The following is a 64,858-nucleotide window of genomic DNA, read 5'->3' on the forward strand; positions in this document are numbered from 1 at the left end:
GGATAATGGGTTCCTGGTAGCTTCACGTTTAATTCTTCTCAAGTCTTTTGCAGTTAATTTGCGCCTTTTCTTCTCCGTGCGTTTTTTGCACCCCAGTTGACTATTCGCAACAAAACATTTGATTGTCCGGTGGTCACGCCTCAATAGTTTAGCTATTTCAAGAGTGTTGCATCTGTCTGAAAGGCATTTTACAATATTTGACTTTTCAGTGTCAGTTAAATCTCTTTTTTGGCCCATTTTACCTGAGGTAATGAAGCTACCTAATAATTATGCACACCTTGATATAAGGTGTTATTCACTTTCACCACACCCTCCCTCATTACACAAATACATACCACCTGAAAATGATTGAATCCGATAAGCATTCAAGTTTATATGGTTTGGAGATGGAAAATGTGCATGGAAATAATGATAAGATCAGAATACTCACTTGCCTAATAATTGGGCATGCAGTGTAGATTTACATGCATGATGTGGTAAATAACCTGGAATATTCCTTTAAAAAAAACAAACTGCATATTAACGTGTTTGTAATTCAGTGTCTTTATTTGATCTGGTGTGAGTTTGAATCCGACTGTGACATTATTTTCTGTGGTCTGCAGTCTCCAACACTGCGTTGGCATTCTCTGTGGCCTCCTTCAACAGCGCAGACACTCGCGCTTCAGTCTATGAACCAACAAACCACAAAAATCACACAAAAACAAAATTATCACCAGGAACAATTCAGAGGGGCTATTATTTGACATTTGTGAGTTCCTTAAAACAAGTTTCATATCACTTAATGTGTGCTTTCTTAAATTTGGGGCAGAAAAGCAATCATGGGAACCCTGATCTTAAAACAATGCTCTTTGAATATTTTTACTCACAGCAGCCCTAAATGAAGTGTCTGTGATGTCCTTCAGGTTAATAATGACGTTGTAGTAAGCTCCATATACTGCTGTTTCCAATGATTTTGCTGCTACCTGTGTAGAAGAAAAATCTAAATGCAGGTTTCCATTTTTGTCTAATTTTTAATGTGAAAGTCAGGCATATTTGGTCGTATCAGGGCTTCTAATTGTCAAAAAGTGGTATGTTTGGAAGGATAGCTGTTTTATATCTTGTGTGTATAGAACAGAAAAGAATAGAATAAAATTTTACATACATGTATATTTGTTACCTTAAATGTTACTACAGTCATATCTGTATAACAGAAGATAAATATTATAACTATATTTTTAAAAAGAATATATTATACAGTGTTATATAAATTATAATTACTTTACTGTTTTATTTTGTATTACTGTTTAATACCATTTTAATATAATATTAACATTTAAATTTATTTTACATTTTAGTATTGTATTTTAAAATATTACATTTTTATTTCAATATTTTTAAATAAGATGATAATTATTACTTTTATATAAGAATTTTAATATTTATCATATTTAATTAGTGATATATATATAATATACTAAAATTGAATTCTATTTTTTAAATATATATATATATACTGTATATATAAATTTAAATATAATATCATTTTAGTATTTAAATGTTATATAAAAATAATATATATATATGTACCGTACCGTACCATGCCGTACCCTGAAGAAGGCATTTTTGCCAATACGCGTAGGTTTGCAGCTCTCTTTTTTTTTCATTGTTTTTAACTATTGTTATAGCCATTGACAATAAAGGCTTTTACTATATTTTTGATCTGGAAGTGTGCCTTGATTTTCCTTTTTCTTTTTGGAATATGAAAGAAATATTTCAATATTTTTAAATAAGATAATTACATTATTTAGAAATATAATATCATTTTAATATTTAATTAATAAAGTGCTTTACAAAAAAGTTCTACTGAATTTATATATCTTGTAAAAAAAAATAAAAAAATAAAAAAAGGCAGAAAATGTCAGAACAAATAAAGAAAAAATCTGCACCTTTTTTACGATTCAAGAATTCTCACTCTCACCAATATGTCTGATTTGCAGACCACATTTCCGTACTGTGCCATCTTTTTGAGTGAGGGCCACAGCATGTTTATTCTCTCTGCCAGGGACAGAGGAACGCCCACTGCCTTCTTCAAACCCTTCTGCATGGCTTCCTCCCTCCTGCTCATTGACAAAACAGAAACAGAGTTTATTTAGTCCAGAAAACTCTCTTCCTCTGTGATTGATTTGGGGTTTTTGGCATCAGCTGCTGTGCAAAGATGTGTGTTATTTTGTGTGTATGTAAATGTCTGTTTTTGCCAATACTGTTATGAATTGATCCATTCTGTAATAGGGATATGCAAAACTACATACTTTAAAAATCAGTGGCGGTGCCTTAAAAAGGATAATTTTTGTTTTTAATTTACTAGTCAGGTAATGGACAAGGACTAGTAGACCATCATGACCCGTTCCTATTCTTTAACTGCCTTCCACAAAGGAGGATGTTTGCCTTAAGGCAGGTTGAATGATTGTGCATGTGTATGTGTGTGTCAGGTCCATCTCTGCAAATACGCCAAGTCTTCGTTCTTTCCTGTTTCTCTTTGTGTTCCATGGCTTGTTTTCACATTAATCAAGATCTTAAACTGGTTTAACACGATACAAAATGTTCCTTAATGCCCCGGTGACATTTATTGTCTCCAGATTGATGGTTGGAAAACAGCATGATAACACACACATGGGTCCATTCTGTTTAAGCATTACAGAACCGAGGAACAGTACCTTTTAATTTCATCTAGCGTGCCTCTGGGCAGTTTCAGTGCTGCTTGAAACAAAAGAAACAGCTGCTATTAACAAACCTTTCTAAATGACAGCTATCAAATTATTAATTCAAGACTGTAGTGTATAGCAGTGTTGGGGAAGCAACTTTGAAACTAGCTTGGCAAGCTGAAAGCTACTCATAATTTACAGTAGTTGCACTATGTTAAGCTAGTTTGCCACAAAGCTCATTTGCATGTGAAAATTATCTGTGGCAAACTACTGGCAAGTTTGCTGCAAATTTGCAGTGAACTGTCAATTTTTGTAAGGGTACTTATTTGAAAAATAGTTAGCTACACTTCAAGGTACATAGTTAACTAAAAGAAGCTGGAGTGGTGGTGGTGTAGTGGACTAAAGCACTGAACTTGTAAGCAAAAGTTTGTTGGTTTAATCCCCACAGCCACCACCATTGTGTCCTTGAGCAAGGCACTTAACTCCAGGTTGCTCCAGGGGGACTGTCCCTGTAATAAGGGCACTGTAAGTCACTTTGGATAAAAGCATCTGCCAAATGCATAAATGTACTTACAAGGACAATTTTTTTAAATACATAATAATCAAATGACATATTTTATAATTTAATCAGAACTACCCTTACAAAAATGGAGAGTTCTGGCTAACTTGCAAATGAACTTTGCCGCAAATTCAACGTCCATGACACCCTCTTCATTGTTGCCACAGGTTTGCCACAAAAGTGTTTGTCAGTAGAGGAAAATTGAGCTGCAAATGTCTGGCAAACATTTGCAATGAATAGCAAGCTCATTTATGTGTGAAAATAATGAGTGGCAAATTTGCGGCAAGTTTGCCAGATTTTTTGTAAGGGCATGTTTTCTGACACAAAAATAATGTTTTTGAATGAACAAACAATGTAAATTAGGGTGACAGCATACTTGTTCACAAATGTTCTTATGTGTGCAGTACAATATGACATTTAAAATAGTTCTCATTGGAAAAGTAGCTTGTTGCTGGAAAGACTAAACTCTTTTTAAAACCGCTGAACTAATTCACACTACAGCGTCACTACTTCAGTTAGTTCCTCCACAACACTGTATAGTCATTTTTGGTAAACTTGTTTTATTACTATTTGAAACTGTTTTGGTGGTTGCCCTTACAAAAATCTACAGTTGCCAAAAACTTCAATATTTATACCATGACTAATGGAAACAAGTAAATGCTTCACGCTGCAACCCCACAATGATCAAGCCAAATCTACGCCCTTGCTAGCATGTGTGGTTATGTACCATGTAACTGTTAAAGGAAAGAAGTCATTCATGGCTTCATGAAATGGAGGAATGTGTCTTCACATCTCCGCATCTAGATTGTCAAACTGTCACTTCCCGTGTGTCATTTGAACGACCATACAGGTATTATGTCTATTGGTGCAAAAAGTTAATTTTTACAAAAGTAATTGACGATACTAGACATGTTAGAGGCCATTCAGACCGAACGCTTTCTTGCGCAAAAACATTGGATGCAGGGGTGATGGCGGGAGGTGTGGCGCATAAGCTTTTGCTTTACACTGATGATATTTTATTATTTGTCTCCAACCCTGTTAGATCTATGCCTTGCCTCCACAGAATTATTCATTCCTTTTCTAAGGATACAGAGTTAATTGGTCTAAATCCCAAGATTTGGCTCTGACAGCGTACTGCCCAGTAACAGTTTTCAGCTGGGTGCCTTCCAGTGACCCAAACAGGGCATTAAATATTTGGGCATTTTATTCTAAGCAAATTTGTCTGATTTATTTAGAGTTAATTTTGACCCCTTAATAAAAAGATTTTCGAGCGATGTGGGCAGATGGGCTTCATTACATTTATCTATGATTGGGAAGGTTAATATTACTAAACTGAATTGTATTCCAAAATTTAACTACCTGCTAAAATCTCTCCCTGTAGATGTCCCCCTCTCTTACTTGAAGCAATTTGATAGTATAGCGAAGTCCTTCATTTGGAATGGTAAGCGTCTCAGATTACATTTCAATAATTTACATAGGCCGATTGACAAATGTGGGCTAGGCCTACCCAAGATTTTGTTTTATTATTATGCATTCAGTCTCAGACATTTGGCTCATTGGTCACTTCCACCTGGGAGAGCCCCTCCCTGGTTTTGTATTGAACAGGAAGTTCTTTTTTTCTCCCCAATTTGGAATGCCCAATTCCCAATGCACTCTAAGTCCTCGTGGTGGCGTAGTGATTCGCCTCAATCCGGGTGGTGGAGGACGAATCTCAGTCGCCTCCACATCTGAGACTGTCAATCCGTGCATCTTATCACGTGGCTTGTTGAGCGCGTTACCGTGGAGACATAGCGCGTGTGGAGGCCCACGCTGTTCTCCGTGGCATCCACGCACAACTCACCATGCGCCCCACCGAGAGCGAGAACCACATTATAGTGACCATGAGGAGGTTACCTCATGTGCCAATTTGGTTGCTTAGGAGACCTGGCTGGAGTCACTCAGCACGCCCTGGATTCGAACTTGCGACTCCAGTGGTGGTAGTCAGCATCTTTACTCGCTGAGCTACCCATGTCCCTTGAACAGGAAACCCTATTTCACCATTGCAAAGCCTTTCTATCAACCTAATCAGAGAAGTTAAGTTACACCCCATTATCTCGCATTTGCACGCGGTATGAACAAAAGTGTCCAGAGTGTTGAATTCGGACATTTATTTAAATGTTGCCTCAAGCATATGGCTGAACCCAAAATTATATATTAATAAGTCCCCTTTCTGCTGGTTAGAGTGGATTGTGAGGGAGGTTACTACACTCGGTGACCTATATGAGAGTGGAGTGTTGAGATCCTTTGAAAATTTGGTTCAACATTTTGGGATTCTCAGATCTCAGTTTTATAATCGATAATTCAAAATCGATTCAAGAATTTGGGTGAACTTCACAAGGAATGGACTGAGGCTGGGGTCAAGGCATCAAGAGCCACCACACACAGACATGTCAAGGAATTTGGCTACAGTTGTCGTATTCCTCTTGTTAAGCCACTCCTGAACCACAGACAACGTCAAAGGCGTCTTACCTGGGCTAAGGAGAAGAAGAACTGGACTGTTGCCCAGTGGTCCAAAGTCCTCTTTTCAGATGAGAGCAAGTTTTGTATTTCATTTGGAAACCAAGGTCCTAGAGTCTGGAGGAAGGGTGGAGAAGCTCATAGCCCAAGTTGCTTGAAGTCCAGTGTTAAGTTTCCACAGTCTGGGATGATTTGGGGTGCAATGTCATCTGCTGGTGTTGGTCCATTGTGTTTTTTGAAAACCAAAGTCACTGCACCCGTTTACCAAGAAATTTTGGAGCACTTCATGCTTCCTTCTGCTGACCAGCTTTTTAAAGATGCTGATTTCATTTTCCAGCAGGATTTGGCACCTGCCCACACTGCCAAAAGCACCAAAAGTTGGTTAAATGACCATGGTGTTGGTGTGCTTTACTGGCCAGCAAACTCACCAGACCTGAACCCCATAGAGAATCTATGGGGTATTGTCAAGAGGAAAATGAGAAACAAGAGACCAAAAAATGCAGATGAGCTGAAGGCCACTGTCAAAGAAACCTGGGCTTCCATACCACCTCAGCAGTGCGACAAACTGATCACCTCCACGCCACGCCGAATTGAGGCAGTAATTAAAGCAAAAGGAGCCCCTACCAAGTATTGAGTACATATACAGTAAATGAACATACTTTCCAGAAGGCCAACAATTCACTAAAAATGTTTTTTTTATTGGTCTTATGATGTATTCTAATTTTTTGAGATAGTGAATTGGTGGGTTTTTGTTAAATGTGAGCCAAAATCATCACAATTAAAAGAACCAAAGACTTAAACTACTTCAGTCTGTGTGCACTGAATTTATTTAATACACGAGTTTCACAATTTGAGTTGAATTGCTGAAATAAATGAACTTTTCCACGACATTCTAATTTATTGAGATGCACCTGTATATATATATATAATTTTTTTGTGTGTGTGTGTGTGTGTGTGTGTGTGTGTGTATGTGTGTGTATATATACTCATGTGTAACCACAGGAACGTCTGTCGAAGGTCAGGGTGGGGTTGGGGATTGGGAGAGGTAATTATGGGGTTTAAATGTTGATTCTATGTATATATGTTTTGCTTTTCTTTATTTACTGTAGGAATCAATAAAAAAATTTTATTTACAAAAAAAATTGGATGCAGTGCAACGAACAGAACGCAGGTGTCTCGAGATGCATTTAAAAAAAATAGCATTACTTGACAGCATATAAAAAATGCGATGCACCTATGCGAGAAGCTGTAAAAAGCGAGATGCAGCCAACGGCCCTCCAGCGCATGTTTACATAAAAAAGTGGAAAAACAGCGCAGATGGTTGCAAAAACGTGTTCGGTGTGAACGGCCATTTAAATGTTCGACTTCATCACCATGGCAGCAATTGCTGCCGAAATGGAGCCACCACCAGGTGCCGCTCTTCTGGCCCCCACACTGTGTACAAACTTCTGCAGAGGCAGAGAAACAAGCTGCAGATCATCCTGATTGGCTTGCACCATATACCTAAACGCAGTATCAACCAATCAGATAACAGTGTTTCTGTGAGATATCACTGATTAGCCAATATTTTCAACATAAATGGATAGAAAATCAGCATTCTGCATCAGCATTTCTGCTCCATTTGCTCACTTTGGAGCATATGTGGTATTAGTACTTACTCTATAATTCTCTCCTATGGTACAAATGGGCCCAAGGACTCGAGCCCCAGTTTGCTGATAACCTGGTGGAAAAACATAGGAATGACATGGGAGAAGTGCCTTTGATTTGCTACAGCATTGATCGTTTGACCTATTGATTTTAACCCACCAGTCTGATTTTATGCTCCTCTTCCACAACAAAAAGCTTCTCTCTCTTAATGTAGAAATCAGCACAATCTAGCATTGCCTTCAGGGGAATCAGACCCACGATCTGAGACCCAACCACTGGAAGGCTCAATTCCTGGATGGGGAAAAAGCTAGGATAAGTATGAAGCAGATTCAAATCTGATTCATGCAAAAAGATTCAGATTCGTATTAGAAAAAGAGTAACAGATTTATCCACTGATTCGGAAAAGAGCAAGAAATTGGTTCCAACGTAGACCTACGTAATTTTGTTCACGCATTTGTTCCCATAAAAATTCACACAACTTTGATGTTCCTTAAACAACTTTGATATTTCTTAAACAACCTTAATGCTGCCTCTTAAAGAATCTATTTTAATTCTTCTTCTAAACAAACAATTCTGATGCTGCCTCTAATGTGAACAATTTCAATGCTGCCTCTAAAATAAACAACTTTGATTTTGCCTCTAAGCAAACAAATTATGCCTCTAATACAGTTTGATGCTGCCTCTAAAATGAACAGTTTTGATGCTACCTCTAAACAAACAATTCTGATCCAGCCTGTAATATTAACCCTTAAATGCATGGGAAATTCACCAAATACTCTTACATATTCGGGTTTTTAGAGACCTGGCACGTACAGTATTATCTATCACAAATGGATCTACAAAATGCCCAGATAGTGTACAATTTTCAAAATATTTAGAAAATAATAGAATAAAATATATTATGATATATTCTGAGGTTTTATTTTTCATATATTAAAGAGATGATGCAACAAATCTAGAACAGGATTCATTACTTTCACACTGAAATTTCATGAGACGCAACTGGCAGTCAAACACATATTGAGCAGCACATAAGCTACACATAAGTATTTTCTCAGGCACTTATTGAGTCTAAATAGATGCACAACTTTCATAATTTCATTAGGACACCCAAATGACTATAGTCATATCATACTGTTCATGTGTTGTACTTGCTGTAGTTTACTTCCATGTTGTTTCTTCATCAAATATCAATATCAAATGTTAAAGGGATAGTTCACCCAAAAATGAAAACTCTCTCATCATTTACTCACCCTTATGCCATCCAAGATGTGTGTGACTTACTTTCCTCACAAGAAAATAAAGATTTTTAGAATACTTTCTCAGCTCTTTTAGTCCATACAATGCAAGTAAATGGGTGCCAAAATTTAAAAGCTCCTAAAATCACACAAGTCAGCATGAAAATGAAATCTAGTGGTTAAATCAAGGTCTCCAGAAGTGATTTGATAGGTGTGGGTGAGAAACAGATCAATTTTAAGTCTATTTATACTATAAATTCTCCTCCCTGCTCAGTCAGTCTCCACTTTAACTTTCTCATTCTTCTTCTTGTGTTTTTGGTGATACACATTCTTCATGCATATCGCCCCTACTGGGCAGGGTGAATAATTTCTAGCTAAATAAAAGGATTTAATGTTGATCTGTTTCTCACCCACACCTATCATATCACTTCTTAAGACATGAATTTAACCACTAGAGTCATATGGATTACTTTTGTGCTGCCTTTATGTGATTTCTGGAGCGTCAACATTTTGGCACCCATTCACTTGTATTGTATGGACCAACAGAGCTGAAATATTCTTCTAAAAATCTTAATTTTTTGTGTTCCGCTGAAGAAAGAAATTCTTTCTTCTCCCCACAATACATACTTAGGGTCTCTAATAACCCTATGCAATTTTGGCATTTTTCATTTATTTATTTATTTTGTATGTGTGTGTGTGTGTGTGTGTGTATGTTAAACTATTTATAAGAGAAAGAATGCGGAATACTAAAGAGGTGTGGGCACAACTCAAAAAAATGGATGAGGTACAGGAGGTGGAATGAGGTCCTGGCTCATTCTCTCTAAACATACAATTTTGATGCTGCCTATAATATCAAAAACTTCAAAGCAGCCTCTTTTTTTTTTTTTTTTTTTTCTCCCATTATTTTCTCCCCAATTTGGAATGCCCAATTCCCAATGCTCTCTAAGTCCTCGTGGTGATGTAGTGACTCACCTCAATCCAGGTGGCGGAGGACCAATCTCAGTTGCCTCCGCATCTGAGATCATCAACCCGTGCATCTTATCACGTGGCTTGTTGAGCGCCCTACTGCGGAGACATAGCGCATGTGGAGGCTTCACGCCACTCTCTGTGGCATCCATGCACAACTCACCACGCGCCCCACCGAGAACGAACCACATTATAGCAACCACAAGGAGGTTGCCCCATGTGACTCTACCCCCCCAGCAACTGGGCCAATTTGGTTGCTTAGGAGACCTGGCTGGAGTCACTCAGCACACCTTGGATTCGAACTCCCGACTCCAGGTGTGGTAGTCAGCGTCTTTACTCGCTGAGCTATCTAGGCCCCCTCAATGCTGCCTCTAAAACAAACAACTTTGATGCTGCCTCTAAAAAACTATTATGCTGCTACCTCTAACATAAACAACTCTGAATCTGCAGCTAATACAATTTCAAGCTGCTTCTTTGTGAAAAACTTTGATGCTGCTAGTTTAAGAATCAAAGTGGAGCAACTAAACTGAAATAAAATATATTCAATGCATGCATGATTAATTCAGTTATTCATCTGTTTCAGATTAGAACTGCTTCTACTCTGCAGTGTAAATGACAGAGAGTAAGGTGAGCTCACCTTGGCATCCCTACAGATCTCCTCATACACAGTGTGAAGGGATGTCAGCTCAAAGTCCAAGATGTTGGTCGACACCTGAGCCAGGTTGGCTTCTTCAAGGTACCATCCCATTCCCTGAACTTTTTCAGAAGCCCAGGCTGGAGAACAAACATTCACACCAGCATCAAGAAGAACTTGGAACTTCTAGAGAAGAAAAATCTCTAGGCTGCACAAGGAAAGTCTTTATCAGATTGCCTGTGCATTTCAGAGCATTGAGAGTAAGATTCTCAGGTTATCTAAATATTGATGTAGATCTAAATTATACTGAAAACCTACATTAGACCAAACAAAACCCTTTGATATTGATAGTGGTGCAACAACAGACATCAAAGGCTATTATCAAAACAAAGATTTTCACGTCATTGCACGTCATACCTGATCTTTGCCACGGCCCTGTTCTCTTATATTCAGTGCGATTCTGTGAGCTTGTTCCTTTGTACTCAACAGGTTCACGTTATAGATGATGAGAAATTTTCGGGCGCTGGTAACCGTGGCACCCCAAGAGGGGACGAAGGTGGCGGGGGCCATAGTCAGGGGCCCATTCGCTATTTTTCAACTGAAAGACAAAAACAAAAAGCAAGAAAAGGTTGTTAATTTTCTTAAATACAAAAATGTAAGATACTTTTCCATTTTCATGTAAATCTGGCATGCAAATTGGAATATCTGCATTTATCGCACTCAACAGTTCTATTCCACCGAAGTGAGGTTGTAAAAATGAGGTCATTGATATGATGTCAAAGATATGAATTCATCAATGTGAAGACACAAAATGAAGTCTCACAGGTGACGTTTCAGAAGTGAGATCTTACCTTCTCCGATAACACCTCATACTTAAGTGACCTTCTGCTCTCTTTTCTAGCTGTGTCTCCATAGAGATAGACTACAAGACCAAGAAATAAGGATGGAATCAAATCCAGACTACAGCAAAGCTTGGAATCAACTCTCGGAAAGCATGACATTTGCCTGTACTTACCTGGCACATGCAGAATTTCGGACAGTCTCTGGCCAAATTCATTGGCACATTGCACACACTCCTCCATGGTGACATTCTGCACTGGTATGAAGGGACACACGTCCATAGCACCTGTCCGAGGGTGCTCACCTGTTCAGGAAATATTCAGTACACTATCTTTGTCTAATGGTAACTTTAATTCCATAACCGTGTTCAGTGGTGTTTCCAATGCTGAAACACTGACAGTTGTACCTGAGTGTTTGGTTATGTCTATGAGTTTAAACGCAACCCGAGCGGCGTTCAGCGCCCCCTCGATGATTGTCTCAGGTGGGCCGACAAATGTGTAGACCGTCATGTTTGTCGAGGAGCCTGGATCGACATCCAGCAAGCTGCAACCTTCTGTGGCAGAGATGGCATTGGCAATGGGATCAATTACCTGAAAATGAGACACTGGTCAAAATATCCTTGTGTATCATTACAAAACTTATATAAATACTGATAAATCGTTTAGTTCAATACTGGTGTTTTATTTCCTTTTTCAATTTTTTGCACAAGTTTTTTTGTATTAAATTTTTTATTCCCTTTTCTCCCCAATTTGGAATGCCCAATTCCCACTACTTAGTAGGTCCTCGTGGTGGCATGGTTACTCGCCACCAATTCGGGTGGCAGAGGACAAGTCTCAGTTGCCTCCGCTTCTGAGACAGTTAATCCGCGCATCTTATCACGTGGCTTGTTGTGCACGACACCGTGGAGACTCACAGTATGTGGAGGCTCATGCTACTCTCCGCGATCCACGCACAACTTACCATGCGCCCCATTGAGAGCGAGAACCACTAATCGCGACCACAGGGAGGTTACCCCATGTGACTCTTCCCTCCCTAGATACCGGGCCAATTTGGTTGCTTTGGAGACCTGGCTGGAGTCACTCAGCACGCCCTGGATTCAAACTCGTGACTCCAGGGGTGGTAGTCTCAGAAGAGGAGGCAACTGAGACTTGTCCTCTGCCACCCAGACTGAGGTGAGTAACCGTGCCACAATGAAGACTACTAAGTAGTGGAAATTAGGCATTTCAAATTGGGAGAGAAGGGGGATAAAAAAAGCAAAAAAACAACAACTTCAAATTGTCAAAAACGCATGTTGAGACACCTGCGCTCTGTGGGTTGGGCTTAAAATCTGACGGGGTTCGGGCTGGGTAGGGTCTCGGGTATGGGTCAGGTTTCATTTAAGGCCTGTGAGACCTCTATTGTAGACTACTAGGTTCACATGACGAAACATTGAAAAAACAACTTTCCAAAAGATTCCAGCAGACAACACCAGTTCATCATATGTGACCTAGGACTTTTATACGCGTGGTATAGACCGTAAGTTTGATCTTTTCCAGCCTCATTTTCATTCCCGCCAAATATTCCACATGGTGCTATTCTGAATAAAGTCTATAGAGGGCAGTAATGAGCGCTTGATCCGTCATTACCCGCTTTCAACTCAAACAGAAGAAGAAGGAGCAGAAGCGGAAGGCGGTCTGTTGACTGTTAGCATCTCTGCTCATGTAAACCCTATTTATTTCTCGATATTTTTAAAACTGCAGCTCATATTTACTCTGGAGATCACAATCAAGTAATAGGGAGGATGTTGGCTACAGGAGCGGTGAGTTTGGGAAGGTCTTTGTGTGTTTACGCATGCTGGAGCTGAGGACTGTAAGAGCTAACGGCTAAAGCTAATGCAGTCAGTTACTATGGTGATTTACTAAAACATATTTACTGCTTTGTTTTTGCCATTATATGCATATAATAGTCTTAATTTGTTAAAGTGTGCTTAACTGTGCAGTAATGCCATCATATTGAGTCTTTAATATGTATGAGTTTAAGATTGTAAACGTGGTTGTTTTAGTTTCAATAGTTATAAATGTGATAATAATACAAATTTTCAGCATATATTATGTTTGGAAAGATGCAGTACATTGGGATAGTGATTTATACATATATTCCCACTTTTCAGGCATTTGTAAGAAGTTAAGTTTGAATCAAAATAACAGATGTGACAGAATATCAGTAGTTTCTCTGTTTTTGTTGAGGACCTCTATATATATGTACATAGCATTATTATTCAAATCATCATCATCATAGTAATAGGTAGCGTAACACTTTAAAATAAGATTGTATTTAACATTAGTTAACTACGTTAACACGAACGAACAATAAACAATAGTTTCTCAGCACATACAGTATAATAACATTTAATGCATTTTTGTTAATACAATATGAACTAAAATGAACTTCCAATAAACAATTATAAAGTTTATAAATTAACTGTAACCATTAATAAATACTGTAAAATATATTATTCATTGGGTGGTTCGATACCGAATGCATTTACTGATGTTACCAAATACATCCTTATTATAAAGTGTTTCTCTATAATAGTAGTAATGTGCTTTTATCAGAACACCAATCATACAAAACTGTAAAAGTAGGAACAAATAGGTGGAAAGTTAAATAATAAATATTAAAATGAAATGATAAAAATGTACAATTTATATTTATTTATATTTATAATGTTATAAATGTAATATATTTAATGTGAAATATATACAAAATTTGTATGTACTAATTTTATGAAAATTAGTAGGTACAACAATAAAGGATATTTAAATGAAAAAATACATGTAAAAATGTATATTAATAGACACTGATTTATTATTTTAGTAAAATATTTATTCATAATTTTATTTATTAATGTAATTACATGTATTTATTGTAAATTATATTAAAGTTAATATGTAAAAATGTAATCTGTTTAATTAAAATGAGTACGTACAAATAGTTGGAAAGTTAATAAATAAAAATAATAAAACAAAAAATTATTGGAAATATGAATATTGATATAAAAACATTGATGTTATTTTAATAAACGATTGAATATATTTTAAATGTAATGTATTTATTGTAAATAAAATTAATAGGTAAAAATGTAATGTTTAATTAAAATTAGTTATAAGATTTATCTTATTATAAATTTAATGTATTTAATGTAAATGAGTAGGTACAAATGTAATAAAAAAATTGATTAAAAATTAGTCGGTACAAATGGGTAGAAAGTTAATAAATAAAAAAAAATATTAAAATGAAAAACATTTAGAAAAATTAATTTTATTTTTTATTTTAATTAATAGTATTTATTTATTGTAAATAATAAGTAGGTACAAATTTAATGTTTTTAAAATTAGGTGCAAATAAGTGGAAAGTTACAAAATAAATATTAAAATGAAAAATACATGAAATATGAATAGTTATATTGTATTTTATTCAAATTTGTAGGTAGGTACAAATAGGAGGAAAGTTAAATAAAAATATTAGAATGAAAAACACATGGAAAATTAATATTTAAAAATATGCTTCTATCAGATTATTATTTATATATACTGTATAAATTTATTTATGTTTATACATCTAATATAATATATATTTTTATAAATTAATTTAATAAATAAATTCTTGTTATTATTATCAAAATAAACATTGTAGGAAAAAATATTTCCTTAAAAGAAAAAAAAAAAAGAAAACATTTAAAATTTGAACTGAGCTAATAAAGCATGGTAGACTCATAAGTTTTGTAAAATAACAGAAAGGTGCCTTTTCAGTAGCCCTGTATATCATACTTTCACCTTCTGTATACTGTACAGGTGTGTAATCGAACATCCGATTTTCATCTGTACATCTCTCTCTCTCCTCATAGACTGTAACTACGGCGGGACTTGCACAGGTGGACCGTGAAAAGATCTATCAGTGGATCAATGAGCTCTCCAGCCCTGAAACACGAGAGAATGCCCTGCTGGAGCTCAGCAAGAAGAGGGAGTCTGTGACGGATCTGGCCCCGATGCTGTGGCACTCATGTGGTACCATTGCGGCTCTACTTCAGGTGCATCTCTGCTTGTCAATGATTTTCAGCTCACAGAAATTTCTGACATAAAACAATGATTTTTTTTAGTTGCAGAGTAATGAATAAATAGATCAGATTATGATTTCATAGTGTTTGCATTGTATATATTTTCTTCTTTTATTTTATAGGAGATTGTGAATATCTACCCATCCATAAATCCTCCGACACTGACAGCACATCAGTCTAATCGAGTATGTAATGCTTTAGCACTGCTGCAGTGTGTGGCGTCCCACGTGGAGACTCGGTAACTCTCTTTCTGTACTCACAAGAATAATACTTAAGAAGACACAGCACCTGTTAAAATTGGAGGCCGTATGTATTGCTTTTCCTCTTAATTATTCTTTGTCCTTTTCCTTCTCAGCTCTGCTTTCCTGGCAGCTCACATCCCTCTGTTTCTGTATCCCTTCCTGCACACGGTCAGTAAAACTCGACCCTTTGAATACCTGCGGCTCACAAGTCTCGGCGTCATCGGTAAGTAAACTGATTAATACAGAAAATATAACACACATCAGAAAACACTGACCTACAGATACGTTCAAGAATACGGGAATTAGAGAGAATAACATCTAGTTTTTTGTAAGTAAAAGTGAACTGAAATGTGTGTGGTTTTGTAGGTGCGCTGGTGAAAACAGACGAACAGGAGGTGATCAACTTCCTGTTGACCACAGAAATCATACCTCTCTGTCTCCGCATCATGGAGTCTGGCAGCGAACTTTCCAAGACGGTATGACAATAATATGCTTTTTGCTTTTCACCACAAATCCTGGTACATTCAAACATTGTTTTCAAGCTACAAAATTGTAACCAAGTTCCATCTTGCATCTTTTTTGCTGTGTTGCAACATGAATCCGAGATTCTGCAGGATAGACAGTTTTTCCACTCTTTTCTGGCATGATCTTAATCAGGTGTTCTTTTCAGGTGGCAACGTTTATACTTCAGAAGATCCTTCTGGACGACACGGGCCTTGCATATATCTGCCAGACTTACGAACGCTTTTCACACGTCGCCATGATACTGGTGCTTTCAATATTATTCATGCAATATTTCTAACTGATAAACTGAGTTAAAAATGTTGGACATTTCTTATTGCCTGTGTTTATTCAGAGCTTTTTGATTGATTTGCATTTCTAGAAATGTGAATTGTCTCATGGTTTTCATGCTCTTGATTGGTGGTTTTTCTGATATGTTTTTTGCTTGTGTCTTGCAGGGGAAGATGGTTCTTCAGTTGTCTAAGGAGCCTTCTGCTCGCCTGCTGAAACACGTTGTGCGCTGTTATTTACGCCTTTCTGACAACTCCAGGTATTTATTTACCAAAAAACTTCTGGCAGAGTGCCCACCTGCAACAGTTCTCCTATTTTCTAGTTCTTTAGTTTCTCTGACTCCTTTCTAACCTGTAGAAGGTGCACAAACCTTATAATTCAGAAAGGTTGAGTGACTCTAGTCGGGCTTCCTAAGCAACTAATTGGCCTGGTTGCTAGGGTGGGTAGAGTCACATGGGGTAACCTCCTTGTGGTCGCAATAATGTGGTTCTCGCTCTCGGTGGGGCGTGTGGTGAGTTGTGCGTGGATGCCGCGGAGAATAGCGTGAGCTCCACACACGCTATGCCTCCGTCATAATGCACTCAACAAGCCACGTGATAAGATGCGTGGATTGACTGTTCCAGACGCGGAGGCAACTGAGATTCGTCCTCCGCCACCCGGATTGAGGCGAGTCACTACGCCACCCCAAGGACCTAGAGCGCATTGGGAATTGGGCAATCTAAATTGGGGAGAAAAATGGAATAAATCTCCCCCCCCCCCAAAAAAGAATTCAGAAAGGTTGAAGATATAGGAGCCCATTTGTGCCACTCTGAAATCATTTGAGAAATTAATATTTAATTTTAAAATGTCTAAACATGGATAAAAGGATAGTAATCCATTGGAACAAAAACGAATTGGCAACGCTTTACAATAAGGTTTTATTTGAGAATATTAGTAAATGCATTAGGTATCATGATCTAACAATAAACAATAATTATTTACTGCATTTACTCATTTCCATTGTTAATTTATGTTAATTTATAAAAATGTTCATTGTTAATTCATAGTACATTAACTGATGTTTACAAAAACAAAATTTAAATTAAAAAAAATGATTGAAATTGTTGAAATTAACATTAATCAAAATGTAAAAGTGTTGATCATTGGTAGATTATGTTAACTAATGTTAATGAATACAACCTTGTTAAAGGGTTACCAACAATTAAAACCATTAATTGCAACATAAAGACATTGAAAATTAGTTATGCTTAATATGAAGTTTCAAGATTTTTACACTTGCTGTTTTTTATATCTCAAATTATTATTTTGTATTAATTTTGTTTGTTTTTCCAGTCATAACACCAGGGTTCGTATAGTCCTGGAAATATAAAGAAATTATAAAATCGTGAATTTCAGTTGGAAAAGTCATGGGAATTTCTGTAGTGAATATAAATGGTTCTAGTTCTGCTCAGCTCTAAAATATTTCATTGTTACTCTTGGAGTATAATCTCAATAAATATATTTTTAGAAATACTTATTCAGTAATTATGAGAGACTGGTAAAGGCTTGTAAATTTATTGGTAAAAGGTGAGAGACTTATACATTTTACAGTAAAATAATTACAAAATTAAATAAAAATGTATAATATATTACAAAGTTATATTTTTATATTTCTTTAATTAAAATATTAGAATTTTTATTGATTTATTAGTGTGTGTGTGTTTTTTTTAGTTTTTTATTATTATTATTATTTCGCAATTAATGTTATTTAATATTAACTTTGTGTTCCACACTTCACACCAGGGTTCGCATTGTCCTGGAAATATCAAGAAATTTTAAAATTGTGATTTCCAATTGGAAAAGTCATGGAAATTTCTAAAGTGATCATACATTTTTCAAGTTATGCTTAGCTCTGAAACATTTCTTTGAGTGTAATCTCAACAAAAAGTCCCTGTGATCCAGTAAGTAAGTCAATTACTAGAAAGTAACTGAAATTCATTAGTCAAAAAGTGTTAGACTTGTACACTGTACAGTGGTGTATAATTCTCACTCTTTCTCTCTCAGAGCGAGAGAAGCTCTGCGTCAGTGCCTGCCTGATCAGCTAAAGGACACCACATTCGCTCAAGTGCTAAAGGATGACTCCACCACCAAACGCTGGCTCGCCCAGCTCGTCAAAAACCTACAGGAAGGGCAGGTCACAGACCCCCGTGGAATCCCCTTACCCCCTCAGTAACACACACATTCCAGTCATCTCGTAACCTCCAAGACGACCAGGACAAACACCTACACACCATCCTCCACCTGTAAAACACACAGCAGACTGTTTTTACATACAAGGGCACTTAATATTTTTTTGCCAAGAAGTTCAGAAACGGTGCTCAGCATTCACGGTTTGTATTTTAAGTTGCGAAAGAAATGACTTGGGTCTCTGCGGGACTGAGAAAGAGTCAGTCATACCCATCATCAGTTTGTTTGTTTGTTTGTTTGTTTTTCTTTTTCCTCTACGCCTTTTTGTCGAAATCAAGAGGAATTTAAAGATTGTTTTTTTGTATGTAATTTTGAATGATGTAAAATAAACTGTGTCATCTTTAATTTTTGGATGATGTAAAAATAAATTTTTGTCATGACATCAATTTAGCTGATTTCTGTGCTGGCTAACCATAATTTTATCATTATAGATCATAGTCAGAGTTGACGCAATTTAATATATTTAATAGTTTTTATTTATTTGATATTAATATATTTAATGTGACTCAAAAATGAAACTGAGTAGCAAGACTTGGATTGCATTCAAAACATCGTACTGTTGTGTACATGGGTGCCATTCGTTCAGTCAACGAATCTAAACAAAAAACTTCGTAAAATGTAGATTGCGAAAATTAGACGTGACCATTGAAGTCGTGGCGGATGGTAAGCACATGTGCTTTGACACATTGAGCTATAATGGATTTAATTTTTGCCACTTTTATTAGCCAGTGGCTGGATACACAAAACGTAATAAGATTCTTATTAAATACTATTTTCATATTTTTTAACTAGGCTGTCAGTGTTAATTTAATGCCATTTATAAAATAACACAATTCATCATGCCCTCTGTACTGCTTTGTTTTTTTTAAATTTGACTCAAAGTCTGTGAATATGTTTGGTATAGCGTACTACCATAGGACTCGTAGTATTTCTGCAGTATATGGCATGTTTACTGTGAATAGTACGCACATTTTCAGGATGCATGGACTACCCGAATGACCTACTACATTTGCTAAAATGTGCAGTATATAACAGGGCACACTGCATGGAATATTCCATAATGCTCTTGACATGATTTTCCATTTCTAGAATGAACTGGAAGTAATATCAACTGCGATATTTTGCATATCTTTCTTGACTCATTTGATCGCATTGCCTTTTGTTTTTGTTTTTTTACACAAAATTGTATTTAAATGAAAAGTTCCACTGTCTGAATTAAACATGCACCCTAATAAGGTCATGTGACAACAATGTAGTCACATACTATAAAATAAAATAAAAAGTAGTAGGTAGCATACAGTGAGCTGTACACACTTTTCCGAGCTTAGCCAGTGTATATTTTTGTATTCATGCCTGAAATCCGCCACCAGCAGGCTGTCAGTGGTACTGCAAAAACAAACTCTGGTGCTTTAATAATAAAACGGCCATACATATTCACATATTCACATATGAATATTTCCTTTTAGCCTCAGAGATGCTGAGAAATCAGTTATGTACAATTTGTTACAGCACAAACTGTTTCGTTTTATACGTGTCTGTATGGCTAAAAAGTGTCTTATTTTTCTTAAACCCAGACTAGATTTTTACACTGTATATTAACAATATTGCTATTGTAGTCCCAATTATAGGCTTTGTATTAATCAATCATCCACATTACTTTAGTTAATCACTATTGTGTATTGAATTATCTGATACGTCGTTAAACACACGGTGAGAGTTTCATCAAGATACAGCCTCTAATGGAAAGTGTGTGTGTGTGTGTGTGTGTGTGTGTGTAAGCCGAGATTGGAAACCAAGCTCATCTGTGTTTTATTCATGAAGAGAAACACGAGGAAGGGACAAAGGGGAAGAATTCATAATGGGAGATAGAGCCAAATAGTGAGTGGTGCTGGTGTAGTGGGCTAAAGCACATAACTGGTAATTAGAAGGTTGCTGGTTCAATCCCCACAGCCATCACCACTGTGTCCTTGAGCAAGGCACTTAACTCCAGGTTGCTCCGGGGGGAATGTCCCTGTAATAAGTGCACTGCAAGTTGCTTTGGATGAAAGCATCTGCCAAATGTGTAAATGTAAATACAACAGAAATCAACCAGTGACCCTCCATCACACAAACACAAGTGCTCACATTTAAAGGGATCGTTCATCCAAAACAGAAAATTCTGTAATTTCCTCACTGAGGTGATCGAAATCACTCCAATGAGTTTTATTTCCCCTACAAATTTAATAACTTCTTATATTTCACTTTTTCTAAGCCCCCAGTTTTCACTTCCGTGCAGTTTAACAGGGTTGCTAGATGTTGAATGCCTACTTTAGTAACCTGATCTGAGCATCTGGGGTCTCCACTAAAGGGCCCAATGATAGAGGCCAAACGCAATAATAGTCTTTTGAGTTGAGCTCCACAAGCACACATTAAACCCCCTGACATGGGTTTTTCAAAGCCGTACTCGAAGTGGCTGGCACTGACAGATAAATGGCTTTCAACATGATAAGAAGGCTTTTTCATATTTTATGAACCTGTAGTCAATTGTTTTGATAATATGGCCAGTGGATAATTTGGGTTCGTTAAATAATTATCACTCATACTTAAGTGTTATGGATTTAAACAAACTACTTACCATAAATGCCAAAGTAAACTTTGGTTTTCTGCATTACAGTACACTTGACGTAAATTTCCTCATCAGCACAGTACACGTGGACTGTCTGCATACAGCCTAGTTTTTCTAGATGCACGGACTTCGTTTTTCCGTGTGCTGTTTTTCATGCACACTACGACTGCTTTATGAAACTCTTTAGTAAAGTCAATGGCAGGCGCATGTGCAGATGACGCAAACTATCCGCGTGTTTAGAAAACTGGGCTGCAGGGGCCTGGGTAGCTCAGCTAGTATTAACGCTACCACCCCTGGAGTTGCGAGTTCGAATCCAGGGTGTGCCGAGTGACTCCAGTCAGGTCTCCTAAGCAACCAAATTGGCCCGGTTGCTAGGGAGGGTAGAGTCACATGAGATAACCTCCTTGTGGTTGCTATAATGTGTGGTTCTCACTCTCAATGGGGCATGTGGTGAGTAGTGCGTGGATGCTGCGGAGAATAGCGTGAAGCCTCCACACGCGCTAGGTCTCCACGGTAACACGCTCAACAAGCCACGTAATAATATGCGCGGGTTGACGGTCTCAGACGTGGAGGCAACTGAGATTTGTCCTCCACCACCCAGATTGAGGCGAGTTACTACGCCACTACGAGGACTTGGATTTGGGCATTCCAAATAAAAAAAAAAAAAAAAAAAGAGAAAACTGGGCTGCACGTAGACAGCTTGCGTGAACTGTGTTGATGACGAAATTTGTATGGCATGCACTATGCGTGAAACGTAACGGCATGCAGAAAACTGAAGTTTACTTTGGCGCTAAGTATTAAACTTTATGCGTAACTCATCGCAAACTGTGAGTGATAATTCAAATCATGCGGTATGTTGAGCAGAGGTGCACTATTATGTTTTTGCCCTTGCACAGTTTTTGCCCGTCGCAAAAATTACTTAAATTCATGTTGCAGGAGTGACCCGAGACATATGTAGGTATCAGAACATCATAGTGACATGGGGGTGGGCTCTCTTAACATGGGCCTTTGAGAAACACCCTAGTAACCTCCCAGAACACCTTAGCAATATCCTGGCAACCATGCTAGCACAGTAGTGTAGTCTAGGGCAGTGGTTCTCAACCTTTTTGACTCCAAGGCCCCCACTGTCCAAGACAATATTTGAAGGCCCCCTCGCCCAAAACTAGACATGTCTGATTAAAATAATAAATCATGGATCATTTTTTATTGTAGAAGTTTCAGAAAGAGTCTGTTTATAATTCATGGGCATACATCTTAAAGTATTTTTAGCATTTTAATTAAATTGGATTATTTTAATATTTCTTATTTTAAATTAATATTAAGTCATATTGGGGCCCCCTTGGAAGTGTGCTGAAGCCCCCTAGTGGGTCCCGTCCCCCTGGTTGAGAACCAGGCATATGCCATATGCCCATCTATCTTTCTTAGGATTTTGCGTATGCCCACCTAAAATAAGTGATGATATGTATGGCCGCCAGAACAACGAGTAGGCTTTTGACCCAGAACTTTGTCAGTCTACTAACGTGATGCCACGGCACCGTTGAGTGAATGTTTTTTTTTAGCATACAGAGATTCACTCTAAATGCGCACAGAGGTGTGGGAGGTGGGAGCGATGGCCCTGGCAAGACAGACAGTCTGACTAAACTGATCCACCAATCAGAACGTACATTTCAGGCATGATTGTATATTTGCTAACCAATCATATTCTCAGTTTCAGAAAGTGTTGGGACATTTCCAGCGTCTAATGCTGATGCACAAACATCCCTGGAGTAACCATAATTTGTGCTGTAAATGTATTTCCCTGCTAAACGTAAATAAATGTATATATACATTTACATTTAACTTATGCAATTAAACTTTGTGAAAATACTGCATGTTATTGCACCCGTGCTAAATTCACAGTATACCCACCTCTTCAGACACTATTACACCACTGCGCTAGCATTGTGTCAGTGACTTTTGGACTTGCGAGATCCACTTGCATTTACAAAAAAAAAAAGTACAAATCTAGTTGTAACCGTTCTGTGCAATATAAAATGCAAATATTTTGATAACATCAGCCAATCAGTCATTCAGGTTTGTTAGAAAACAGTTCCTTTGTAATCATTTTGAGTGGTTGAAGTGCTAAATTTCAAAGCTTAATACAATTATTCAGTGTCTATAAAACCTTTAGTTCTCACTCTGTAGAAATGTAACACTCAAGGTTCAAATTGTTACATAATTTACAGGATTGTGTTTCCTTCTTGAAACTGACATACCCTTGTTTATCTGTAAAGAGGGATAGAGAGATGCAAGACAAAAGCAGCGAAGGAGGAGAGAGGGCAAAAGATGTTCTAACTCGAAGAGATAGAGCACAGATAGAAAGTGTATTCGCTGCAGGACAAGTCCTTTATGTGAACATAGACTAGTGTGTGTGGATCTGTGGGTGTGTTTTTGTTGTGCGTCAGAGGGAAGTGTATTGTGGAATGATCAGCTGTGGTAAGATGTGGACAGTAGCACCAGTTCTGGTGCAGAGGGGGCCACATTACACTGGCTTCTCCTGAATTCTGCTGCTCATCAAAGCTCAAACACAGATTCGACTATGAGCCCAAATATGGTAAGTATAACTTCCAGCATGTGCTATTAACAGTCATAATGCATAGACACTTTGTTATTAAACTTTATGGACAGAAATTGGACTTGTTAACTGCTTTGTTTGTGGCTTGCTTTTATTACATTATTATTATTATTATTATTAATACTATTAATAAATTTCATTATTAAATGATGATTATTATTTATTTAAATGTAAGTAATAATATTCATAATTATGAAGTAATTGTATTTTTTATAATAGTTAAAAAACTTATGTTTTTAAATAAAGAATTGGAATTTTAAATATAAAAAAATTAGGTATGCAAAGATGTACTGTATTTAAATGTGAAAAATACAAGAAATGGGTAACACTTTAAAAAAAAGGTTCTATTCTAATGTTAATGAAAACAAACGTATTGTAAAGTGTTGTGAAGATTTATATATATATATATATATATATATATATATATATATATATATATATATATATATATATATATATATATATATATTTACATTTCCAGTATATTACTCCTTTATTTTGTATATGGTTATTTGTAATGTTAAGATTACATTGTCTTTTAGCCCTGAATGATCAAAAGTACAGTATGTTTTCACTTATTTCTTAATAATCTACCAAAACATTCTGCTGCCATTGTCATTATTACTTTATATATTACCAAAAATATACTAATATACTAAAACAACACTTTTTTTGGAAAATTATTATTATCAAAAATTATTTGAAAGCTACATACATGTATATTGAGGACTAAATGTGTATTCAACAGTGTATTTTGTTAGTAACACATTTTGTGATGTTGGTCATTTTGTCCGTCATGTTTGAGATGACTGGCTGTTGCTTCATGTGAAACCTGTATATCCATGGCAACCTCAAGCCAGGTGTTACAACACATCTTTAAGCACTCACGTGGAGAGCATACACTGTAGGCAACTGTCTGTGTTTTTGTTTATATTTTGAAGTCTTCAAAACGTAAAAAAAAAAAAAAAAAAACTCTGAGGCTAAACTCAGATACATTTAATTACTAGTGAAAGCAGTTTCCTTATGAATAATTTTCTCTTGCATGTATGTGTTTTTTTTTTTTTTTTTTTCAAGTTTACATGATTATGCAGTTTTTGATGGGAAGTACGAGTGGCTTTCACAAAGAGGAGATCTATATAAACAGTGAAGAGCTTGCGGGAACATCAGTAGTGCTGATCCCTAAAGCCAGACGTTCAGGGGTTTGCAGTAACAACAGCCATTTATGTCCTCTGAAAAGACTGGTATGAGGGTGTGTACATGTGTTTGTATGAAAGCAGAGGAAGGGTTGTGAATTGCATGAATCAGCCAAACTCACACCTTAAAATTGGGTAAAAGTTAAGAGTTTATTTTAGAGACTGGAATTAATTTACAGTATTAGTACTGCACATTACTGACATTTAATCAGGTTAAACTGTGATATAGTATCATCAGAGGAGATGTTTCAGCAATACTTTCTGTGAAGTCTGTATAATGCATTCTAAAATATTTCTAATGCATTTTAAAGGTTTTCAAAATGCTTCATAACACACAATCTGTTATCATAAATACTTGTAACCTCAGTGTAACCACATGTAACCATAGGTGCTATACAATGTATATCTCGCACAAGGAAAAAGCAGCGTTATTTCCGGCTACAAGAGGACAGCATGACTATCTGGTACAAAAGCAAGAAAGCAGGAAATGCCCATTCCACCTGTAAGTAGAGCTAACAAGGCTGAGATTCACAAATAATGCTAATTAGTCATATAGCAAACCCTTTTATCCAAAGCGACAGCACACTTATTGTGGGTGCAATTTCCCTGGAGAAACCTGACGTCAAGTGTCCTTCTCAGGAGCATGATGGTGACAGTTCATGGATCAACCTTTGCCAGGTTTGAACCATAACCTGTAGGTTACCAGACCAGATATTTAATGACTTCACCACCACCTCAAGCAGATATATAGTCCAGTTACAAATGTCTTTACAGTATAGGGTTTGTATTAATCTCCCCCTTAGATCGGGACATTCGTGCAACTCATAGAAGAGGCGCTGACTGCACAGAAAAATGGCAGTTTCGGAGTTTGTAGTTATTAACATGATCTGCTTCCGTATTATTTGAACTTAAAGAAAGCTATAATGCATTAAATATAACTGCATTAAAGATGTAATGCTGGGGTGTTTCCTTTAAAGAGCTCCGGCTCTGATTATTTCACAACGAGAGTGCTTTTGTATTTACTTATTTTGTATTTTTGCATTATAATTCCCTCATACTTTGTGATCTACATCACCTGAAGCTGTTTGGAAAGTTTGGAGTGCGTCTGGACTGTGAGATGTGTAATTCTTCCTCTCCTCAGTCAGGCGCAAGCTGCAGTGCTGCTCTCACAGGTCATTATTACAGTTTAATGTGATCTCATGCTACGTTAAATGAGATCAAACGACTATTCGACAACGAAAATTATTGTTGACAATTTTTTATTGTCGACGTTGTCGATAACGCAGACTAATCGTTTCAGCCCTACAACAGATTGTTCAATACTGAACGATTGTCTTGTCTCACTGGGAGTCTTTAGAGCTCATTAGGGTTCTCAAGCAACAGTTTCACCCTATCTGCCAAAACTTTAAGTACAAGATTTAAATCTACTTGGAAATCTTGGAACGGAAAGTTCCAAGTGGACAAGAAATACTTTGTGCCAACTTAGTTCTCTGCTCTGGTTTGTAAACGGTTCATTTGAACCAGACCAGCTTTTCTCACGTTCAAGGTTGAAAAATATTCTGGCAGGCGAGAGTTGCTCGGCAGCCACTCGAAATGGGTGCTAATGAAAGATGGATGGGGTGAGACTGAATGAGTGTGAGAGAAGGAAATGAGAGTCAGAGATATATGAAAATTTGCGGAAGGTAAAAGCGCCTAATTGGGGAAAATGAAAAAAAAAAAAATAGAGAATAATCAATTGAGAGAGCAAGAATGCAAGAAAGAGAGAGACAAAGATAGATACGTTAGAAACAGCATATCTTCTGTTGTTTTTTGCCATGTGAAAGGCAGCTGTGTGCACTAGCTGGCACTGCCGTTACCATGCGATACTTGATTCTTTGAGCTCTGGTCAGCTGCAGTCAGGGATCGCCCCTTTTGGCTTCTCCTCTCTGAGACAGTCATCTCATTTACTTGTTAGCTGGGAGTTTATCCCTCGCGCGGCCCATCAGGCTTATTGGGGACCGGGTGTGTCTCATTCCAGCCCGGCCCCACCCTCCTCGGCTCTACAATATATTTTTTAATTTAATTTGAATTTGGTTTGGAATTTTATTTGTTCTTGTCAGATTTCGTGAGATTCAACCGGATCCATGAATAAAATGGTGTAACAGTTAAAGGACGGGCAAGGAGGAGGTGGGAACCAGCTGAACAGTCAACGTAAAGTTTAATGATATAAATGAACTTAAAACAACATAAAACATAAGGACACACAGACACGCATGCAACGTGTGTCTCTATCTCTCTCTCTCTCGAACTGGCGTCTCCGGCTCCCCTTTATCTCGCTCTCCCGCTGATCATGTGATTCAGCGATGGCCATGCAACCTCACGGCCCTCCTCCTCATCACACTCCTCCCCTGCCTGATTCAGGTCAGGGTGCCACCGCACTGACTTACCATCTCTGGAGGGGAGACGCTGCCCTTCCGGCCGTTCTGTCAGCCGGTGGTCCACCCCGCCTCCTGGGAACCTGGGGGAGAGACGAGGGGAGGCGTAGGGAGAGGGAAAGGGTGAGTGGGAGACACACAGGGAGAGAGGAGAGAGAGAGAAAAATTTGCTCGCCGGTTTCCAGACACGCTGTCGCCCGGTCCTCAACCGCTCCTCCGCCCTCTGGCAAATGACAGCTCGCTCCTCCCCCGGTGGATGAAACCGCTCATCCCCTTCTCGGTGGATGGCAGTGGTTCCTCCGGCTCTTGGCGGCCGGCAGCGACTGGCAGCAACTCCTCCGTCCCCAGGCAGATGGCTGCGGCTGCACCCCTGGAGGAGGGCAGCGGCGAGGACTCTGCGACAACGCACCCCTCCTCCCTCCCAGGTTTCAGCACCAATGTAACAGTTAAAGGACGGGCAAGGAGGAGGCGAAAACTGGCTGAACAGTCAATGTTAAGTTTAATGATATAAATGAACTTAACATAAAACATAAGGACACACAGACACGCATGCAACGTGGCCGCGTGCATCTCTCTCTCTAACTGGCATCTCCGGCTCCCCTTTATCTCGCTCTCCCGCTGATCATCTGATTCAGCGCCAGCCGTGCACCCTCACGGCCTGGCCACGCCCTCCTCCTCGTCACAAATGGGTCTTTTTCTTGTTGCACTGTTTGATAATGTTGATATAGGACTAAACCCTCTCTTTTGGTTTTGGTTTATTAGTCATAGAAATGATTTCAGATTGGTTCTACAATAACTTCTCAGTTATTTGGCTTATACTGTAGGTTTTCTGGTGAAAGGCCATCTGCCAAACTCCAATAATTTGGGAAAGGTGTAAAATGCAACAAGAGTTCCATTTCAGCAGTTGTTAAAATGGTTTGTGTGTTAACTGGTTCTTCTTTGGAATGAAGTAAAGAGTTAACGGGGACATCAGCACACAGGCTCAATTACATTGTTGCTTTGACCCTGAAGTACCTCAGGGGGCTGACTCTGTTACACTGAGATATAGAAGGAGGGCAGTGAAAATTGACCCCGTCTGTTCCCACCCCCAACTACCTTGATACAGTACACCACCATATATGTTTCAAAATACATATCATCTTGAATCCATCAAAAGCACTACAGTATGTACAAAGTGTAGGTCGAAATAGATTCATTTGAATCCTTGCCTAATCTGAGCAATTTTCTCAGTCTGATCCAATGTATGCTGCTGATTTAATAGTGTTATATATTTTTTCTATATTTCTATGTTCCTATTGTTTGAGCCAACTCTATACACTGTTTTTGTAACATTTCTTGATGAACTGTCTGCTTTGCTTGTATATAGTGTATGTATGTATTTATGCTTGTATGTATTTATTTGCCATATTCATCAAACAATAAAGATGATTTTGAAAAGATTTCCCAACATTGTACCAATCTACTCTGAATTATTTTTTTTATTTTTTTGTGGTGAAGTAAATATAGCAGAAAAATTAAGTACTTTCTACATTGAATAAGTTAAAGCGTGAACTTGAAAATATGAAGTAAATTTTACGTTTGTACTCAAAATCAATGCTCTAGCTTATAAGTAAATATAATTTATGATTGTTTGTTATCTTTACAATCTGTCATGACGTATCAGTCCTAACGTAGAAATTCTTGTCATAGTTATTTGCTAATTTAAGTATATTTCACAGGTAAATAACAGTAAATTTTACTTAACTTTTCGAAGCTGGTGTTACCAGCATGCACCAGGCTTGAATACTTAATGATCTTGCATTGTTTCACAGTTTGCAAGTTGATTTCCACAGTTTTTATTGTTGATTTTGACTCTTTCTTGTTTTGTGAAGTCTGAAGTTTATTTTCTATTCAAAATTACCCATTCATGAACAGAAACATTCTGTTGATTGTTTCCATCCTCATGTTTTGTGCACCAAGTGTTCAGGTCAGTGTACGCAGCTCTGAATCTTGTTTTTATTGCCATTTAAGCAAGGTGATGTTGTCTAATAGACTACATAGCATGCATTAAACATCCATGTGGAAGGCCTCCATGTGTCTTGTGGTACATGACTAAGTATGTTAAGATTGCATTGAAATGCTTGTACACTTTTAAAAGCAAGGCTTAAATTAGTGCTTGAGTAAAATATACAAACAAAAAGTGAGTAAAATATACTTGAAACTGAGTAAGGCAAAGTAAATTTTACTTGAGAATTTTAAATTTAAGCCACCAAGAGTTGTGGATAACCTTTACTTGAAAATATGGTCTGTTAAATTTACTAGCAGTTTCTGCATGGAATTTTTTTTTTTTATTATTATTTTTATGTAAACCCCACTCCAATTTTTTAAATATATATTTCATTTTTTTTTAAATAATAAAAAAAGGTTATACAGAAGAACGAGGTGCTTGCAAGTTAGGACCATTCTTAAGTCGTGTGGTGTTTTTATATACAAGTATATATACAGTTGAAGCCAGCAGTTTACATACACTTAGGCTGAAGTCATTAAAACTCATCTTTTAACCACACCACAGATTTAATATTAGCAAACTATAGTTTTGGCAAGTCGTTTAGGACATCTACTTTGTGAATGACACAAGTAATTTTTTCCAACAATTGTTTACAGACAGATTGTTTCACTTTTAATTGACTATATCACAATTCCAGTGGGTCAGAAGTTTACATACGCTAAGTTAACTGTGCCTTTAAGCAGCTTGGAAAATTCCAGAAAATGATGTCAAGTCTTTAGACAATTAGCTTCTGATAGGAGGTGTACTGAATTGGAGGTGTACCTGTGGATGTATTTTAAGGCCTACCTTCAAACTCAGTGCCTCTTTGCTTGACATCATGGGAAAATCAAAAGAAATCAACCTCAGAATAAAAATTGTGGACCTCCACAAGTCTGGTTCATCCTTGGGAGCAATTTCAAAATGCCTGAAGGTACCACGTTCATCTGTACCAACAATAGTATGCAAGTATAAACACCATGGGACCATGCAGCCATCATACCGCTCAGGAAGGAGATGCATTTTGTCTCCTAGAGATGAACGTAGTTTGGTGCGAAAAGTGCAAATCAATCCCAGAACAACAGCAAAGGACCTTGTGGAGATGCTGGAGGAAACAGGTAGACAAGTATCTATATCCACAGTAAAACGAGTCCCATATCAACATAACCTGAAAGGCTGCTCAGCAAGGAAGAAGCCACTGCTCCAAAACCACCATAAAAAATCCAGACTACAGTTTGCAAGTGCACATGGGGTCAAAGATCTTACTTTTTGGAGAAATGTCCTCTGGTCTGATGAAACAAAATTGAACTTTTTGGCCATAATGACCATTGTTATGTTTGGAGGAAAAAGGGTGACGCCTACAAGCCGAAGAACACCATCCCAACAGTGAAGCATGGGGGTGGCAACATCATGTTGTGGGGGTGCTTTGCTGCAGGAGGGACTAGTGCACTTCACAAAATAAATGGCATCATGTGGAAGGAATTTTGTGGATATATTGATGCGACATCTCAAGACATCAGCCATGAAGTTAAAGCTCGGTCGCAAATGGGTCTTACAAATGGACAATGACCCCAAGCATACCTCCAAAGTTGTGGCAAAATGGCTTAAGGACAACAAAGTCAAGGTATTGGAGTGGCCATCACAAAGCCCTGACCTCAATCTGATAGAATTTGTGGGCAGAACTGAAAAAGCGTGTGCGAGCAAGGAGGCCTACAAACCTGACTCAGTTACACCAGTTCTGTCCGGAGGAATGGGCCAAAATTACAGCAACTTATTGTGAGAAGGCTACCTAAAAAGTCTGACCCAAGGTAAACAATTTAAAGGCAATGTTACCAAATACTAACAAAGTGTATGTAAACATTTGACCCACTGGGAATGTGATGAAAGAAATAAAAGCTGAAATAAACCATTCGCTCTACTATTATTCTGACATTTCACATTCATACAATAAAGTAGTGATCCTAACTGAACAAAGACAGGGAATGTTTTCCATGATTAAATGTCAGGAATTGTGAAAAACTGAGTTTAAATGTATTTGGCTAAGGTGTATGTAAACTTCTGACTTCAACTGTATATATTATACAGTAGGGTGAATAATAGTTATCTAGGACATTGTTTTATTTATTTATTTGCATTTATATATTTTGAATTGTAATTTAGTGTAGTTTTTTTATTTACTTCTAAATTGTACTTTTCTAAACTCCATTATACTGATTACTTATTTTATTTTTATAAACGGAATTCTGTTATTTTCTAAATTCTGCATTCCTTTCTCATTTATATTATATTCTTAATTTCTTTCGAAAGTATATTCTATTCTAAATTCTAACCTATTCTATACTCTATTGAGTTGCATTCTGAATTCTATTTTTTTCCTCTAAATTTTGTTATATTCTACACTCGATTCTGCTGATTACTTACATTCTATTAATATATTCAACATTCTGTCCTTTTCTAAATTCGGATATATTCAGTTCTGCATTCCTATCCATTTTAAAGGAATATTCTGGGTTCAATTAAGCTCAATCGACAACATTTATAGTTTAACTTGTATTGAACCCGGAATATTCCTTTAAAATATTCACAATTTCTTTCAAACGTATTCCATTCTAAATTATATTGTATTCTAAATTCTGCTATACTCCATTCAGTTCTATTCTAAGTTGTATTCTAAGGAGTTCAATTCTACTCTTCTTGTAGACTAGCGGAACTCAACTCACTGTTCAGCTTCATTTTTAGACGGGCTGTTTTAGATGTAGCACCAAATAAATTGTCAAATTAAACACGTGTGTGATCGTCGCCAAATACTGTATATGAGCTGTGTAAAATCGGAGGATCATACCGTTATAAATCCAAAACACACAAAGTGAGACAGAATGGCGGGGAAAATTAAACGGATCCGACAGAAGCTTCATCATGGCGCCGTGAAGCTGCAAAATTACAGTGAAAGCAAATCCACGCCGGGAAATCTGGAAAAAGCACCGATTCCATCAGCACATGTGCAAAGTGCAGCAAAAACACTCTCAACACAGCCCAAAATAAACACAACCGACAGCAGTGTGAACAGCAATGCAAAGGTAAGACTGATCCTCTTATTTTCCACATTGTCATTTGCTTTAGGGTTGTTACACTCGTCAACTAGAACTATGGAAATACCATGTTTTCTTTTGGACATCTACCATGGTATTACCATGTTTTTGGACATGTACCATGGTAATACCATGTTTTTTTGGACATGTACCATGTTAATACCATGTTTTTGGACATTTAACATGACATATGCCATGGTAATATCATGTTTTTTGGACATGTAACATGCAGGTAATACCATGTTTTTTGGACATGTAACATAGTAATACCCATGTTTTTGGACATGTGCCATGGTAATACCATGTTTAATTTGGACATGTACCATGGTAATACCATGTTTACTTTGGACATGTACCATGGTAAAACCATGTGTTTGGACAAGTACCATGGTAATACCATGTTTCTTTGGACATGTAACATAGTAATACCATGTTTTTGGACATTTAACATGGTAATACCATGTTTTTGGACATGTGCCATGGTAATACCATTTTTTTTTGGACATGTAACATGCAGGTAATACCATGTTTTTGGACATGTAACATGGTAATACCATGTTTTTTGGACATGTAACATGGTAATACCATGTTTTTTGGACATGTAACATAGTAATACCCATGTTTTTTGGACATGTAACATAGTAATACCCATGTTTTTGGACATGTACCATGGTAATACCATTTTTAATTTGGACATGTACCATGGTAATACCATGTTTACTTTGGACATGTACCATGGTAAAACCATGTGTTTGGACAAGTACCATGGTAATACCATTTTGTTTGGACATGTAACATAGTAATACCATGTTTTTGGACATTTAACATGGTAATACCATGTTTTTGGACATGTGCCATGGTAATACCTTTTTTTTTGGACATGTAACATGCAGGTAATACCATGTTTTTTTGGACATGTACCATGGTAATACCATGTTTCTTTGGACATGTACCATGGTAAAACCATGTGTTTGGACATGTAACATGCAGGTAATACCATTTATTTTGGACATGTAACATGGTAATACCATGTTTTTTGGAGATGTACCATGGTAATACCATGTTTACTTTGGACATGTACCATGGTAAAACCATGTGTTTGGACAAGTACCATGGTAATACCATGTTGTTTGGACATGTAACATGGTAATACCATGTTTTTGGACATGCACCATGGTAATACCATGTTTATTTTGGACATGTACCATGGTAAAACCATGTTTTTGGACAAGTACAATGGTAATACCATGATTCTTTGGACATGTACCATGGTAATACCATGTTTTTTGGACACGTAACATGGTAATACCATGTTTTTGGACATGTACCATGCAAATACCATGTTTTTTTGGGGACATGTAATGTGGTAATACCATGTTTTTGGACATGTACCATGGAAATACCATGTTTTTTGGACATGTACCATAGTAAAACCATTTTGTTTGGATATGTACAATGGAAATACCATGGTATTCTTTGAAGCATCTTGGAGTGCCATCACTTACAAAAAGTATCCTCCTAGTACCAAAAATAGCGTTGTATTTCCATGCTACATGTCCAAAAACATTGGTACTACCATGGTATTTTTGTACCATGTGGGTACTTTTTTGTAATTGTCATATTTTAAAGGGATCATAACATGATGAATAATATTTTCCTTGATCTTTTCACATGCAAGGTCAATGTGCTATAAAAACATACTGTAAGTTTCAGAACTCAAAACTTCCTCCTCAATTCCTCCTGAAACCAAGCTGCCAAAACGACTCATTCTCTACCTGCTCCACATTGTGATGTCACACTGTGGTATATGCATCTGACCGTCTTTACAACAGTCCAGAGCAGAGAGCCAATCAGAACAGTGGCCGTTTACTTTCAAGTCTTAAAAAAGAAATAGCACCAAAACTGAGCATTTTTGACAGAGGGTCAGAATGAGGTTGGAAAATGATCATGTTTTACAAATATATGATTGTTTTTTGTGTGTGCAAAAACGTTTTAGGTTCACTTATAAAACATTATAAGTGAACCTAAAGGAACATATATATATATATATATATATATATATATATATATATATATATATATATATATATAAAGGCATGTCATAACCCCTTTAAGAGACATACATCAGAATACTATGGTATTTTTTAAAGTGCATTGAAACACTATGTAATTTCCATGCTGCATTAAATTAGTAGTTTGTATATACTGTATAACTATGGTATTTATCAATAAACATTGGTATTACCACCTAATAATTTTTGTTTTACCATAATCCGTTTTGTAACCCGATCCTTCCGATGGGTGAATATCCGCAAAGCCGCAGGTCCAGACGGCATTCCGGGCCGCGTCATCAGAGCGTGCGCGAACCAACTGGCTGGTGTTTTTACAGATATTTTCAACCTTTCCCTCTCTTTGTCTGTAGTCCCCACATGCTTTAAAACGTCCACCATTGTGCCTGTTCCAAAGCAATCCAAAATCACTTGCTTAAATGACTGGCGTCCTGTTGCTCTGACCCCCATCATCAGCAAATGCTTTGAGAGACTAATCAGAGATTACATCTGCTCTGTGCTGCCTCCCTCACTAGACCCATTGCAGTTTGCTTACCGCAACAACCGCTCCACTGATGATGCCATTGCATCTACAATACACACTGCTCTCTCTCACCTGGAAAAAAAGAACACTTATGTGAGAATGTTGTTTGTAGACTACAGCTCAGCATTCAACACCATAGTGTCCTCCAAGCTTGATGAGAAACTCCAGGCTCTGGGCTTAAACAGCTCGCTGTGCAGCTGGATCCTGTCAAGCATACGCCAGGTGGTTAGAATGGGCAGCAACATCTCCTCATCACTGACCCTCAACACTGGAGCCCCACAGGGCTGTGTTCTCAGCCCACTCTTGTATTCTCTGTACACACATGACTGTGTGGCAACACACAGCTCCAATGCCGTCATTAAGTTTGCTGATGATACGATGGTGGTAGGTCTGATCACTGACAATGATGGAACAGCCTGCAGAGAGGAGGTGCACACTCTGACACATTGGTGTCAGGAGCACAACCTCTCCCTCAACGTCAGTAAGACAAAGGAGCTTGTGGTAGACTTCAGGAGAAGAGATAGAGAACACAGTCCCATCACCATCAATGGAGCACCAGTGGAGAGAGTCAGCAGCTTCAAGTTCCTGGGTGTCCAAATCACTGAGGAACTAACATGGTCCATCCATACTGAAGCCGTTGTGAAGAAGGCTCATCAGCCCCTCTTCTTCCTGAGATGGCTGAGGAAGTTTGGAATGAACCACCACATCCTCACACGGTTCTACACCTGCACTGTAGAGAGCATCCTGACTGGCTGCATCTCCGCCTTGTACGGCAACAGCACCGCCCTCAACCGCAAAGCACTGCAAAGTGTGGTGCGAACTGCCAGACACATCATCTGAGGTGAGCTTCCCTCCCTCCAGGACATATATACCAGACGGTGTGTGAAACAAGCTCGGAGGATCATCAGAGACTCCAGCCACCCGAGTCATGGGCTGCTCTCACTGCTACCATCAGGCAGGCGGTATCGCAGCATCAGGACCCACACCAGCCGACTTCATGACAGCTTCTTCCCCCAAGCAATCAGACTTTTGAACTCTTGATCTCTCATGATCAACATACATCAGCACTGCACTTTATTAATCTTATTATCTACACTGGACTGTCATAAATTATATTCTCTTAACACATTGGCAACTGACTATCAACTGACAGCCTGAATGTCAATACAGTACAATACAACCTACTGTACATTTTATATATACTATATATACTATTTTTTTATTTATTGTATTACGTGTATTCTATATTGTGTGTATTGTATAATGTACATTGTATGTTATTATTTGTATATTGTGTTGTGTGTATTTATGTGTATATTAGATTTTAAATTGTGTTGTGTAAATTTGATGTTTATTGTAGATTGGTATATGTCTCATCACTGTCAGGACCGCTATGTTGTTCGGAACTGCACCCAAGAATTTCACACACTATTGCACTTGTGTATATGGTTGTGTGACAATAAAAGTGATTTGATTTGATATATAAAAAGGCATGTCATAACACCTTTAAGAGACATACATCAGAATACCATGGTATTTTTTAAAGTGCATTGAAACACTATGTAATTTCCATGCTGCATTAAATTAGTAGTTGGTATATACTGTATAACTATGGTATTTATCAATAAACATTGGTATTACCACCTAATACAGTACGTTTTCTAAGATTAATGTCAGGTTTTATATATTACGTCATTGTCATGTATTTCTTTTAAGCTTAATTCCCTGTGTAATTTATCCCCTGATGACCTGCTTTAAATGAGATCATTATTCTGCTTCATGTGTTTTCCATGTAGCCGTTTAATTTTCCCAGTGGAGTGTTTGCTGGAACTAAAATCACCCCAGAGACTTTAGTTCAAACCTTGAAGTTTGATGAACCATCAAATGTGACAGTAACCAAACAGACAGGAGGAGAACTGAAAGGTAAGTGATAACAGATTGGATTGCTTTTAAATGCTATTAATATTAGTGTGTATATATATATATATATATATATATATATATATATATATATATATATATATATATATAAATGGAACATGTAAAATACATTAATAAATATATATTAATATATTGAATAATTCTGATATAATGATGTATAATTTTATGTTAAATATTATACAAAATAATGTTACATTAAATGTAAAAAAAAAATATGTATATGTACATTTTATATTAACATTTTATATTAAATTATATCTAATATTGAATTTAATAAAATTAAACATTAAACAGTTTTTATGATGAATAAAAACTGTGATCTTATTGCAAAGCATACAAGTTTGTTACCATTAGATGGCAGACTGTAGCAGGTTTTTTAACTCTTATTTCAAGTTTGGAAATTTAGCAAGTTTGTCATATTAGATCTATCTACCTATATAATATAAATTGAAGGCTGGATGTTTTAAATCTATGATATATGTGACATGTATGTGATACTGTACAAGAAGGTAGTGGGTAAATCTGGACTGGTAAGAGAAAGGTTGCTGGTTTGAATCCTACAATGGTTGATCCCTGAACTATCACATTGGTCATATGCTTATATTCGACTGAATTTGTAGTGATTATACTGTAAGTCACATTGGATAAAAGCATAAGTTATTTGCACACTGAAAAAATGATGTGTTGGATTTACTTAAAATATATATTTGGAATTTTGCGTCATGCTTCTTAAGTAAATTCAACTTATGGTCATTTTATGTCAGCATAACTAGAAAACCTTTGTTAGATATACACGAATGTATCAGTTCATTCAACTTTACTTACTTAAAAAGGTGTCACATGCACTGGCGTAGCCAATTAGACACAGGCCCACCCAGAATATTAGAGATTATTCTTTGACTTCAAATATATATTCATAAAATAGTATACAACTGCATAAATTCTGATTTCTGAAAGAAGTTTTTGAATGCACTGCTTCTCTGCTGTTAAAAAAAATGTGTGCAAAAACTTGGCCCATCCATTTTTAAAGCCCACCCAAAAGTAATTTCCTGGCTACGCTCTTGGTCACACGAATAAGATTTAACAAAAACTATTTACATTGAAACAACATCAATAATACTAAAAAGAGCTAAAATCTCTATGAATTTTTTAATAACAACTAATTAAATGCTCCAACAATTTCCTTTTGAACAAACAAACATGCTTAAATTATACAAACACAAGAGCTTATGGGTATTCACCATTACCTCAATTCTGTACTTGATCGTTTGAGTTAGTAGTAAATAAAATCATTTTTTTGAAACCAAAGAAGTTCAGTGAACTCCCAATTATTCATTTACTTTATGTATCACTGTAAGTTCACCTTATAATTGATATTTTGTGTTGCACACATTAATGAAAATTAAGTTAAGCGGAAAATGTTTGAAACATGTGCAGTACATTTCTGAATAGAAGCAATATATTATCATCCGTCATGGTTGTTGTTGTTTTTAGTGTAAGTCCCAAAGTTGTAACCATTCTAAGAATGTTTGATATAGTTAATGAATGAATGTTACATTTATATAGAGCTTTTCTGACACAACACTCAAAGCGCTTTACACAGTGAACAGGGGACTCTCCTCAACCACCACCAGTGTGCAGCATCCACATGGATGATGCGACAGCAGCCATAGTGCGCCAGTACACTCACCACCCACCAGCTATAGGTGGAGAGGAGAGAGTAGAGTGATACAGCCAATTAATGGATGGGGATTATTAGGAGGCCATGATTGATAAGGGTCAATGGGGGGAATTTGGCCAGGACAGCGGGGTACACCCCTACTCTTTTCGAGAAGTGTCCTGGGATTTTTAATGACCACAGAGAGTCAGGACTTCGGTTTAACTTCTCATCCGAAGGACGGTGCCTTTTTACAGTATAGTGTCCCTGTCACTATACTGGGGCATTAGGACCCACACAGACTGCAGGGTGTGCTGGCCTCCCTAATACCTCTTCCAGCAGCAACTTTAGTTTTCCCCAGGAGATCTACCATCCAGGTACTGACCAGGCTCAACACTGCTTAGCTTCAGTAGGCAACCAGTCTTGAGCTATAGGGTGATATGACTGCTGTTAAATGATAGTGAGGTTATGTTTTTTACCACACAGGTCCACAGGTTTCACCTATGGTTTTGATTCCCCTCAAAAAATAATTGAGGTTGTTTAAGGAAGCCTGTTCTCTTGGTTCTCTGCAGTGCAAATAACTGATGTGTGAAAATGACAGCTCTACTGCATCAGTGTATTGACTTGACTGCTGGCTGTCCGACTGGTAACATGTAAATGAATGAGAGTTTGTGTAGAGGAGAGATCTCCAGTGTTGTCGGTAGAGTGTCCCACCTGCTACTCGTATGAAAGCACCTTTTGTGTATATGAGAGAGATAGAAAGGGAGGGTGACCAAGCACCTGCTCTGTGTCAGAGACTATTTTTGGAATAGCATTCTACCATTTATACTTAATATGTAGTGTATAAAATGCATAAAGCATACTACATTGAGCAGAGGTGCCCAAGCTTTTTCCTGCGAAGGGCCAAAATTCAAACTAGATTGAGGGCCGTGGGCTGAAAATAAATGTTGCATTATAGCAAACATTTTCTGGTAACCTTATTTAAACAATCAATTCAATTTTAAAATGGCTTGTTTCAATAATTACAAAGTTGCATGATCTCTACATTGTATAATGTGCATTGTTACTGAAACAATTTTTTTTATTCTCATTCACATATTTTCAGATATTTTGGCTATTAAATTAACATAACCTACAAAACTAATGCACCAGCATAGAGGAGATGACATCATTTCTCCTGATTTGGAATGAGGAGCTTATAAAAAAAAACTTAGCAACTCCTTCATGCCAATTGAATAAAACAATGCAAAATAAACATTTAACAATGAACATCAGAGATATGATTTATACACCAAAAGTGGTTAATGTTCTTTAAAATTATTATTGTATCATTATTAACGTTTTATTTAACATCAAGGCAATTTAACACATCCAGATATTTTTATTTATTTATTTTTTATTATTATTATCAGCATTGTAGCATTTGGTATTTTTAGCACGGGAGCACAAAACCAAACTGATGCGGAGCATGAGAAGCAGACCGTCTTTGCACGTTTATGGCGTGAGCATCCGCCACTGACTTGGCAACATCTGCACAACGGACGGCACGAAACAAATAACGTTCAGTGATGGATATATTTGGAACTATATCAGATTGCCCAGAGCCCCCATTAATTTCCGACCCTGGATGGAACTAGAGATGGAGATGAGAGATGTAACAGGTGTGTAAGTGTCTTTCTTCACCATAGGCCTACAGTTGGTACATTACACAAAGCATTTTTGCTATTTCTGCCTTTCTTGCAAATGTGCTGCATTATGACTAATAAGGTAGTGTCAAGATATGAAAGTCGTTCGCTGTCACGTGCTTGCAATGTTAACAGCTTTGTTGATTATGAACAGGAACGATATTGTTTTATTGCATCGCTTGCATATGGAGACGTGGTATAACGTAATTTGCATGTGGAACAGGTTTAGAAAGGTTTATACATCTGTAACATCTTAAGTTCAGTAACTACGCGACAAAGCACGTACTCAACTAAATTTAACAAGCACTCACATGCACTGCTGAGAGTTGCAAGAGAGAGAGGGAGAGAGAGCGGATTTACTTGCGCAGCTTCTGGAATTACAGTTTGATACAAAAACAAGTTTATTGATTTGATTTTGATTCTGTATCTATTGGTTTACTAATTTGCAGCTGCACTGTAAAGTGAATAAAAGTGTGCGGGAATTTTCCGCATTATGAACATGGAACTTGCAGGAATGATTAAAATTGTGCGCAAAACCTGCAGTCCCATGCTGAATTTCAACCCCTGCAAACTGTATTATATTAAAATAGGAAAGTTGCCTTGGTTCCCCTCCTTTATGATTTAATTATACAAAAAAACGTTACTCTGCAATCTGCTAAATTAATGCAATGAAAAGCTGTGTCAATAGCATTTTTCCCCCAATGTTTTCCCCTCTTGTCATATACGGTAAGGTGGGCCAAATCGAAGGTCATCACGGGCCAACTTTGGCCCACGGGCCCTGGTTTGGGCATCTCTGACCTAGAGTATAGAATGTGTAGAGTGCATAGTATGCAAATTTTCTCTATGCATAGATAGAATACCTGGATGACCTACTACATTTGCCAAAATGTGCAGTATGCAATCAGAGCACACTGCGTTAAATACTGTATCACACAATGCAATACGCTCGACTTGACCTCCACTGTAACTAATGAACTGGACGTAATATTCGCTGTGATTTTAAACATTTTTTCTTGACTCATTACTTGATCAGACTATATAGGCATTATATTGGTTTATCAGTCACCTTGCTATCTAGATATTGGCATTACAAATCTTTGTACAAATCAGCATATACAAACTCACAGAAAGTGCAAAATAGCAAAATATGGAAGTGAAATGGGTTGCGAATGCCGTTTTATGTGGACCTGGAATATATAGGCATTATATCAGTTCATCAGCCACCCTGCTGTCTAGATATTGGCATTATAAATCTTTGTACAAATCAGCACACACAAACTCACGGAAAGTGCAAAATAGCACAGTTTGGAAGTGAAATGAGTTTTGAATGCCATTTCACTTGGACCTTGAATATATTGGCATTATATCGGTTTATCAGCCACCCTGCTGTCTAGATATCGGCATTAGAAATCTACCTACGAATCAGCGCACACAAACTCACAGAAACTCAGGGAAAGTAGAAAATAGAACAATATGGAATTGAAATGGGTTTTGAATGCCATTACATGTTGAACATGTTAATATATTGGCATTATATTGGTTCATCCATCAGCCACTCTGCTGTCTAGAAACTGGCATTACAAATCAATGATTTACAAATTTTACAAAGTTGTGTCCTCACTTTGCATCAACTCCCGTCAGATTTTTTTATAATCCTGAATACAAAGTTTTACAAAGTTAAAAATAGTGAGGAGAAAAGTTGTTTTATCTGCACATTTTTTTTTTAAATATTTTTCTCTCAAATGCAATCTGTAATTTTGATCTTTTGGAATATGCTTTATTCATTATCTAGTTCTCTTTGAATGTGAATCTCTACATTTTAGAGATGTTGACATATAGAATCATTGTGTCTGTGGCTCTGTTTTGATACAACAAGATCTTCAGCTCTTTAATTGGGGTATCAATGTCTCGGCTTGACCTCGGAATTTCACCTCCAGTCCAGCTCCCCTGGCTCTCTGCCACCTCCCTTCCCCGAGACGGATGGATGTATGAGGAGATGAGAAGTGCAGGGGTCAGGGGGGCAGGAAAAGGCAGTCGGAATGTTCTGTCCGCTCCTAATTGGCTGTGTCCATTTCAGCCAGCTCTCAAAATGTAATGCTCTCTCCAGGATGTGGTGGGAATGATGGATTTTTTTTCCTATCCAGTGTTCACGGCAAACAGACAAGATTGAGTTTCCAGTGTGGAGAGAGATAGGTAGGGCGTAGATCGCTATCGGACAGATACAGCAGAAAAACACAACTGTTGTTATTTCTGTGGTGGCTGATGGTGATGAATAGCTGTCTGAATAGTTTTCACCCTTTGGCGGCTGATCTGAGTGCAGTTTTGTGGCCATCTCAAATGGTTCAAACCTGGATTAGAGAGTGGAAAACTGGTTCTAGGTCTGGAAGGTGGCAAGGAAGTTTTGAATGGGTAGAAATCTAAAATTTGCATTTGTGCAGTTAGTGTCAGCTTTGAATTGAATTTTGTTTTGATTCACAGAACGTTCCAGGAACGTTAGTTAATGGTTATAAAAAATAAAACCTAAAATTTCAAACCCACTTTAGAAGTACTGTCTTATTACATGTTCTTGGTTTATTGTGAATGATTCATCAATGCATGTTATTCCAAGGGGGGAAAAAAAAGCCATTCACACAAATGTGTTTTACATGTATGTAAACATGCGCTAGATAGACGTCTTTGAACTTTGTGCTGCGTCTCTCTGTGTTTTTAGCATCATGTGCTGGAGCATCATGTTTTTTAGATGCTGTGTCATGCCAAATAGACTTAAACTTTAAAAAAAGCGCATAGTACCCCTGAGGCTGAAACACGTTCACATTCTACTCCTTGTGCACAATTATATTAAATAGCACCCTTTAGTCTTTCCTTTCCCTTAGTGGAACACCACTATTCCCTTCTGTTTATGTCAGTGCTGAGGACGTGGCTTGCGTCTGTCTCTGGAATCATTCTTGCTTGAGTGATTTGCTACTTGTCAACATGACTCCTTTCCCTTTTATTACATCATTGTCATTTTCTCCAGTGGCATTTTGTAAAAGCAAATGTTTTTATTCTATTTCTCATTAAATGATGCAGGCCCAGGGCATTTTTTTTTTTAAGTTTATGTTCAGGCCTTTCTGTTAGAGAATGGCGATCTGTTAAAAGTGGGCTAGATGGAAAATGTGGGTCACAGGACATGATGTTTTTCGATATATTGTTATCGAGTCACCTCTCTGCGTTTTATCCAGAGGGCAGAGTGCATTGTTCAAACACAGTTCGTCCATGGCAGTTTTTTTCCCCTCACAGCTGTGCCAAACGACATCTGTGCGTGTTTATGGGGCTTTGTAGGACCTATAGTAACTTCTTTTACATGTTTGAGTTCATTGAGTCACAATAAATTAAAGTGTGGGAAAATTGATAGATAGGTAGGTAGGTAGATTTAAGTTATTAGTTTTAAGTTGTACATGACACGTAATCTTTTATGACTGATAAGTAACTCTCATGTTAATCTCTGGGGTCTCCTGCAAACAATCAGCATTGGATCTATCCAAGTTTCAGCTTTCCTTTGGACCAAGATGACAGACATTTGAGATGGCCATTTCTCTTGAACTTAACACACACAACAGGCCATTCACCTCTGCGTGATTGATGCAGACAAAACAGCACACATAAAAGCATTATGGCACAAAAATGGAAATGTCTTCGAACTGGATTACAGTATTTAATTACCTTTGTGTAGTTTGGAAATGAGTAAAAACAATCTTTGGCATTAAATGTTGGGAATAATTTGCTAAATTAATCACAGAAACTGTTACAACAACATGGAATTTATTTGAAAAATTGATTTGTTCAGTTTGCAATGAGATTTTAATCTCATTTTTATTACATACACTGTCTGACATTCATAATTTTTAGCATCCTTATTGGTGAATCTCACGATTCTTGTCAAGAACATGTCCGGGTCATATTTCACAGCAAAATCAAAAGAAAGAAATATGAAGTTCTATTTTTCTTGAAGGATATGAAGCCTATTTTTAAGACCATTATGATATTTTGCGTTGTGGCATTATTATGCTGTAATGTGAAAAAATAAAGATATATTATCTTAATTGTAATGAATTTATACATCGTGATAGATTGTTGTACTGGCTTTAATTTATTCTGATTTTTTTAAAAAACTATTCGTATTACAGTAATTTGTATTTTTTATTTTATCCCCTTTTCTCACCAATTTTGGAATGCCCAATTCCCACTACTTACTAGATCCTCCGCTTCTGAGACCGTCAATCCGCGCATCTTATCACGTGGCTCACTGTGCATGACACCGCGGAGACTCCCAGCATGTGGAGGCTCATGCTACTCTCCGCGACCCACGCACAACTTACCATGTGCCCCATTGAGAGCGAGGACCACTTAATCGTGACCACGAGGAGGTTACCCCATGTGACTCTACCCTCCCTAGCAACCGGGCCAATTTGGTTGCTTAGGAGACCTGGCTGGAGTCACTCAGCACGCCCTGGATTTGAACTTGCGACTCCAGGGGTGGTAGTCAGTGTCTTTACTCACTGAGTAAAGGCCCCCTGTATTACAGTAATGTTTACTGTGTTACAGTTATGAGAATCTAATAAGAATCACCATTGAGAATAATGGGAATAACAAATTAACTTAGAAGCAAAACGTATTACCGTAATGAGAATTTGGGGTATTTAACGATCATGAAAATATTGTCACAATGCAATTTTTTTTATTATTGTTTTAAGAGTAGGCTTAATTTTATATTTTTTTAAATATTTCTTATGTTTTCCTTTCGGTTTTGAAGTGAAATGTGACCTGGACATATTTTCAGTGAGATTCATTTGCCTAAAAAAACAGCATACTTTGTATTTATTCTGAAAAATAAGTAAGTATTATGGAAGACTTTGGTGTTCAATGCCCACTGCAAGGTAGGAGAGGTCCGCATGGGTCAATCAGGCTGTTAAAGTCTCAGATTTTCCCTCCCATCTCTCCATTAAAAGATCTTTGCTGAGAGAGAAGGCATTTATATCCAAACATTTAATACAAATGCTTTTTTTCTCTGAACGTTGCTTGGCAACCCAAAGCTGTGTTGCTCCCCTGAGGATAAAATGGCAGAGGTAAACTAATTTTCATGCCATTCGTAGTACAGCATGGGTTTAATCCGTATGTGTTTTGTTTTTTTTTGAGAAAATATTAATACATTTTTGTGTTGCTGTGAAATATGGCCCAACTGTTTTTAACATCTAGTCCATCATTTCAAAGTACCAAGTGAAAATATGAGTAGTTCATATTGTTTTTTCTTTATTGATTTTCATTAGATTTTTTTAATCCACATTATAAAACTGTTAGTTCAGGTCTTGGCTGCTAAATTGGTCATTACAGCATTTCAGTCGTGGTAAAATACACTATGTAGTAACAGCAATAGTCCCCATATTACTGCACTGCACCCATAGTTGATGGTTATTTTTGTTGCATGGAAACATTTTGAATCTCAGTAGGATGGCACTTAATGATTTTGCTAAATAAAATAAAATAATTTGTGTGTCTGAGTGACTATGTTCACGGCTAAATATAGCACAGCGCCTCGTTATGTTTCTAAACCCCGACAGAGTGGTTAAAGAATGTGATAATGACCGGCTGACTGTACGTTATCCAGCTAAATACTTTGCTACTTACAAATTAATAAATAAATGGACACACCCACAAAAACATTTTTAAGTTTAAATTACTTCATTATGTTAGAAGTTCTGTTGGTGTTTATATTGTAAAAACATTACAGTATGACAGCCTATTACACTGCTTATTACATTACTACTTGCCAAATAAAGAAATAAATGTTCATTATATATTGATTTGAGTTTAAATTACATTTTTATATAAGAATAGACTGCGGAGTCTCCAGAAACAATTCCAAGAATTCCACCTCCGGTTTGCACTGAAGTTCTGTTGGTGTTTACATTATGAAGGTATTACAGTTCATTATCGCACTTATTACATGACTGCATGCCAAATAAAATAAATACATTGATTTGAAATATTGTTTTGTTGAAATTATGTTATTATGTGAGATGAAAGAGACCACAGAGTCTCCAGAAACAGCTGAATTCCACCTCAGGTTTGCATCGGAATTCTGTTGTTTACATTGTGAAAATGACCATATTGCAGCTCATTATCCCTCTTATTTCATGACTGCTGGCAAAATGAATAAAGAAATTGATCTGAAATATTGTTTTGAGTTGAATATACTTATTCATTAATTGTGAAAATGACAGTCTGACTGCTCATTATCCCATTTATTATACAACTACTTGCAAATTAAATTAAAAATGGACAATGGATTTGATTTGAAATGATTTTACTAGCTTTTATCGCAGTGATACGTGAAGAAAGATGACTCGCATATCTGGATGCCCTCTGAAATATCACTTTATCCCCAATTATGCAGTCATTATTTAGAAATATTAGGTCGCTGGATGGTGCGACCAATCAGAATTGAGTGTTCCAGAGAGCTGTGTAATAATGATTAATAATGATTGTTTTATTATTATTATAATAACATTAACAATATAAGTCTTATTATTAAATGCATGATAAGGACAGCTTTGTTTAACATGAGGGGAAAAAAATGTTTATCTGCAATCTGACCTCTTTTTTCCTTTGGTCTGTGAATTCTCTCTGTCAAACTGAAAGAAAGCTACATAATCGCACAGTCCCCACACACTGACACACAGGTTTTTATATATATATATATATATATATATATATCCCATCACACCCACTCTGTTCCCCAGAGTTCAGTGCAATCATTAAATACACAGTATGGTCTCTCTGACAAACATCACTATCTTTGAACAGGAAGTTACATACAGTTACAACAACACATCCTACAGCAATCTATACACAACAACATTCCCTTCTGTTTCCCTGCATTGATACCAGCTCATGGAGACATTATTATCTCCCAATTCGTACACGACCCCCTAGTCATGGCACATCCCATAATATTCACGTGTGCGCATTAGATTAAAAACAGTTTGCTTCATATATCACTATTTTTCCAGAATATTATTTTTATGTAGCCTGTTACTTCTTAAAGTGGTAGTTCACCTAAAAATGATAATTCTGTAATCATTTACTTAACCATATGACTTTCTTCCTTCTTTTGAACACAAAAGGGATGATAGCCTGACATTTATGCCTAACATCTCCTTTTGTATTCAGTTGAAGAACAAAAATCAAATGGGTGGGTAAATGATGACAGAATTTTCATTTTTAGATGAACTGTCCCTTTCATTGATTGGCAACCACAATGTTTTTTGACAGGTCACACAGAGTTCTTGCTCTGCAGACAAAACAAAACCAAACATAACCCAAACATCTGCATTCAAAGCCAAATAGAAAGCCTTCTTCAAAGAATAGCTTGAGGTTGCACTGCATATGTTTTGATTTCAGATTATGAAAGCTCATCTGCTCTGAAAATAATCTTTTTATCTTTGGTTTGCCCAGACTGATTTTTGAAGTTTTTCTTTTTGTTAACAAAAAAGTCAAAAGTCAAAAAAAGCATACTAAAACAGAAAAACTCGCACACTTACTCACCGCTCCAACAATAACTTTAATCCAAAACCAGGTGAAACGTTAACCATGTGGTTTTGGATTAAAGTTATTGTTGGAGCAGTGAGTAAATGTGCAAGTTTTTCTATTTTTGATGCTTTACAAGCACACTTTCTACACTTATTTTGGGTAGAAAAGCTACAGAATTTTGCAGGAGGGATTTAAATATGGTAAATTGTGTTTAACAGAGCTGAAAGTACTACACACTTATTGGTATATGAAAGCATAATCAGCAGATCTCACAGCGAATTCGGAAACAGTAGGTCGACTTTTCTTTAGCTGAAATCGGTCTGTGTTTACCGAAATTCAAAACACTGCCCCCAATGGCCAAAATGGTAAGTGTTGTTGTGCTCCATTTTCCGAGTGAATTGTTCACATATGGGTGCCAAAAGCAAGTTTTGAAGCGAGTTGTTTTCAGCTGTACAAGCTATAATATAGTGAAGAGGAATGCATGTTTTATAAACTTTACCCCCCAACCTAAACCTAACTAACCATCAGTGGAGTAAAAATGTAATGCTAGAGGGAAAAATGCAACCTCCGAATCGCGCTCGTCACTGATTATTCGAATGAGATTACTTCCTGGATTTAATACAGGATCCGAACCCGGGTCTCTCATGCTGCTGCTGAAGCGACGCGGTTCCAGTTGCGCCACAGAGGAAGGTAAACATGCTGGAGCCGATGCAAAAATGTCTGATAGCAGGTGCCACTTGTCGGTGAGTCGGCATAATGTGACCGGTCCTAGGGTATCGGAACTCTTGGAAAACACATGCCGACTTCCTGTGTGAGAATTTTTCGTAAAAAAAGAAAAAAAAAAGAAACAGATGATGTGCACAGCTTTGTGAATGACATGCGTTTGAATTCGTAAGTCAGTATGAATATACTGTCATTCATTTTGGTGAATTGGTCAATAATAATCCATATGAACCTCTTGTTTCCAGGCACAGGGGAAAAGAAACAACAGTCGAAGAAAGAAAAAATTAAGGAGCGGAGAGAAAGATGGCTGAACAGTGAGTATTTTTCTCTGTTTCATTGTTAGGGGCTGTTTTCACAGAATGCATTTCTGCGCCTCTCCGCACCGTTTTTAAATTGTTTTCTTATGTAAACATGCATTTGACGGAGGTCTTTGTCCGCTGTGGCACATCTTGCAGTTTTTTTTGCGTCTCGTGGAGGAGCGCTGAGTTTTTTGATGCTGTGTGAAGTTAAAAAGAACTTTTTTTTTTTTTTTTGGTCCAAGGACACATTCAGTGTGAACAGCCCCTTAATATTATTTTACACTAGATTTTTTTTCTAATCACTTCTCAGACATGTTTATACTGCCAGTCAACTTGTCCAGAAGGTGAATTGAAATAGTTTCTTGAATGAAACAGTGTCTTGAATGTTTTCGTTCACATTAAACAAATCAACAACAAGCTCATCATCGTGCTTCAGCTTGTAGATTTTCGATCATCTCGCTAGAGAACTCGCTTGCTTGTGTTTACAGCTGTAATTCCATGGCTGGTTTGCAAACCTTTTATGTAGTCATCTGTGATAGGTGGAATGTTGACCAGCTGAAAGGCGCGTTGCACCACTTACTGTACCAGAATAAAATTGATTGTCAATCAGCGCCACCTATTCTAAAGGAATGAATGTGCTAATGGCAAGTATTCATGTCGCTTTTGGTGTGAACTCTTTTTATGTTGAAGACTTTTATTCACAAAATGATAATCATTTATCAAAAGTTCTAAACACCCAATCTTGAACCGCACAAAACAAGACAGTTCTTGCAGATGAGTATCACAAACTGATCCGTGGTTATCTCATCGGCCAACGGGAACTTGTTTGGCGTAGATGGCAGGAATAAACGCCACACCCTGATTCTGACGCCTGTAATAGTTCTGACTGATCGATGCGTCGTGTAACACAAGCTCCATCCGTGGTGATTATAATTAGGATCTAATGTGCCTCACGGCTCCAGCCATAACCCAAGCCTGCAGACTACATGTCAGATTTTCAGGAAATTAAAAAGGAGGAAGAATAATATGTTGATAGATTGTGACCCGCTCCATAAACGAGTTTGGGAGAACAAAAGCAAGCTAACTTCTGCTAAGATGATTCATCTAAGAACTTGCAAAAATCCCAAATCAATTAAAAATGGGTCTCTTAGTCTACTATTTTTCCTGTGACAGGTTCAACTTTACTCAGATTCAGAGAAAACTGAATATAATCTCTCCAACGAGAGCTTCTTCGTAGCTTTTTAGGTGTCAATCAAATATCCATATAACAACAAGTTTCTGGTCTTGGTCAGAGATTTCAAGTGGATGCTTTGAGAAATGAACAAACAGGTTGTTACACTGAGATCTTAATGCTTCTTACCTCTATACTTCAGGACTGAGAGTCTCACGCCACTTGACATGCTTTTTACATTTGAAAAATAAGATGGGCATGTAACCAAATGCTCCTGTGAATTATGAAGACATTTCTTTGTGGTGGGGGTTTTTCATACTCGTCTTTTCCTCCCTATATGTACTTGTTCTATTGGACTGAGGCACCTTGTATGGTGTGCTTTCTGTTACTGAGATTTTGGTTGTTTTGTAGATTATTGGATGACATCAGTCTGTTCCCTCAGTAGTTATTTTCTGTCTATGACACCACTGCATAGGCATGACATGGACAGGAAGACATACTGAACATACTCAAAAACTGCCCAAATATCTTCTCATTCATTTCAATGGCCTTTTTTATTAAACCATATTGCAAAAAAAAAAAAAAAAAAAAAAAAATCGCTGAGACCATTATCAGAACAACCTGATCTGCTGTACCTTTGCTTTTATCTATTATAAAAGCAAAACAATTGTCGATTAGGTGTTTTGTATTTGGTTTGGTTCAGTTTGCTTTGGTTTAGTTCGGTTTAATTATTATTTTTTTGGTTTTGTTTGATATTGATTTGTTTTTTGGTTTGGGGTTTATTTGTTTTTGTTTGTTTTTTGGGTTTGGTTTTGTTTTTTGTTTGGTTTTTGGGTGTGGTTTTGTTTTTGTTTGGTTTAATTTGGGTTTTTGGGTTCAGTTTTGATTTTATTTTTGGTTTTGGTTTGATTGTGGTTTGTTTTTATGTATTTTTTCTGTTTTTGGGTGTGGTTTTGATATGGGGTCTGTTGCATGAAGCCGGTTTCAGTGGCAACCCAGCTAAGTTTGAGTTTAGTTTGAGCAAACTCTGGTTTTTCTGTCTCAAGAAGGCTGGTTGGTTTTTAATGTTGTTTATCGCCAACGTACGCTTCACGGCTAACCTGCTCCGGATCAGGTTTTATTCTGGGTTATGGATCACAAACAGATACTGGACCAATCATCTGTGAGTAAAGTGACATCTCTGACACAATAAAGTCACTCCCCCTGTATCTCTCTCAAAAGTAAAGTGCACTTCACAGGGAATTGTGCATATTTAATGAATTTAGATTTATATATTAAGCTTTAATATATTATGTCTATATTATATGATGGTTTTTTTTTTGAGAGAGAGCGAGTGATTAGGTAACCTTGTATCTTTTGAGTAGCACATTATCATACAATTAATAAGCCTGAATGTTCTTATTGTGAACCTATATAAATTCAATTACACATTCTATTCAGTTCATTTTTCCCACAGTCACCTCAAACTTCCGTGGCAGCAGCGGTGTTTCTTCATAGTTCATACTGTGTAAATGTTCAAATTCAAAAAAATGTGTTTTGGTGTGGTTTTGATTTGGTGTTTGTTCATAGATTTTGATTTGGTTTTTAGGTTTGGTTGGTTTTTATTTCTTTCTTTTTTTGCTTTTAAGTTTGGTTTTTGTTTTGGGGTTTTGTTGTGGTTTGGTTGTTTGAGTTTGGTTTGGTTTTTTATTTTGTTTTGTTGTGGTTTGGTTTTTGTGTTTGGTTTTTGGGTTAGGTTTTGATGTGTTTTTTAATGTATTTTTTTGTTTTGGGTTTGGTTTGATTTTTTTTGTTTGTGTGCTGATCATATAAGCTGGAGTCTGATTTTGTCTGTCTGTTGTTTCTAGAAATCAGTGCAATTAAACATGCACGTGAACAGCAAGTGGCGCAAGCGCGAAGGAAGGCCACGCCCGTCGTGGGGGACATGAGACCGCTGGCCGACGCCCTTCCTGAACTCTCCCAGCTCCTCCCATCACTCAAAAGTGCACACCGGAAAAATAAAGCGTAAGCACTTCAAAACTCTCTAATTCTTTTGCAGTTTTTATTTATCTTAGGGCGGTGAACCCTATAATGAATAATATTTAACTAATTAATAGCACAGTTTTATGTAATTAATCGTGATTAATTGCGGTACATGGTACATTAAAACAAACATTAACAATCATAAATATATTTAATTTATACTTTGTTTCAAAATACTTGCAAGAAACTAGTTAGTCATCATTTATTTTAATTATTTTAATATGTACGTTAAAACGTTCATGTTTTTTTTTTGTTTTTTTTTTTACATGTATAAAACATTGATACAAGTATATGCATACATGCCATTAAATCAGTTGACATGCTCTACTTAAAAGTTGGGCAAAATCTTCTGGTGTTTTCCAGTGGACTTTTTTAATAATAGGATAAAATTGGCAGATTTAATTCATATAAAACTTTATTGGCAAGAGAAACTTAAGTGTACATTGCCAATGCATTTTTAGACACTATACATACAGATATAAAACAAATTGAATTATTTATTTGCTGAAGGTTAAAATCTCAAAACTGTTATTTTTTCTGGCTGCCGTTTAGTCTCTTCCATGCACACGCTGGGTCTCTCTCGCACGGTTTCGCTTTTGACACATGACAGTCAGTGAGCGTTTTCGGGCGATGCGAAGAGATATGGCAGCTAGCCCGTATCTCTCCACACCTGACTCGCCAGACTGCGGGTGAAGTCTTCATTCTTTGTACTGTATATCTGCTCCCATCAATTTTGGCCCCAGGAAGTGGGGAAAAGCTTTAATGAAGTTTCCACTAATTTCAGTAAGTGGAAAAAATGGATACTGCTGCATTAATTGTTTAATTATTTTTACCGCGTTAAACAGTCAACTCTTAATTGTTGAAATGAACCCGTTAAGTTTCCCAGCCCTTATTTATCTTCAACATCCCTCTTCTTTTTCAACCCTGTTTTGCTTGCCTTTACCTTCTTTCAGTAATGTAATTTCTTGTTTACGCACACCTATTCTTTTTTTTTATTCTTTTTTTTTTTATGATTTTCTCCCCTTTTTCTCCCCAATTTGGAATGCCCAATTCCCAATGCACTCTTAAGTCCTCGTGGTGGCGTAGTGACTCGCCTCAATCCGGGTGGCAGAGGACAAATCTCAGTTGCCGCCGCGCCTGAGACCGTCAATCCGCGCATCTTATCACGTGGCTTGTTGAGCGCGTCGCCATGGAGACAGCGCGTGTGGAGGCTTCACGCCATTCTCTGCGGCATCCACGCACAACTCACCACGTGCCCCTCTGAGAACGAACCACATTATAGCGACCACGAGGAGATTACCACATGTGACTCTACCCTCCCTAGCAACTGGGCCAATTTGGTTGCTTAGGAGACCTGGCTGGAGTCACTCAGCACACCCTGGATTCGAACTTGCGACTCCAGGTGTGGTAGTCAGCGTCTTTACTTGCTGAGCTACCCAGTCCCACACGCACACCTATTCTTAATCATAAGTTAGAATTTCTACCCATATCTCCTGCAGACATAAGCTGATTTGTGTTGACAAACATATCCTCTACGAAAATGCGTAAGTACTTGTGCGTATTTGTTTGCCTGAATTAGCGGCAGTGTATAGACAAACCAGGTATGAGCGAATGTCATGAGAACCACGGCACATCCAAACAGATTTCAACAAACGTCTGATTCTCTTGTGATGGGATTTGAACCAAATTTTGTTGGTTTTCTGCAAGCCAGCAAACATTCCTCCACCTCCTGCCAACTGTATCAAATTCTGCCCTGGTCCATCTACGTAGCAAACTCGATATTTATGGAATAATTTAACTAGGAATTAATTTAATACAATTTCTTATCAACCTGTCGTAAACGTTTAAAGCTGAAACGGAAAATCCCATTTCGTTTTACAGAATAATTCACTCTGTATTCCCTGGATATCTCAAGCCAAATAAATAAACTAATAAATATAGACTGTCAAGAAGTCTTCAGTGGCTCATGAAACATAAACGTCTTTTGGGAATGCTAGAATTTGTGAAGTATTTCAGCTTGTGTTATGGTAGGTGTCGAAATGTAAACCTTTAACAGCACACAAACACTTCAGGCGGTGATATTTTTGGCAGTCCTCTTAAACAGATGTAAATTTATGTCGCGCACGAAGGCTCTAAATGTAATTCTACAGAACAAAACAGCTTCTATTTGTGGATTATATGCAATGCTTAATGTTTGACTTGTAAGATTTTATAACAACACAGCATGGGTTGGCATCAGTCTCGTTGTTTTAGTAGACTAATCGGCTGTTTTGGGCACACAAAACAAAGACGAACTTGTTTCCACTGATGTGCGATTGCTTTGTACCGAGACATTCATCTGTTTTTCTCCTTTTGCATTAGTGTTGTTACTCGGTTAGTTATTTGATGTACATTGTGAAGTGTTGCTTTCTTTTTTTTGGGGGGGGGGGATTTTTCCCCCTTTTTCTCCCAATTTGGAATGCCCAATTCCCAATGCGCTCTAAGTCCTCGTGGTCGCATAGTGATTCGCCTCAGTCCGGGTGGCGGAGGACGAATCCCAGTTGCCTCCGCGTCTGAGACAGTCAACCCGCGCATCTTATCACGTGGCTTGTTGAGCGCGTTGCCACGGAGACATAGCGTGTGTGGAGGCTTCACGCCATCCACCGCGGCAACCACGCTCAATTCACCACGCGCCCTACCGAGAACAAACCACATTATAGCGACCACGAGGAGATTACCCCATGTGACTCTACCCTCCCTAGCAACCGGGCCAATTTGGTTGCTTACGAGACCTGGCTGGAGTCACTCAGCACGCCCTGGGATTCGAACTAGTGAACTCCAGGGGTGGTAGCCAGCGTATTTTACCACTGTGCTACCCAGGCCCCTGAAGTGTTGCTTTCTTACTCGTGCATGTATAACTCACAAATAAATAATATTTGTGCGAGGAAAGCCTGTGCTCTGAAGTTTTTCAAAGCGCGTCTTCAAAGATGCCTCTTAGTTGCTATGTATAAAACATTTGACAGGCTTTGTTCTGTATGTGTTCTTTGTTCATCGGTTAAGAGTGCTAAATAAATGGAGTCTCGCATTTCCACATGTAATGTAATTAAATGTTTGTTCTTGTTTTTTTTTTTTGTCTCAGTCCAGTTAAGAAGAAACCAGAACCCACAGACTTCAGTCTGATGAAACCAGCCCAGAAACGAAAGCTGCTGTAAGATGAAACCGTCCCTTTAATTTAAAAAATGCATAAAGGTACAACGGGGCGAAAGGCTCCACGGGGTAAAAGGCTCCTTTGATTTTATTTTCAGCCAGAACACTAAATAGCAACAAAATCTACCACAGTACTTTCCTAAACACCTGATGTCACTATGCACTGCAAAATTGTCCTGTTCCATGAGATCTTTGCATGTAATGTCTAAGGTTTGAGCAATTTGATCTCATTTTTTATATTTTTTAAAATGTTGCAAATTTATGTAGCTAATGAAAATCCCTGAAATTAACACATTTCTTTTGAGACAAAATACTCAATAATTTATCACTGTCAGTTTTGTTTAAGGTCATTGAATCAAAAGTTTTTCAATAACTGTCCAATTAGTGTAAGGGTAGTATTTGGGGTAAAAAGCCCCCTGTTGCAGGGGCTAAAGGCCCCTATTAAACACATTGTTTTTCTTAAGTGGGGGAATAGATTTGTTATAAAATTGTTCAAAGTGGGCTCACATTGACTCATCCAATCACAGTGGAGATTAATTTGTTTATAGAATACTTTAGATGTTATGAAATGTCAAGTGTGATTGAAATTAACAGGAAATTGTGCATCCTTTTCTGAAGTAGTTATTTTGAGTAAACATTATCTTAATTTGTTACTCTAAAAAAGCATCTTGATGTCTCAAAATTATTTGCATTAGCTGACTAATTGTGCCCTATAACTATTGCCCCATATCTACACAATATCACTATAATCCCCCTTAGGGGCCTTTAACCCCAAGTTTGTGGGCATTGTACCCCAAATGTGGGGTTAAAGGCTCCCTCGCCACCTCTTTTTAAAAACTGAATTTTAATCAAAACAACCTTCCGTTATGATTTATTTTCACTCAAATGATGTTGCTCCATCAATATTCAATACAAAGAACAATACATTTTGTGGCCAGAAAAAAGTGAATTTTCCTTAAGGTGTGCCTGTTGTTCCCTAATGTTCATTTTATTTATTTATTTATTTATTTATTTTTCATTTTTCATCTGAATGTTTGTAAAAATAGTGGTTTATGGATGAATCTCACAAAACTTGTCAAAAATGTGTCCAGATCACCCTTATATTTTGCTTAAATGTGATCTGTTTTTAGGTCTCTTAAGATTTGTTTCCATTGTGATTATTTTATGATGCATGTTTCACCTCAATTTTCAATACTGTAATGCAAAAAAAAAAATAAATAAAAAAAAAATATGATTGTATTTCAAACAAATATATTATTTAAATTGCGAAGTATTTACACATCATGGTAGTATTTGTTGTACTGCCTTTCATTTATGCCGATTTAATAATAATAAAAAAAAAAAAAAAAAATATATATATATATATATATATATTATTACAGTATTTTGCACAGTATTACTATAATAGTTGCAAAAAATGTATTACAGAGAATCTAATGAGAATCACCTTTGACAATATTGGGAATAACAAAAAAACAAAAACAAAAAAAATATCCAAAAACATTACATTATTGAGATTTTGTGAGATGTGCTGAATTGTCACAATGCAAATAGTAAATTATGTTTCTTTTTTTATTTTAAATATTTCTTTTGATGTGGGGTAAAATATGGCCTGGTCATGTTCTTGTTTTGTGAGATTCACCATAATACATAAAAAAAAAAAATTCTAAAAAGTTTACTTTCTAAGAAATTTAGCAGGTCTACTTGTTCACTGCAAGTTGTAAACAGGTTCTTGGCTTTGCAACAATGTTTTTTTTTTAATGAGCAGATTCTTTAACAAAGTAACATTTATAACAGTTTTTATTTGTTTTTGTTTCAGCGAGAATGAAGCGTTGCACTTCAGCGAAGCCATGAAAAACCCCACCTACAAGACCAACCCATTGGCTGCGATCGGCGAACACTTGCGAAAACGATTCAAACAAGAAGACGAACAGAGTTAATTGCAGCTCTGGAGCGCCAAGACAACAAAAACTGCACGTCAAATATACGTTAACCCTGCTACACCAAAACTAACTAGCGGGTAAATCTCACGAAAATGGTCTTTGACATAATTGACCCCAAAATCAAAAGTAAAAAATAAGAAGTTATTATTTACATAAAGAAAATGAAGCATACTGTATTATTAGGACATTTTTGATTATTTTCATGACAATTAAGCACATTTAAACCAACCTTCTCCAATTGTCAGCAGCCTACCTGTTATGCAAAAAATATAATAAATTATACATTTTATATATATTTAAATTGATACGTTATTTTAATTGTAAACAATGCAAATTACGCTTCATTTTCTCTTTGCAAAATACAGTATATTTTCATGTTTTTTCTTTTGATATTTGGATGAAATACGACCCAGTCATGTCTTAAGTAAGATTAATCCTATATAATCGTCCGTGGTAGTTCCTGATGTACACGAAACAAAATGGTTTTGTACGTTGTACCGTATCACTTAATATTGAAATATTGAAATATGGAAATTAAGAGGTGTTCCAAGATTTACCTAATGCATCAACATCTGTCTGGAACTGCATGAACACTATAGCGGACACAGTAAAATCATTTATCACAGTTCCTCTGCATCTTCGCTGGAGGTTTGAGTGTAATTTAATAAATTAGTCTTAAGTGTGAATTATCCGTTTCTCCAGTTTCCTAAGTTAATAATCACATTATCTAATGCTTAATGAATGTTACTTTTCACACATTCTGGTCAACATGCTTTTGACTAGATAAAAATAAAACCAGTAGAGAAAATATGTTCTTTTTTTATTAGTTTTTTATTAAACACCAACACCATGAGCAACACCATAGAAACCATTAACGCATGCCTCTGTTTCCATTATTGAATAACAACAACATGGCATTACCAGAAGTGCTTTCTGAAATGATCTAGAGAAAAATATGTTGAAAATGTGGGTGTAGATATTAGATGGTGTTCACCTATACAAGCTTAGTGTTTTCCTTTGTGTGTTTTAATGCATTATACAGTGCATTATTTTTATAATGCATTAAAGTTTTAACAACGGAAAGGTAAGTATTATAATATACTATAAAATAAAGATGTTATAATTGCAACTAGGGTTGCCAACTGTCCCGTATTATCTGGGACGTCCCGTCGTTTGATCGAAATTACAACGTCCCGCATTGAAAGGCGAGATGCTCAAGAAAGACTGCCAAAGAGATGTCAGCTCTGAAATAATTGCTATATTTCTAAAACGCTACACCGTCTTCTTATATAAACCAATGTGCATGACGGAGGCGGCCCCCGCTCACGTGCTCACATTGTAATTCCTCCTCGTCTCTCTTCATCCTTCAGTGGATCAGATGCTTAAGCAAAAGCGACGGCACCCCAATTCTCCCTCGCATGAGTCAGCGCATGCTAGTGCCTACCCGCTGCGTGATTCACGCACACAAGGTCAGGAGCCACGATAAGCATTCGTCCTTGTCTACACTACTTCATGACTGTTTATCAATAGTTGCATGGGGCCCTGTGCTAGTTGAGTCAGCGTCTCTTTTATTGCACCTGGAGCATTCAGTACACGCTCTGATCATCAAGTACACAAAGATACACATCTAGTCAGACACACGGGCTATGTTCGGAATAGCATAGTACAATAATACTCTCTCTATTGCTGCAGTATATGGGTGATTTATATGTGTGTCAAAATGTCCATGTCATAATGAACCTCAAATCAATACAAAAAAAACATGAAATTATATTTTGCGTAAAGAAAATGAAGGACATTTAGGAGAACAATTTGGAGTTTTTGCATTGTGACATTATTTTCAGGACACTTAAGCATATTCCCCCCCCCCCCCACCCCTCCAATTCTCATTACCGTAATGAGCCTGGACAGTTTATTTTTACTATTCTCATTGTTTTCAATGATTATTCTCATTACCGTAACTCAGTGATTTTTAACTGTACTACAATAAAAAAGCTGCTGTTGTACAGTGTTTTTTTTAAATCAAAATCAGCTAAATTAAAAGGCAGGTACTGGGAGTACTAAAGGGTGTACTGCTATGATGTATAAATACTTAACAGCTTAATATATCAGGCCCTATATTAAGAGCGCTAAGTGCAGCACTATGCAGTACATCATACGCGCAAAGTCAGTGGGTATGGTCATGAAGTTTTTTTTTTTTCATGCAAGCATGCGCTAAGTCTAGGAACTGGTGGGTTTGGTGAATTTGCGTGCACAAAGCGCTAACGGGCTGGGTCAAGTGCAATTTAATTTTGAGGTTCTTCTCCGGTTATTGCACCATCTGCGTCCAATTATATAGTTCATTCCCTGTCAAGCAACAGTGAAATAAACAAAGACAGCACATTCATAAGAAGTTGGTAGTGTAAATGGATAATTTAAATAATAGAAATATGGAGTTGTGTTCTTTTGTGCATTAACTGAACGTCTGGCATATTATTATGACAGTGACACACTCCTTTTTTTACACATGGAAAATGTAGTTTAGGACTTTGATGTAGGCTCCATTCAAATGATATAGAATGTAAGTATTATTAATCATATTTATCTACTGACACAAATCATGGTTAGCATTAACAGTGACTGTATTGGCTTTCCAGGTTAGGCTGTGGATCGAGAGATCTTTTTTTTTTTTTTTTTTTTTTGCATGCAGTTCACTTCTACCAGATCTTTTTGCTTTATAAATTATATAAATTTATTTAAACATGAAAAACTGAAACCAAAAATATTTCAAAATTCAAATTACACTTAAAACGATACAAAAATATAATAAGAATAACAAAGAGGTTAACATAATTTAAAACCACCTCCCCAAATCCAAACATTTTACCCTCTCCGTCTTCTTCAACTGACCCTTTTTGCGATGACTTAAAAATCACTACGACAACAGGTGGAAAAAATATTAATTCAAATTAGATCACAAATACAAATTTAAATACTGTATAAACATAGAAATAATAATTGAAATATAAACCATGACCTCTAGAGACCGTTTATTTTATTTGTAACAGTGACGAATTCATGTTCATGACATACTGATTCACGACATAGGGTGCCCGGGAGCTGATTGAGACACAGGGATAATTTGATGTTCCACTATATTTTCAGAGTTTGGACATAAACTTTATTACCTCCTGCTAGTGGAATCTCCAGACTGCAAATGGTGGAAATGATTTTAGACTTTGCGCTGAAAACAGGCATGGTGCTGAAACGTCTTAGCGCAGTGACCTGTTTCTCAGGAAAATAGCGCTTTGCACCACTTCATTAACGTACAATACACCCACAGTTTGCGCACATACACTCACACATAGGGCAAACACTCCTACCCACGGCCACTATAATTGCATTTAGAATTAGCGCTCTCACGGAAATGAGATCAGACGTTGCACATGGGCGTTGTGCTGCGCCTAGCGCGCTTACGAATTTGGAGCCCATAATTTTTTCTTCTGCATTGCAGTAATGAGAATTGGGTTAAAATGTGTGTAACTGCCTTGAAAATAATGTCACAATTACATTTAGGACTATCAACATTTTTGCATTGTGACCTGATTTTCAGGACACATTTGTTTTCAAGCACATTTTGCCCCCCAATTCTCATTACCGTAACGCATCCAATTTAAATAATAAATCTTTTTTTCACATTGTGGTAATGAGAATATCATAATGACCATCTATCTTTTTTGTGCATTGTGGTAATGAGGATTGGAGGGTAAAATGTCCTTAACTATCATGAAAAAAAAAGCCCGAAAATAGGTTTCATTTTCTTTATGCAAAAAAAAAAAGGATCTGATTTTGATTTTGTTGATGGGTTTTGTGAGAATCACCCAAATATGTAGTGTATGTATACTGTGCACATAAAACAACAGTTTCAAACTGTAGTATGCAAAATTGTTTAATTCAGTAAATGGCGTCTAGTTAACATTTATGGTTATTTTGCATTGCAATCCAATTTCTTTTCCATTTTCTTTTGGTGGTCTGGTCAAATAACGAGTCAAGGATGTAAAAATTAAAGCTGATATTTCTTCTGATTCATTTGTCGGCAAGGCCAAGTTGAGCACATTGCATTGTGAGATACAGTATTCCACGCAGTGTGCTAAGGTTGTATTTTGAATTTTTGGCAAATGCAGTTGCTCATCTGGGTATTACATACAGAAAAGTCACCTAGTATGCACAGTATATACATACTGCAAAAATAGTAAGACTAGTACGGTAGTATACTATTAGAGCTCAGACAATTGTCTTGCAAGTAAAGGTTTCTGTGCCCATGTGAAAGTTCACTCTCTTCATGTCTGATTCAACCAATTGAGCATTATAAACAAAACGACTATTAAAGCACTGCTGATTCGAAAATGACTTGCAGTTTCAGTATAACAGGAAACACTAGGCAATTTTAAGCTAAATTCATTGGTATTTGCTTTTTTTCTTCTTCCCAAACAACAAAGGGAATTCTCCTCTGAAGATAATTTTCATCTGTTTTTTGCAATAGCCTTTACGACACTGATATTTTAATCTTAAAGAACTATTCCGGGCTCAATCGACAGCATTTGTGGCATAATATTGATTATCACAAAAATTTAGTATGACTCTTCCCTCCTTTTCTTTAAAAAAAGCAAAAATCTGTGTTACAGTGAATGAAAGTGAATGGTGGCCAATTTATTTAACATTAAAATACTCACTGTATACCCACAAGACATAAAGGATATGCATGTAAACATGATTTTAGTGTGATAAAATCATTTACTAACCTTTTCTGTCTAAAGTTATAGCCAATTTTACTTTTACTTTCAACTTTGACGCTGTAATGTCAACAAACCCTAAAATGACTGTAAAAATGACGATTTACATAACTTTACAGCTCAAATAAAACATGAGTTTTAACAGAAGAATTAATGCAAGTGCTTTTATAAAATTATAAGCTTCACGTTTCTGCCTTTAAACCCTCCAATAATTGGCCACATTCACTTTCATTGTAAGTGCCTCAACCTAGGTTTTTTTTTTTTTTTTTTTTTTTTTTTATAAAAGGAGGGATGAGTTGAAATACATTTTTGTGGTAATCAATATTATGCTACAACTGCTGCCGATTGAGCTTAACTTGTTTTGAACCCGGAATATTCCTTTAAAACCAAGTAAATATGCTTACTTAGTATCTATATATAGTGAGCATGACATTTCAGTCTCTTTAATAAATGTAAATTAAGAAAAGGCACAGAGATTGGGGTTAAGTAAGTTAACTTTTAACTTTTTAAATAAGGGAAAAAAAGAATGTAGAAAACACATAAGAAGAGATTTAAAAACAGTATTTATTGTGTAGGTTTTGTCTGTGTAACAAAATCATGAATAATTAATAAGGATGCATTTGAAGAAAAAAAACAGAGTTATGGGAATATAGATTGTGGGATGAGACTGCTGCTGTGTAGGATGGTAGTTATTTAACAGCAACATGAAATATTGTGCATGTGCACTTCAGCTCAAGGGACCTCAATATAAATATGTAAAAATTAGTTTGCTTCTACTAGACAATTGTAGTTTACAAATAGCAGACAAATAAATAAATCTAAACTTATTGAAAGTGATCGTCTTCAAAATTAACATTATACAGTTGAAGAATGAAGTTTACATACACTTAGATTGAAGTTATTAAAACCCCCCCTTTTTTTTTTAACCACTCCACAGATTTAATATTAATAAAATATATATTTGGCAAGTTATTTAGGACATCTATTTTGTGCATGACATGAGTCATTTTTCCAACAATTGTTTACAGACAGATTGTTTCATTTTTAATTGACTATATCACAATTCCAGTGGGTCAGAAGTTTACATACACTAAGTTAACTGTGCCTTTAAGCAGCTTGGAAAATTCCAGAAAATGATGTCAAGCCTTTAGACAATTAGCTTCTGATAGGAGGTGTACTGAATTGGAGGTGTACCTGTGGATGTATTTTAAGGGCTACTTTCAAACTCAGTGCCTCTTTGCTTGATGTCATGGGAAAATCAAAAGAAATCAGCCAAGACCTCAGAAATAAATTGTGGACCTCTATAAGTCTGGTTCATACTTGGGAGCAATTTCAAAATGCCTGAAGGTACCACGTTCATCTGTACAAACAATAGTACGCAAATATAAACACCATGGGACCATGCAGCCATCATACCGCTCAGGAAGGAGACGCATTCTGTATCCTAGAGATGAACGTAGTTTGGTGCGAAAAGTGCAAATCAATCCCAGAACAACAGCAAAGGACCTTGTGAAGATGCTGGAGGAAACAGGTAGACAAGTATCTATATCCACAGTAAAACGTGTCCTATAGCAACATAATCTGAAAGGCTGCTCAGCAAGGAAGTAGCCACTGCTCCAAAACCGCCATAAATAAGCCAGACTACAGTTTGCAAGTGCACATGGGGGAGAAATGTCCTCTGGTCTGATGAAACAAAAATTGAATTGTTTGGCCATAATGACCATCATTATGTTTGGAGGAAAAAGGGTGAGGCTTGCAAGCCGAAGAACACAAGTCCAACCGTGAAGCATGGGGGTGGCAGCATCATGTTGTGGGTGCTTTGCTGCAGCAGGGACTGGTGCAATTCACAAAATAGATGGCATCATGAGAAAAGAAAATTATGTGGATATATTGAAGCAACATCTCAAGATGTTAGCCAGGAAGTTAAAGCTCGGTCACAAATGGGATTTGTGGGCAGATCTGAAAAAGCATGTACGAGCAAGGAGGCCTCCAAACCTGACTCAGGTACACCAGTTCTGTCTGGAGGAATGGGCCAAAATTCCAGCAACTTATTGTGAGAAGCTTGTGGAAGGCTACCCAAATCGTTTGACCCAAGTTAAGTTTAAAGTTTAAAGGCAATGCTACCAAATACTAACAAAGTGTATGTAAACTTCTGACCCACTGGGAATGTGATGAAAGAAATAAAAGCTGAAATAAATAATTCTCTCTACTATTTCTCTGACATTTCACATTCTTAAAATAAAGAAGTGATCCTAACTGACCTAAGACAGGGAATGTTTTTGACAATTAAATGTCAGGAATTATGAAAAACTGAGTTTACATGTATTTGGCTAAGGAGTATGTAAACTTCTGATTTCAATTGTATATTGCTTTTATACTTTTCCAATAATGTTTAAAATTATACATTACACATATTATTACAATAATTTATAATGTGAGTATTTTAATCCTGTATTATACTTCTGGACTATAACATATACAGTAGGCCTGTTATTATACTACTTACACTTTACATTATGATCATCTTTAATATGTTATATGATACAGTGGCCCTAAACATGAGGATGCAATGTAATTGCATTTAATATATTTTAATTTTACTATATTTTAGTCTACATTAGTATAGTACTTCATACATATAACATTATGATTTTTTATTGTACACTCAAAAAAAATAAAATAAAATATTTTAGCATATTTTTAAGATTTAGGCATTTCAATTTCATACGTAGTCTTTTAGTAATCTTTAACAAAATTTGTATTCGGTTTTATTTAACAAAAGTTTAATTTATTTAATTTAGTTAAAGATACTCAATTAAATGTAATTGATTTTTTAAAATTAAATTGAAATGTGTAAATCTTTAAAATAGGCTTAAATATTTTTTGAGTGTATGAACATTGTTTTACTATTATATTTCTACTATGAGGGAGGCTATTACAGAA

The 64,858-nt window shown here is 36.8% G+C and overlaps 2 protein-coding genes and 1 pseudogene across 2 annotated transcripts; 2 read left to right on the forward strand and 1 right to left on the reverse strand.

The window, feature by feature from the left end:
* Positions 1 to 582: 582 nt before the first annotated feature.
* Positions 583 to 12,608, reverse strand: LOC127438909 (formimidoyltransferase-cyclodeaminase-like; annotated as a pseudogene).
* Positions 12,609 to 12,702: 94 nt separating this feature from the next.
* On the forward strand, positions 12,703 to 18,785 carry LOC127438788 (CCR4-NOT transcription complex subunit 9). Its single transcript, XM_051694639.1, has 8 exons — positions 12,703 to 12,859; positions 14,948 to 15,130; positions 15,280 to 15,395; positions 15,513 to 15,622; positions 15,766 to 15,875; positions 16,070 to 16,168; positions 16,359 to 16,450; positions 18,235 to 18,785. The coding sequence occupies exons 1-8, from the start codon at positions 12,842 to 12,844 to the stop codon at positions 18,401 to 18,403; spliced, it is 897 nt and encodes a 298-aa protein (XP_051550599.1). The 5' UTR covers positions 12,703 to 12,841; the 3' UTR covers positions 18,404 to 18,785.
* Positions 18,786 to 32,015: 13,230 nt separating this feature from the next.
* On the forward strand, positions 32,016 to 57,953 carry LOC127438792 (ribosome biogenesis protein SLX9 homolog). The gene is made up of 6 exons (XM_051694642.1): positions 32,016 to 32,343; positions 36,744 to 36,870; positions 48,768 to 48,836; positions 51,840 to 51,996; positions 55,133 to 55,201; positions 57,020 to 57,953. The coding sequence occupies exons 1-6, from the start codon at positions 32,143 to 32,145 to the stop codon at positions 57,138 to 57,140; spliced, it is 744 nt and encodes a 247-aa protein (XP_051550602.1). The 5' UTR covers positions 32,016 to 32,142; the 3' UTR covers positions 57,141 to 57,953.
* Positions 57,954 to 64,858: the final 6,905 nt, after the last annotated feature.

Source organism: Myxocyprinus asiaticus, chromosome 50 (genome assembly GCF_019703515.2).
Source record: "Myxocyprinus asiaticus isolate MX2 ecotype Aquarium Trade chromosome 50, UBuf_Myxa_2, whole genome shotgun sequence".
Taxonomy (NCBI): Eukaryota; Metazoa; Chordata; class Actinopteri; order Cypriniformes; family Catostomidae; genus Myxocyprinus; species Myxocyprinus asiaticus.

Excerpts from the sequence above, each read along its gene's own strand:
- LOC127438788 (XM_051694639.1), top strand. Across the intron at positions 15,876-16,069 it reads GCAGCGAACTTTCCAAGACG|GTGGCAACGTTTATACTTCA; the intron begins GTATGACAATAA and ends TGTTCTTTTCAG. Across the intron at positions 16,169-16,358 it reads CACACGTCGCCATGATACTG|GGGAAGATGGTTCTTCAGTT; the intron begins GTGCTTTCAATA and ends TGTGTCTTGCAG.
- LOC127438792 (XM_051694642.1), top strand. The coding sequence starts at position 32,143 with ATGGCGGGGAAAATTAAACGGATCCGACAGAAGCTTCATCATGGCGCC. Across the intron at positions 36,871-48,767 it reads GACAGGAGGAGAACTGAAAG|GCACAGGGGAAAAGAAACAA; the intron begins GTAAGTGATAAC and ends TCTTGTTTCCAG. Across the intron at positions 55,202-57,019 it reads GCCCAGAAACGAAAGCTGCT|CGAGAATGAAGCGTTGCACT; the intron begins GTAAGATGAAAC and ends TTTTTGTTTCAG.